Below are 71,155 nucleotides of genomic sequence, written 5' to 3' on the forward strand. Positions count from 1 at the left end.
TCGCTGTGAGATAAGGAATTGGTCTGGCCCTTCGGAGGGGTGTGTGCGTGTCTTAATCAAGATCGCTCTGCAGAAGCACAAACACAGAGAACAAATTAGACTTGGCAAAGAGTTTATTAGGATTGGGATCTCTGAGGGCGTGCAGGGGTCTGTATACACAAAACAAACTGAAGTAATTCCCCTAATCATATTGTTTTGTCTGATATTGATTCTGGTGGGACGGCGGGCGTTCAGGCGCACTATGGCCGTTGTTAACACGATATGGAAAAGAGGGCAAATTGCCGTACTTGTGAGCAAATAGGTTCAATATTGAGCTACAGCACATCCTCCGTGTTCGCTATATTCCATTCCTCGCAGTTATTATCTGGAGAATTAATCCTTTAGTCATCCCAGGCTGTGATCAAAGATCAGATTAGAATCCTTTGATCATCAAATCTGCAAGTGAAAGCTGAACTTGACAGTGTCAGCCTGATCTTTTGCATGGCTAAGCAAGGTGTTTGCATTAGAACTGTCCCAGATCCATGCCCCCCCCCCCCCCCCCCCCCAACTATAAGGCTCCCAACGCACCGTTCTTAATTAACACATGCAGATAAACGCATATGAGAGAAAAGATGAAACACAATCATAGACAGATGTGAGCAATGGGATTCAAATAGTATACACAAACACACCCCCTGAAGCCAACCAGCTTGGTCTCTACTAGAAAGTGCAAATGAACAAACCTAAACCCCCTTCTCTACAAAACGCTTGCGACATTTGCTGTGGTTTTCTTGGCTCCATTTGAATCCCCCGCTACTAATTACACATTTGTTAAGATTTTTTTTCTCCTGAATTTTTCTGGTTGTTAGCTTTCCCACATTTGCATGTGAAGCACGGGGCACGCCCGGCCACTAAAACTATACTCAAGGCGATTGGGGGTAACGAAGAAAGAAAGAAAGACGAGGATTGTGGAAACCACAATGTTTTGAGATTCAGGGAAAGAGCAAAGTGATTAGTGTCTTGTTAGTTAGAATAGAAAGCAGCGTTCAGGAGCAACGTTGACGTCAAGATGCTTCAACGTGACGCAGGGATCAAACAGGAAACGCAAGGTCTCGATATAAACGCCACTTATTGCGATTATCTGCTGGACACCTTTCCAGGTGTTAAAGCAGGACACCATCAGCATCAAACTTTGGACACGCTGCTAACTTTAGTCCTGAAATGTTCCTCCGGCCTTCAAACACAGACCGGTGCCGAAAACACAACCATTGGGACGTATGCACCATATGTCTGAGCATATGTGCACACGGCACACTCCACATCACCTTTACCCGTGTGTGTGTGTGTGTGTGTGTGTGTGTGTGGGGGGGGGTGGGGGGGGGTGGGGGGGGGGGGGGCTCTGGCGTTGCCTTGACAACCTGCTGCCGTATCTCTTTTTGTTTGCCCTTGGAGCCGAGAGCAGACACACGCCAACGCAGGAACAGAAACCGGAACAGAGGGAGGATGGAGAATGACACCGCACTGGGCTCTTCATCTCACTTCTGGACTAAACGACGCCCACGGCGCTCCCACCTGCTTTCACCCGTGGAGCAGCAGACGTGGGCCGATGGCGCCGATAGGAGCACGGGGAGGGAAGGGAGAATCGTGCCTCCTCGTGAGCTCGGGTCAGCTCACCTGATGTCAGGAAGTGGTTGAGCTGCTTCATTTGTGAGCAACGTTACGGCTCGTGATGCATTCACCAAGAGTGAGGCAAGAGATTCCACGGTGTCTGCTAAATATAAGGCTAAAACCAGCTGCTGTTAGCTTAGCTCCAGAAGACACTTTGCATGATGGTTCATATCGGACCCCTTTATAGAATAGAATAGAATAGAATAGCACTTTATTGTCATTTCACACAGTGATGCAATGAAATTAAGTAGGTTCCGCACAAGTATGATTGATTATGATTGTGATTTTTGGTGACTGAATTGAATGCAGATTTCATGAGATATGATTTGTTGAAAAATGTCGCCATTATAAGTAAATGGCAAAATCCAACTTTTTCTTGTATCCAGACTGGTATCCGGATCGCTCTCAAAATTTAATAGAATCCAAATTAGCCCAAGACCCATTTTAAGATTTTTTTCCCTCAAGATCCATCCAGCAGGTTTTCCGTAATCCTGCTAACCAACAGACAAATGGCATCAAAAACACAACCTCCTTGGCGCAGGTAAAAAAAAAAAAAAAAAAAAAGATTCAACTCGACATGTCAGCAATATATATTTTAAAGTTAAAAGGATCAGCAGAGAATAAGAGACAAAGCGGGGATGAATGTGAATGTCCTGAGAAGCCGTTGCTAAGCACAGTGCACGCCATGATCTCCATCTGTGTTTTGCAGTAAACAGCAGTTGGCAAACTAAGAACAAACAGCTTAAGACCAAATCAGTGAAAAGGGTGCGACGCAGTCGCCGTCATCCGTGACGGAATCGCTCTGAGAGTTTGCAGTCGAAACACAGAGCAGGTAAACCTGCCGCTGTGAAAACACGGATCTTTTTCCGATGGCCTGGCATTTTTCTCTCTCCATCGCCCTTGTTAAGGCCGTGTGTCGGATATATACCAGAACACCAGACCCTGCAGCCTTTATCCTGTAACGCCCCCCCCCCCCTTTAGCATCTTGTCAAACTCCAACGTGCGTGTCCGTGTGCAACTCGTGTGCAGTTCAGCATCGTGATTGCCAAGACAATATCAGATGACTGGAGATCAGAACAAGGTTTGTTGCTAAGGTTACAAGGGAAAGGAAGAAAATAAACATTTATTAAACACACAACGGACGAATGACAGATCCGGGCTGTTTGTGCACGACTGCTTCTCTCTGTCTTGTTTCTGTTAGCACTCGGAGCCAGCGGGGAAGTCTTGTGCTGCGTCGGAAGCATTCAGGATATGCTGGGAAGTCTTCCTGGACACTTGATCAGGGCAAGTGGGCCCAACGGTAATCCAATTTCCTGCTCATTTGTGAGGTCTAATATATTTTGGAGGAGACCCACTTCCTGAATGTATTCTGCTATCTTGTTTTTTTTTTTTTTTCTAATGGACAGCATGTTATTTATTTGAAACCACATAAAGCATACAGAAAGAGGTTGGAATTAGATTAAATTATATGAGAGATCTCCAAGTGCTTTGGGTTTTAGCCCATGGGTTATTTGTATATAGATTTATTTAAATAGGTCCATGGTGTTTCCGTCCTTACAGTGATTGATATTTATTGCTTATTTAAATATGTATAAACTGCTCACCAATGGAATAAAAATGATCATTGAAGTCCTCAAAAGCACGAGGTGACGTCTTCAAGTATTTTGTTTAAAATAGACAGTTCAAAGCTCAACGTTTAGTTGAAAGCAATAAACTATAATCATTTAACCCTTCACAAATGTCCCATCAATGACCCTTCGAGTGACATTTTTGTCCAAAGGGTAATAGATAGGTTGAACACGGATTACATATAGAATGACATCACCTCAGCAAAAATCAACTTTTTTTGTCTTTGTTTACGCTGGACGACAAGCGGGAGGAGTCTGACGTAAAGCGTCGGCGTCTGATGTCTGACACGAGTGTCGTCCTGCAGCGCTTCAATCTGGATTCAACTACTCGTTTCGAACGTATCTGTAACAAATAAAAGCTTGCTATCAATTATTCCAATGATGAAAGCCGAGCCACTTAAGGCTCCAGATTGTAAAGTAGGTTGCGAGGCGGCGGCGCGGAGGGGAGGATGACTGCAGCGGGCTGGAATGCAGGCCTGCTGTGGCTAGTTAGCCGCTCTCAGCTAAGGCAGCATGCAGCACAGCAAATCAAATGCAGCCTCTGCTACACGGCCTGTTCTGTTCTGGTTTCCGGGATAATAAGAATGAATGGAGAGCAGCTGGGGTGGTTTTTTTTTGTGGGCGGCAGGAAGAGGAGGAGGGTGCACAAGAGTCAAAAGCAAAATGTGTTTGCTTGGGAAAAGAACGTGGACAATAGCAATGAGAACGGGAAACACGCCTGGGGCTTCTGGTCAGATACAGCGTCCAGCCAGATGCGTGTAGGAGCGGTGGAAACAGTGTAAAGGAAATAATAGGGGATTCTGAGGCGCATGTGGGAGGAAGAGGAGGAGGCGAGTCGATGACATGTGACACAAAGGTCAACGAGGAAAGCCTCGAAGTCGTGAGATCCGAGCTGCTGTGATTCCCGAGATCCCGCCTGGTGACTCATGCTGCAGCAGCGAAGACGTGCTGCTCTAAACTTTAAGTAGGTTTTGAGGGCACGATGCGATAATGGCAGCCTGTGCTTCATCCTCTTCCTCTCCTCATCCATCACTCACTCCTCGAAGGCAATATCTGCCTCCGCTTCTTGCCTCTTTCCTGCTCGCCCTCCCTCCTTTAATTACCCTCGCTATCTCCCCTTTGCTGATTTCCGTCCGGCTGCATATTTCGCAGCTGTCCTGTCTTAAGGAGGGACGGCAGAGAAAAGGAGCGGAAAGGAAGGGGAGCGAGAGAAAGAGAGAAAGCAAAGAAAGGAGGGATGAGGTTAAAAGACGTGCCGGCTGGCTGTACACTTTTCTCTTGCGTTGTTCTTTTGTCCCCTTCCACTAAAAGCACACGGGCCATGCGGCACGTATGCATGCATCACTCTCTCTCCAGCACGTACACACACACACACACACACACACACGCACACACACACAAACACTGGTGTCCAATTTGTCCCTATGGGAAAGGAAAGATTATTTCTTTCTCAACTCTGCTTCCTGCACTTACAGCCGACGTTCGTTTTGCACCAAAGGTGGAACAAAGTGCTTGATCTAAGGAGCCGACTATGCGCTCTTCTTCCCTCCCGCCTATGATGTCATTGGCCTCGGGGGTTTAGCAGCACATATAGAGAGAAGAAAGAAGAAAGAAGACATGCCGGATGGTGACTTTTACCGATCTAAAGATCTTTCTTTACAGGAAAAGTAGATTTACACAGATGAATTTACTCTTCAACATACAGAAGGTCTTTCTTTCATCTGTGAAGCCTGTAATTTATCACGATCCTACATGTTAAAATGTCCTCCTGCATGTTCCACACCATTTCATCTGGATTAATGAGTAAAGAATTCACAAACACACGACTCCCTTGGTCTTTAGCGTGTAATCTTCCCCGTTAAAGGGAGAAACATGGATGATTTAGTCGCACTTTTTTTTTATCTTTGAATTCCTCTTCATTATTAGTTCATGCTGAGTCATATAATCGACACTTTATACACAGACACGGTACGACATGAGCTCATCGGCGCTGAAACCCCGACAAAGAGGAGAGAATTGTCCCCGTTGGATCATCAGTCGTCGTGTCATTGCAGCCAGGGCGCATGACACACTCTGGATTTGTCACCATGCACCGTGATGTGGCTTTACTCAGACCTGACTCATGCTGCATGAACAAATGCCTCATTCATTAATCCTGAATCTGCAGTCGTGTATTTATCATCGTTATTTATAGCGTATCAATAAATATTTTCTACATTGGCAGATCCAGATCTATTTGTCATCTCCTTATATTTGACAAATAAATGACATCATCTCATCTAAATATTAGTAGCACTGTTATGTCTCAAGCTCTCTCTCTCTCTCTCTCTCTCTCTCACCTGGCTGTGACCCAATCGATTCTGGTTCTGATCTGGATCAATAATAATCAATAATAATAGAACATCATGAGGTTTTTTTTGTTGTTTTGTTATCCAGAAACTACATTTGTACCTGGATGTAGGTAATTATTAGACAGTTAAACTTGATGTAAAGCTTGTTTCTGATTGTGTGGGGGTTTTTTTAAGGAGAGTCAAAGCAGCTTTTTATGTTTGTGTGTGTGTGTGCAAGAGCTATAATCCTGGAGGCCTTAGGGACGTGTGCACACATCCAAGTCTTTTCCTGTTGCTTCCCATTAATTCCACCTGTACACACTGGGAATGAGCCCCCACTGGCCCTCACCCTTCCTGCCTCCTCCTTTCTCCCACTCCTCCCTGACTTTAAATTCCCAGATGTCGACTCACCGAACGCCCGGCGAGACGAGGCTGCTCTCCTCCATCCCTGGCCGCACGCTGCGTCATCTGTCCTCGGCTCAGCTATTACAAGAAGAATGGTGACGATAAGCCTTTTAGGAATCAATATTTGAATCGCCTTTCTTGTAAGACAGCTGGGAAAGCCGGGGAAGCAGCAACATGATATTCATTTAAACTACACCCAGGGTTTGCTGTGGTTATGTCATATCATCAGAATCATATTAGCATCATAAACTGGTTCCCAGGATCAGCAGCTTTTAGTTTCTCCTCAACTATGAAACAAACTGCTTTAACTTTCAGCTCATTTAAACCAGCAAACAATGAATACATCATAAAAATCTAAATGCTTCTCATCTATTTTTATATCCCTCTCTAAATTTAACCTCTATTTGCATTTTGCTTTTGATGTCTTTTATTTGCCATTTGATTGTATCCTGATGTCTCGGTTAATGGCGTCTCATGCCCTTAATGCATTTCCCTTTAATGCTCTTTAAAGTCTTATTTTGAATTCATTCTACGTGTCTGTAAACTCTCAGACACTCTTCAGTCACGATCTCTCTGAAGAGTCTGAGAGACTGTCTGACAAACTGATTATCCTGCTGCAATGAACGGCCATTATCTTCTTGATTGAATCCTATAAAGATAAATTCAACAGCAAAGGATTCACCTTCTCCTTGATTGATTCATTGTGGAAGATGAAGGCTTGGAGACTTTAAAAACGAGCACGTGAGGGGGGAAAAATAATCCTATAGGCAGTTCTTAGTCATATCTTTCATTACACGCAGACCAACTTGTAAATGACACCGATTTCCTAATATGGTCATACCTCAGGAGAGGAAGCAGACAGAGGTCTGAAATGCTGTTCCAGGCATTAGTAGTTATTTCATTCCTGTAAAGCTCAGATTCAGTATGAAGCGAGCTACACCGCATATGCGTCCTCTGTAATGGACAAATGTCCCCTACAGAGGACATGTCAATGGGCTGGGTCTCAGGAGGATACAATGTTGAATCGCCCTCCTTAGAGGGACGGCCACCGGTGGCGTTTCTGCAGGCGTCGTGTTCCTCACAATCTAAATGAGGAGCCCATTGATTTAAAATTTTCATACATAAAATTAACTAATTGTTCCAGTGAGGATTAAACTTTGTAATTGAGTGTGAAAATAGGCTGCTTTTAAATTGGATGCGTGAGCTGGTGAATAATTGAGTTTGGGCAAACAAGCTGTTTCTGCCGCTCTGATGCCTGAGCTGTAATTGAGTGCGAAAGACGGGATCGTGGCGTTTTAACGTGCGCTTGTTAAGCCTCAATTATTAAGGCCGGATTCCCAGCGCCGTGGCACGTCTAACCTTTTGAACCCGGCACAGCTAGGCACGTTGGCATACATTCACCATATGGCGGAATAAACCTTCTGAACTTCAGACACAGTCACACAGATGAACGTGCACGGATAAAGTGCACGCTTTAACGTGTAGACATCACCTTGATGGAGGCTTTGAAGCGAATCCTCAATGAAAGCGCTTCCTGTCTGTCTTCCTTGAAAGGCGACGCCACACAGGGCTGAGAGCTGAAGCCACCTGATCCTCGTAGGTTTCAGTCAGCACACAAGGAGGTTCTGTTTTTGATGCTGTTTGTCTGCCTGTTAGCAGGAGTACAGAAAATCTCTATTTTTAGATTCCTTAACCATGAAAAGAAACCTGGATTCACATTTCAGATCCATCAGTCACATTTTAAGTTATCCTGCTAACAGACAGACCGATAAACAGATAACCTCCTTGTCAGAGGTAAAAGAAAGTTGCACAGCATGTTAAGAACTAACTCCTCTTTAGATTGAATCACCGCCTCCGTCCTTTTACTGCATTCAAGGCAAGACTTAAAATGATTGAGCAAGAAAAACAAGCGCATAAAAAATAAGCACTCGAGATAATTGGGAAGTCATGAAGCAGAGACACTAAAATGAGCAGCTAAACACGCAGAAATGTTTTGCAAGTCACAGATCGTAAAGTCGTGTCCAGACTTACCCTTCACACACAGCGCGTGTGTGTGTGTGTGAACGCACACGCCACTTCCCTCTGTGGTCACGCCAAAGGATGCCTAAAGAGCAGCCTCCGGCGGGGTCTTAAGGGTCATCTTCTCGATCCCACTTTTGGAGGTCGTGCAAAGTTCCTGACAAAAGCCTGACCATATTTGGCTTAGAGCTCAAATTTGAAATGATAGTGATGAGGGAGAATAAAAACAGTAACTGGAATGTTCATTGGTTGCAGCTGGGCATCGCTGGAGCAATATGGACCTGGGTTTAATGCAGGAAGCGTGTGTGCGTGTGTGTATGTGTGTGTGTGTGTGTGTATCCGAGCATGCGTGCAAAAACATGTGCATGCACTTTTTTGTGTTTAAGTGGGCATGCGTGTGAGAGAAGTGTAACGAGGTATTGGGTTAATGCAGACCAAAGCTAAGGCATTTCCAGATACATATGTCTGTGTGTGTGTGTGTGTGTGTGTGCTTGCATGCCAGCGTGTGCGAGAGTGGTGGTGATATTCAGGCAATATGAAAAGGCTTACTATAAGCTGGAAGTATGAGGTCGGAGAGTTTTAGCCGGGCAGCAGATCAGAATACATAAAATAGATATTTGAACACTTCAACCAAAGTGACTTCAGTTTGTCTATCAATAAAGAGAGCTGCCGAGATATATTCTGTATAAGATAAATAATTTTTGTCTTATAAAGAATATATAAACTGTATACTAACACAAGTTAGTATATTTTGATAATAGTAATCACAATATGGCGAGAGCTAATCAGCTGATTTGACTAAAAGGTAAAAACAAGAATTGATTGGAAGGTTCGGTGTACAGCATCGTGTGATCCATCAGATTCGACTTTATCAAGAATCAGAATTTATCCACCTGAAAATGTAATGATCTTCATCCTGGTCTTCTTCTGCACGAAATGTAATCAAATTCAGCTTTTTACATAAATCTCTTGGACAAACAGGGAAACAAACAAACGTGGCCGATCACATGACTTCCTTCAACTCTGACTGGGGGAGATAATCTGATTTACAAGCCTGCTGATGTCCTTTGTAAAAAAAATATGTCTGCTGCAAAAAGGCACCATGCATCTTACAAAATAAGCTCGACTGTGCATGCCTTTATCTTCCTCACACAGACATGCAGCCCTTCTCCCTGCAACCTCATCCCATCCGTCCTCCGACTTCATCTCCCCCCAGTTCTGCTCCTCCCATTCCACTTTCTCAAATCCCAGTCAGCAGGACTGCAAAGCAGCGCGTTCTGCGTTCCAGTAGCAAATCCTGGAGGGCAGTCAGGCAAAGGAACCCAGACATCGCCCGCTGCATGACTCACAGAAAGACGGCGGCCCAAAGAGAGCGAGAGGGAAGGAGGTAAATATCATTTAGATGGGAGGGCAAGGGGATTTTTAAGCTGTTCAGAGCTGATGAGAGGGGGCAGGATGGAGGAGAGGAAAAAGAAAACGAGACAAAAGCTTGTAAGAGATTAAGAGGGGGAAGCTCGGCGAGACTGTGAGATAGAGAGACGGGGGCGAATAGAGGGCAACCTGAGAGGAGCAGACAGGCACGGAGGGAGCAGCATAACTCCTCCCTCGCCTTGTGTTCTCTCCATCTCTCTGCCAAAACGCAGAGCTTAGCACGACACCGCGACCCGAGGCCGAGAGGGGAGCTGGGCCAAGGGGGGGGGGGATGGGAGCAAAGTGATGATGGATGACGACTCCCCACCACAACCGACATATGGATCATCCATCCTTCCATTTTCCAAATCTCACCTGCTTTTCCACTTTGCTTGTCTTTGCTGGAGCCGATCCCAGCTCGCTATTGGCGAGAGGTGAGGTACACCTCGGCCGCGTCGCCAGCGCATCACGGGGGGCCACACCGAGACAGACAACCACTCACACACACACCACGGACAATTTTTGAAGTAATCACTTTAGCTAAATTGCATGTTTTTGGAGGAAACCGGAGACAGCGCTAACCACTACACCACCGTGCAGCACTACCGATCATTCAAGACCTTACAGTATATGTAAGCCAGTCATTCTCATGCTGTATTGTGTTGCTAAAATTAATAACCTGGTTTAAACTTTTGAAGTACAACTCCAGGGGAATAATTGTGAATACTCTTTGTGCTAAGCTAAGCTAGTTTGCTCTTCACATCGACAGCGTGAGCAGCGTCGATATTCCTAAACCGATTTGACTTCCCCCCTGAAAGAATGGCGATGTATAAACAGCAGAGATGTGACCTCATTATCAAGAAACAAAGAGGACGCTTAGCTAAACGCACTAGCTGTGGAACAATGGATGGACAGGCGAGGTGAAAGATAAAAGGGAAGAAGACGCCCATTTTTCAAAATGTAAAACCATTTCTTTTTTGGAAACTCAGTCATCCTCTAAATGAGTCTGTTGTGCTTCTTTTTTTTTGCGACCCGACTGACCCCCCCCCCCTCTGCAGATCTGGCTCTTTTGTGAGTATTGATTTGCTAATGTTTACAGGACAGTTGATAAACGAGATAAGCCAAACACAATTAATTCCGTTAGCCTGCACAGCTAACTAGCGGGCCTTCTGAGAACATCCTGCTACGGTGGGCGCCCATGACACGCCTATGTCTGCCTCTGATTGGCTTAGCATCTTCACCGAGCCAGACAGAGGCCAAGCAGGGGCGGGGCCATGGCATCGCCATAGTAGAATTTCTAAAAGAATGCAATTCCTAGATCCCAGAAACAAACACACAGCAGATAAATGTTCTAAATAAAGACAAATTCAATTCCACTACTGAGTCGATTTGTTTTCCTTTTGTATTTTTTATTTAATCAATGTTACATTAAACTAACTTAAATAAAAATTTTATGAACAAAAGGCACACAGTTCAAATATAAACAAGGATAACATCTGTACAGTCTATCTCAATAGAACATGTCTAGAGCGAGTCCATGAGACATGAGTTTAAGGGGGGAGGGCCTTGTCGCTGGGACGGCGTTTAAAGACACACTCTTCGACCCCCCCTGCGAGGATCTGCAGTGGCGGGCGCCAAGACAAAAAAAAACTAAAACGCCACCCAGTGCTAGCTTCATGTGAAACCTCCATCTCGAGGGTTACATTTTTGTGAACGTCCGCTTGCACGAAGCCCCGCCGAAAGTCATGTCGTCGTCTGATTGAAGAGGCCACAAGTTTCATCCCCACTAACTTTAAAGGTTCACACACGCAGCATATAGACTTGGAAAATAAAGAAAGTATGGGTGGGAAGCCGGGTAAACACTCACGAGGATTTTTATTTTATTTTTTGTGTTTTTCGTCAGAGAGCGACGGGAATCAGCGTCGCCGCGGTTTCTCTATGGAAGCATTTAATCGGTGGTTTGCCGCTTCCTCGGAACAACATGGGCGAGTCGGCCTTTCACAGTACTGGCAGGACACTAGCGGTCTACTACAGAGTTTGTTCTGAGGAACCGAGTCCACATACAGCCATACGACTAAGCACAGTTCTGCTCCAGTTCAATAAGGTGGACGGATCCTCGTGCGCCGCACGGTTACCGTCCTTCAAGTCGCAGCCGCCATCAGTCGCGACCCGCTTCTGAACACTGGTGTAAACGAGTTCCGTCTCTTGCTAGTCCAGTTCCTCGCAGCAGTCCAGTCCGTTTGGATCCTGGCGACTGCAGACCCAGCTAGCTGCTAGCTTGTCTCGAGCAGCCGCTGGACAAAGTGATCCCAAATAGGATCGACGTCTAACTTTCCATTCATTTTCATCGACAAGCGGGAAAAGTCCACCCGCATCTGCACCTCGACAGACGATAATGAAACTGTGTGCAAATACAGACGGATCCGGGTGCGATCCGGGTCCGATCCAGGGCTCAGACGGCGACGGTGCTCGGTACCTCCTCGTAGTGAATGATAAAGTAAGGGTAGCTCTGGTCGTCGTTGAAGATGACGTAGATCTGGGGGTCCACCCAGTTATCCACACAGGAGTCAAAGAGGTCGCTGGAGGGGTCGCGGGGGTTGATGGGGGGAGGTCGCCGCATGGAGGGATTTCCTAGGGTAAATCTGCACAAACAGGGAGGAGACACAAGGTTGAGTTACAATTCTCTTTGAAATGTAATGATCACAAGTGTTCCGCTGCGGCGTGCGTTTCAGGGCAACCTTAAATAACGTAAGCATCAAATGTGTTCACGCTCGACCGCCCAACAGCCGTAATCCACCAATCTTTGTTCCGCTTTCCGTAACGGCGCTGATGGTTTTACGATGGGCTAAGAGGAATCAGCCGTTTTACACGTGCGACTAGCATCGCGAGAAAAGGGCACAGCATGACTGCGTGACGGTTTATAGAAAAGGACCTCATGATTTCCAAACCACTTTGATCCACAACGATGCGAATTAGCGGCGTACAAAATTGAATTAAACTTGAAAGGCCGTGACGGCAATCGGGTCGGAGGGGAATGCTCAAGCAGAGGTATGCGCCCCGAGGGAGCGCGGCTTGATCAAAAAGCTCATTTATGAACCGCCAATAATAAACTGTGAGATAAAGCCTCAGTTTAGAAATAAACAAACTGTGTGACGTGCGGTAAAAACGCAACGCAAGACACATGACTGGACCAGACATCAAGCGTTGATGATGTTTTCTAATTTAATATTGGCAAATATCAGCGGGACTGAACGGTGATGAAGACTCCGCCCCAGAGCGATGAAGCCGGTTGACACACACACACACACACACACCTGCCGGTGAGGACTTTGGCCAGGAACATGCAGTGGACTCCTTTGGGCGAGCGCTTGGAGAAGTTGTGCGAGTAGACGGCCTTGCGGGCGAAGTAGGAGCCCTGCCCGAACATGGTGGCGTGTTTGCCACAGACTCTGGGGTCAAAGTTGTGCTTGCAGATTCCCTCGACCACGTCGGCCGAGGTCCCGTGGAAAAGGTGGCGCTCGCTCAGCAGTCGGTCCATCTCCGACCAATGGCGCGACATGTACTCCTTCTTCCTGATTGGAGCAGAGGCGGACAAGAAGGCGAGACGGGTCCATCAATGAAAGCGCTTCAAGAGGTCTAACGACACATTTGCTGTCGCAACCTCAGCCGTGTCATAAAATAAACGTCCAAAAAGTAAAGAGAGTTTAAAAAAAATACTAATAAAATAAAAAGGTTAATAGCGTAGGAACTAGTGTGGTAAAAAAATTAGATTTAATGTATAAAAGTGTGACGTTTAAAAGGCATCATGCGTATATTTGGTGAAGCTAACATGCTCACGATGCCTAAGTTACATCATTTCAGTCTGGAAAAATCTAAAATAAGGAGTGTATTGATAAAAAACAACAACAACAACAACAACAGATCATCTCTAAGCTGAGGAAATCCTAAAGGTTTGGAGCTCTTATGATCCAAAAGTTGAATTCCCCCGACCTTGTTTACTCTCAACTGGGTAAGAACATCAAGCCTAATCTGTTTTCACGAGCCACGCACACGCACGCACGCACACACGCACGCACACACACACACACACACACACCCCCGTCTGATGGACTGAGCCGATCAATCAGTCACGCACAGGCAAAAGCGTTTCAGCGTCGGCGAGGCTGTGACCCGGGGTCGACCTCCCATGAACCCACAGCATGTGACATGACAGAGACCACACACTGCACGTGCACACACACACACACGCATATCTCCTTTCATCTCCTAGCATGCAATTTCAACCCCAATTTTAAGATGAAACTGCACGACATTCTGCGCTGACATGCAAACAAGCAGTTGCGGTGACGCTGTTTAAACCAGAGTGTGGGGAATGGAAACCAACTGACACGCCGAGGACACACACACAGACGCACGCACACACACACACACACACACACACACACACACACACACACTGTGCGTACCAGTCAGCGTAGGAGTTCAACTGTCACAGCTGATACGACTGGCCTTACACTAACCTCAGCGGTCAGCCCACTGTGTTTGCGAAATGAACGAAACAAACATCCCTCCGTCCTCTGCCGTCCCACACAGCACGTCCAGTCCCCCCCCCCCCCCCCCCCGTATCTCCTATTAAATGTTCATCATGTTTCTGTCAAAAGGAGGCCGCCAAAAAATTGAAGATTGATGTATGAGAATAAAACGCACTTCGCCCTGTGGCCGGTAAACTCTCACCGCCTCGGGCAACAAGCATCGGAGACGTTTGTGAATTGGAGGCTCGGGAACTTAAAACGAAGACGCTTCGTCTGATTTCCTCACCTCTTGTACTTCTCCCAGAGGAAGGGGTTCTGCACGCGCTGGATCTTGATGATCCTGAACTTGGTCTCCGATACCGTCTTGTGGAAAAGGCTGTACACAGTCCGGTAGCTGCGGTCTTCGCGCGAGACCGGCACCTGCAGGAAATCTTGGCTAATCGACATGGGCAACCACGTTTCTGGAAAAAGGCTGGGAGGGTTGGTGGTTGTGGGCGAAAGGGGGTGCGGTGTGGAGAGATCCATGGAGGAGGAGGAGGAGGGAAGCGGGGATGAAGAAAGGCCGCCCAAAGTCCTGCAGGGAACGAAGAGATGGTTAGAAAGATCAATTAATTTACTAACTGTTCAATAATTCCTGCTTCAGTGCCGGATTTGTTTGGTTTAACATTTTTACCAGGACATTTTTTAGGGAAATTATTCGGGAATCCCATCAAATTGGAATTTACCCACAATGCATTGACTTTACGCAGTAACATGAACATAATGAAAATACATCTAAGCATGACAAAAGAATAAATATAGAAATAAATGAATTGCAGTTTAAGAAATGAGAAAAAAAATGTCCCTTTCTTCTAAACAAACAGGAAAACTGGACTGATGGGATGTGATCGTGTTTGTTCAGGGGGGGACGACACAACGGCATGGACCCCGAGGTGTAAAGCAGCTCCACTCCGCTCTGCAGCCTTCATTCCCACGAGTTTCCACTCAAAGCTGCAATTCAATGCAAAAACAAAAGACGCGTTCGACTGACGTTCCGGCACTTCCAGAATTCTATCCCTCCAAATGTCAACAATGACATCACTGCGCTGCGGAGCGGAGCGGGTCCACGGCCGTCCCGGCCCGAGACAGACGGGCCTGTGGGAATGTAAAACCCACGCACCAAACGGGACGGCAGGGAGGTGGGGGAGACGGAACGAGAAAAGGAGTGGGGGAGAAAACAATGCCAAATAAATTCTGTCTGGCATTTGAGTCAATAACAGTCATTTGGCTGTCAAGTTATTACACTCTGCAGTGTCAATGCTGTTAGTCTGGTTGTGTGTGGATAACAAGAGCGCGACGGCGAAGAGGACGGAAGAGGGTGAAAGGGGGGAGAATGATCGGGAGGGAGGGAGAAGAGGGATGAAAATAACTTCATCGGGAGAAGGCGAGAAGTGGGGCGGGAGCGAGGAAGAGCGCCGATCGAGCCAACGACCTCGAGCTCCAAGCCCAGCACGGATTGTTACTGGGAGACACACTCGGCTTTTGTTCGCTTGACTTTCATTCATTTCCAAGGAATGCAGAAGCTCGGATCCGAGCCTTTGACAGTTCGCCGGCTTCTCCTCCTCGTGGTGCGACCGTGATCGTACTTCTGTCCCCACAAAGTGATTAATGGACTCGAGCACACAGCAAATGGATGAAGAAGCCCCAGGAGCAAATCCCTTGATCTAAATTCTCCACGGTCACATTTCACACTCTCGCACCAGCGCGCTGCTTTTGCACCCAGTCTGGAAACCATTTAGGCTTTCTCTCCGTCTGCTTCTTCCTCGCCTCCTGCCTCTTTCATAATGCATCCCCCCCCCTTTCCATTTCGTCCTACGGCGCGCCGCGTGGGAACAGCCCGTGCTCGCCTTGTGGGACGCCGGCAGGACACCGCAACAGTAGCGCCCTTGACCGTGGAGAGATGACTCCACTTGCTTCCGATCTGGTGTCGCCGAGGCGAGTGAGGATCATTTCATAAAAAAAATAAAATGGATGCTTCTGTCCGAGACGAGTGGACAGATCTCACCCCATTTTTAATGACTAGCTGTGATAAAAATATATATAATTTAAGATTGCTCTAATTCCCGTCACAGAATATTTCTTTAATTACAGGGATGATTTTGTTGAGATTTATTCTGCATCGTCCTCGTCTGTTCTTTGCCTCATTTCATTTTTCCATTTGTCTGCTTCCGGTTCACTTTGTCCCGCACAGGACGGAGTCTTTGTCCCACTGACGCCTCTTGATTTGAAGCGTTAATGTGGGTCCTCGAGTTCAGCTCAGGCTGCAAAAGTACTGGAACGGATTAAAGGTGACTCCGGCATGCAAAGGCTTTTCAGCATTCAGCCCCATCTGCGACGTTAGCATTGTGTACTGACCTCTGTGTGCCTGTCAGTCTCCAAACAGGGACTCGGGGTGCTCACAGAACACAGAGAGCCAAATCGTGTGTGTGTGTGTGTGTGTGTGCGTGCCGCTGTGCACACAATGCCTGGCACTTTGTGTAAAATTGTCGACTCAGTCAACTGTGGATTCATATCCAAACTTAATACAGCATGTTCCCCTAACGGAGTTACGATCGGAGCTAAATGATCTCTGCTGCAGAACAACGAGGCCGGAGGGAGGAAGTGAGAGACGGACGCCACATATGGAACGACCGCTACTCCTCAGCGTAGGACTGCTCCTGATAGGCTGAATTAATTTATTAGCATCGATTCTGAACCCTTCACAGGAGACAAGACTTACTGGAGGTGGGGCGTCAGCATCACGGACGACATGAACATGGGCCGCTTCTTGATCTGGCGCCTGAAGCCGAACACGGCGTTCTGCTGGAAGCCCTCCCTGATGTTGAGGATGTACTGGTTTTGGAGTGTAATGAATCGCACCTCCTTAAGACCCCTTGAACTCGCCTCCTCTATGAGCTTCACCACCGGCTGGGGGGGGGGGTGGGGGGGGGGGGGGTGGACAAAGACAAGGACAGTTGAGACTTTAGACTGCTGCCATCCATCAATCAATCAATCAATCACAGTTTTGATAGGAGAAAGTCAATCTTTACAAACGCAGTAAATCTGCTGGGGGGGGGGCAACAGTTTCACGAGGTGTGCATGCGTGTCCCAATCGATCCCATGATCAATATGTGTGGACAGCCTCGTGTCTAACGAGTGCACACACACACACACACACACACACTGACTGGCTCACCTCGGAGTATTCCCTCCAGCCGAAGTTGTCTCTGCAGTAGTACTTCCACACCGTGTGACAGCTGGGGCTGGGGCTCGTGGTGGACACGGGGAACGGGCTGGCGGGGGTGGACAGACGTCTGACGCGGTCAAAATCTATGTCGCACACCCGCATCGCCCCGAAGTCCAGGGTGAACACTCGACCCCTGAAACACAAGGAGCGAAGCCGTCGTAACGATATCGACTAACTGCCGTGTTGAAAGACGAATGGCACATTCACGCGGCCGGCTGGCTAGCTAGCTAGCACGTGGCACGCCGTCCGGCCATAGCCCCCGCTTAAATCTGAAACATTAGCCAGGCGGTCCCCGGAGGAGGATGACCAGGATCGTGAGTCACGCAAGGAAGACAGCAGCTACATGCACAGAAGCAATAAGATGAAAGCAACATAATAATGATGAAAGCAACATACAAACATACACACGGTACAAAGAGAAGAACGCAGAATAATGAGACACTCAGGGGCTCATTAGCGAGTCAGGCCGGCCATTTCACTCCTCATCGTATTATGCTAAGCTAACTAGCAGCTGGTCGTTGGTTCATGCAGGACGTGAAACTACATTTTATGTCCTAAAATGTCGTTTAATTCCTTCAACAGTCAACAGTCAGCTACAGCTACAGAACAATGATGCTAGCACCCGCTAACTGTTAGCACCTGCTAGGTAGCTAAATGGGAGAAATGTGTCATCTTTTCATGTGCGTAAAAACCTCCCTTAATCCCGCTCTGTCTCGCAATGTGTGTGTGTGTGTGTGTGTGTGTGTGTCCTCCACAAGGCCTCAGGGAAATCCTTTCTGGGTCAAACGCTTCACTTGCATAAATGCGAGCATCGTACAGAGTCACGCCACGGATGTCGGACAAACACACAAACACTACACACACCACCCCGTCTTATACGATAGACAAACACACCTCGGAACTAACTGGATGTCGTGTCAGAGGTCAGACATCGGTGAGCGTGCGTCTGGAAATGTGTGGGCGACCAAAAACGCAGCAACGACAGCCTTTAATCACAAGCCTCGGGGCTGAGCGAGGTCGGTTATCTTGATGTTTGGCGTTCATCAATAGAAGCAAGCTGCGTCTCGCTTTAGCTCGAACACGTCTGTCCTCCAACATGACAGGCTTGTGTTTTTACCGCAAGTCAAATGCGTCACCGACAACATAACGAATAAAAAGGAGATCGTTTGTGTAGCCCTGAAGAAACCAGAGAGTCTGTGCGGAGCTTATTTCTGTTACTTCAGCAGCACGGGGGGGTTGGGGGGGGGGGGGACTCCCCTCTCTTTCACCCGCTGCTCTCGCATCGACATCGACTTTTACAGTCGGGGCTTCTGCTAAGTCACGGCTGCGGCTGGATCTCTGGACCAGGAAGTGAAATAGGAATCCGTTCACGGGAGCATGTGCGGAAACAAAACAGCAAGTCAGGAGTGAGTCACCGAATATCAGATCAGCAGTGGAACAGAAAGGCCGGGGCAGAAGCCTGGGGCTCGTTTTCTGCTTTCAGCCAGAGAAACGGAAGAGAAACCACGATGGCAACAGAAACGAATCAACTGTGAAAACAGAACATCCTTTATTATTTCACCTCCGCTCGGTCCGTCCTCTTTTGCTCACTCCGTTTTCTTTTTTTTTAATTCCCTGGTTCACCTTCATCTCTCTGCAGACCTCGCTGGACTTTCCGTATGAGAAACAAAGTACTCGGGAATCACCTGCACGGTCTTCCCGTCTCTCCTCACAGAACAGTTTCTGCTGTGTGTTATGTGGACTGGAGCTTCTGTATATGTGCGTGTGTGAACCTGAGGCTGAATCACACACACACACACACACACACACACAGAGGTTATACTAAGAGGAAGCTCAGCTAAATTTGCTTCCAGGCAGCCCTCCAGCCTCGCTGACTTCCCCCTCACTCCGGAGGGGGGGGTCAGTCAGTAATTTTCACGGAGTGCTTTTGCTTCCCTCGCTCCCAGACAAGTTTGTGGCGTTCTAAAAATAAAATTCCGCCAGTTAAATTAAGCGAACTGAGATTCGGCGCTTTCAAAGCGCAGGCCAATCGAGAGCTGGAAAGAGAAACGAGGCACACCCACCCTGGCAAAGGCTTACACGTTCAAGACCTCGCTTGAAATGTCGAGCCGCTCCGACTTTATGCCAAGCTGCACATGGGAGTGTCAACTGAAAATGCTAATCTACAGAGCAGATTTGAGGTGGGGTATTTACTTTCCCAGGGAAAAATACCTCCAACCTGCTGACTGGAGGGGGTTGTCAACTCAAAGGTGGAAGAGGAAGGCCCTAGAGCAAAGCACATGAAGTTGTAAATGCACCAGTCTCTGTTCGGGTCCCGGGTCGCTGCCAGGATGTCGGCGTGCAGCAGCGCTGAACGCTGGAGCAGCGTGTTTCCGGATAGAAAGATAGAGTGTGCCGAGCAGAAGTTTTCCCTGGATAAATAAAGGTTAAGAAAACTGGCTGCACTGTCAAAATGTCTGTTAATCCTCCACACTGCCTTCAGCACACACGCACACCCAGCTTGGAACGTTCTCACGGCTGCACACACAAGAACCTGCATACCACCATCAGTCATGCTATTATGAACATTGCAGCCTAAAACAAAGAAAGAAAGAAACAAAACAAAATAACTTGCTCTCTCTCTCACACACACACACACACACACACACACACATACAGGGCAGATTCATGGTAATTCAGCCGGCCAGATCCGCTGACGAAGCTTCGACCCTCACGTCAGAGGCCGCTGTCATTTCCTCATGCAAGGTTAGTCTCATTCCATGCGCTTCAGTTCATTAGCATTATTAGCTCTAAATGCTAATAGAAAACAAGATCCATCCAGTTTCTTGTAGACTAAAGGATCGATTGTATAGCGATGTGTTCGTTAGCACAATGCTAAATAAACAAGATATATATTTTTTTGAAAAAACCTCCATTATAAGTAAACGGGGAAATCGAGATTTTTTTGTGCTCAGATGGGCATCCGGATCGCTCTCAAAATTGAATGGGATCTAAATTTAACCAAGACTCATCTTCAGATTAAAAAAAATCCGTAATCCCGCGAACAAACAGATAAACAAACAAACAGGCCATACAAAACATGGCATTGAAAAAGACATTATGTTTTCCCTTCTAATCTTAGTCAATATTGTATTTGGAAAAATCTGACTAAAAAGCCTGTTAGCCTAGCCATTTAGCTCCATTCACTCCCATCCTGTGAGGACTGCATCATGAGCGCCCCCCCTAGGTGAACTGCACAATGGGGTCAAAGGGGAGCGGGCCTTTATGCAGCCGGGTTGTGATACCGACAGAACTGGATCAGCAGGCGTCCTTTCTTCCAGGTAAACAAGTATTACAAATTGACTGGATTTCAAAATCCCGATGGAAATTCAATAAGCGCCCCCCCAGGTGTCCTCAAAACGCCCCGGATTTTCAAAAAGCTCTGACCTCAATTTTTCAAGAAAAGCCCCAACACACACACCACACCACACACACACACACACACACACACACACACACACACACAGAATGGGTGAGAGAACAGGAAGGACTGTTCTCTGTCATGTCCTGTCAGAGAGCGTCTCTGTCCTCTTCAACGGCAGATCATTGAGCCCACAGTTCAGGGTGTCCTCACTCTCCCCGTCCTTTCAAATTCTCTTTGAGCAATTTTGAAACCCTTCCCAGGATTACGAGGCGCGAGATCAGGTGAGTATGACATTAAAAATAACCAGAAAAGGACGAGAACTGATAGGGGGGGGGGGGCACGACTTGACTCCAGAGACAAAGTGAACAGAACACCTTCCATGGATTATTGGATGACGCCCCCTCAAACAACATCATCTTCTTCATCCCGCCGCAATCTTAACATTCAAACACATCCTCCTCTCCAAAAGCGAGAGCGACGAGGATGCGAGCGGAACGCGGCGAGACGCAGGCAGAGCGAGTAATGGGAGGCATGGCGACCCAGACCTCGCCCCCGCTGACTCACGGCGTGGGCCGTGTGACACGTTAAAGCCAACACACACGCCAACACGGACGCCCACTCCCTGGGTTTGCTTTTATGCGTGACACAAATGAGCAAACACGGAATCCCGGGCGGTACAAACACGCACCTCGGTGTCAGGTCGCCTCGGCCTCGGTGCCCGGTGACTCTTTGTGTCAGCGAATGACACGCGTGTCTCTCTCACGCTCAGACAGTTTAAAAATGCAAGCTCCGCCATGCTTATGCAAAACTGAGCAAGCTGTTCCAGAATTCTTTTTTTTTTTTTTTATCCTTCCTGCCTTGGGATATTCAAGGAAATCTAATTACACGAGGTTTGGTGGAGAATTGGGATTTTCCTGTAACAAAAGTCACGTGACATTTTACACACACACACACACACGCACACATGTGAAGTTTATTATACAAAGATAAGCCCCTCGAGCTGGAATCGTTTTCAAGGGGGGAGGGGGGTCCGCCACCAACGACAGCGTAATACTGAGAGAAAGCAACGCCGCAGCCAAAGATGATCACAGCCTCACTTTTCCAAGCAATGACTGCGACATTCCTCCTCGCCGCCGAGGTCACGGCTGACACGGATTAAGCAGACTTCCATTCCTGCTTATCATACGTCTGGGATTAAACGGTGCGACGGATCATACGCATGGGAACAGCTCGGCACACAACTCGTACGTACTAGAAGGAGCTGCGCGGGACTGGGAATGAGGGGAACGACTCCGATGGAGCGCCCCTGGAAGCACGTGGCGAACGCGCCATCATTTCGCTCGCTAACGGAGCGACACCGCCGGCGAGATGCACGACGACAACAGGGCCGCGGCGTGGAAGAGGAAAGTTGTGCTACTGGCTCTACTCGACTCGGGTCGGGTCCCATCAGAAGGAAGCACAGCTTTGGTGTAGGGTAGCTAGTCGCCATAGCGACAGGACAATGCTGCCATAATGTTGACTTTGTGCTTCTTCTCAATACAGAGGGCCACAAATCTACAGTAGCTTCACTGTTTAAAAGTGGCGGCGTGAGCTAACGCCGGTAACCGGATGGTGAGAAGTACCTGCGCAGGTTTTTTTTTGGAACTTTGACAAAAGGTGATGCAAAAAAAAAAAGACAAACAAACAAACAAAGGACATTCCAAGCTAAATGTTGAAATTACTCAGTGTGGGGAAATCTACCTCCTCTGATTGGCTCATCCTCATGCTGAAAGAACTTCAAGCGTGTCCGAACAGTCATAATCAGAATGAGCCAATCAGACGCAGGCCGAGGCGGGTCAAAGAAAAAGTACTTTATTAAAAGAAAGGTGTGTTAATTAAAGCAAAATGAAGTGGCTTAATCCAACCTTTCTTCTCTTGTTCATTAAAAGCAGGTCATTAAATGATCAGTATTTATTGATAGGTCCCTACGAAGGACACAATAAGACAAAACGTGCGTTTTCTGTCAGGGTTCACGTGTATCTGGCGTGAAAACAGTTTACATCACGCTAAATTCTTAACACCGTTGTCACTCTACCGTTCTCGAACAATCTAAACCTGTTTTCAGGGTCAGGGATGGGAAAAGTTTGGGTCGTCGTGATGACTGATTCACAAGAATGTCGCTCCAGAAGAAGGGACGGGGAACGGCCGCGATGACAACAGATCTGACGGCTGCAGATTGTGATTGGTCGACTCCAGGATGGGAGGAGGGTTAACTAAAAAAAAACTTTATTAATAAGAAAATTCAAGACTTGAAAGTGTTTCAAGGTCCTACAATCAATAATCGAAGATGACAATACAGGCAATTTACAACAGGGTCAACTGAAAGTATGTTTCCATGGAAACCACACAAAAAAAATTATTTGTACAGAATTTCGATTCTCTGACTATTTATTGAGGTGATAAACGCGCTTAATAAATCTGTGTAAAAACTACTTCAACTGGTTAATTTTGGATTTAAGAAGCTATTAAAAATTATATGGGACAAAATAAGAATAAATACCTCTAAGAGCTTGTGCAATAACCAAACAACGGGCAACAAACGCTCAACACAGAAGGGAGGCAACCATCGGCGCTGCCGTCGGCGGTGCAGTTTCTGGGCAGCCAGATGGTCCTGTCTGACTGTACGAGAGCGCCACACAATCAAAAGGCCTCTGAAGAATCTGGGCTGACAACACCAGGTGCATATCCTGTTTGTAGAGTAATGTGCACTTTGCATAGAGTTTCAGTTGAAAACATGAGTCAACAAGTCAAACACACAGACACATAGAAATCTACACACACACACACACACACACACAAACCCGTGTGTGTGTGGTATAAACAAAGACAAACACACATGCATGCCTGCTCAAAGGGTTCACTCGATCATGAAGGCCGGGGTCTGATGCTCAGAAATAATGCGCACGCATCGTTTTTTATATCGGATTGAAGAACCGCACCGTGCGAAGCCAGATTTAAAAAATAAACCTCGATCGGAGTGGGAACGGCAGCGCAAATGCAGAAACGAAACGCCCGTTTTTTGAAAGCTGATACTCGTGTACCTGAGAGCAGGAGAGGGACGCGGTTCAAACTAGCGGGTCTCGTCAGAACGCCTCTCATTCTGCTGGCCCTGTCGGCGCCGCCCGTACCGCCGATTCAGCACGGTCGCCATCGGGGGGGGGCTACCGTGTTGCATCTGCCCCAACAACTCTCTCGAGGCACCCTGCAGACGAACGCACAAACCCGGGCGATTTGAATGGGGGGGGGGGGGGCAACAAAAGACGAGCTGGTTGCGTGAATGCGCCTGCATGCAGTACAGTTCCACAGGAAGTGGTGCGTGCTCCTTTATGTCACACCAGTCAGGCTTGCCAAGTGTTTGCGTGTGTGCGTGTGCGTGTGCGTGTGCGTGTGTGTGTGTGCGTGCGCACGAGAGAGGGAAAGAGGTTTATCTCTGTCTGTTAAAGCCGTGCGTGTGAATGCTGAGCCACTGAGCTCCTCTATGCAGGCCATTCGTGTGAGTGTCTGCATGCCAAGCTGCGTGTGTGTGTGTGTGTGTGCGCACACACAGTGGTGTGCATGTCTATGACCAAGGGAAGGAGAGAAGCTGCCAAGTGACCGCACAACGCAACCCGAGGGTCACGGAAGTTCACGGCTCTCTGCAGCAAACGGCGCTCCGGCCAATCAGACGGCGAGTTTGGAGCCGTGGAAGTACAGGAAATAGATAACCAATATCAGGGCGGGGAAATGGAGCACCACGCCCCCCCAAGGGAACGGTAATACACATTAACCAGAACACGCACGTATGCGTTAGAGGCACATTAGGCGTATTAAAAAGGTGTGAAAGCACATTCACACGGACGCGCACGGCGGTGCACGGCGTTCACGGGCAGCCTATCGGATTATGCCGCGTCACAAGTGCCAAATATTTGTTAATTCATAGGCGTGTGCGACGCGGTAACGATGCGCCCAAGCCGATGGGGGGGGGGGGGCACGTCACAACTCTGAGGAAACAGCGAAGGGAAAAGAGAATAATAACGAGGACGAACGGCGCCAGGGCGGAAGCCGCTCCCCCCCGTGTCGCCTCCCGGAGGACGGTGCATTAAACAGCGTGGGGGGGGGGGGGGGGGGGCTACTCACTGGAACTTGAGCCGGACCTGCTCGTTGTCCGGGTTGCAGTACAGCCGCTCCAGCTGCTCCTGGGACTCGTCGGCGATGCTCTGCCACGTCTGGCTGTCGCTGCGGCGGATCTGCCAGTGATGGGGCAACACGGTGTGGTGCAGGGCGCAGTCGCTGCCGTAGACGCAGCGGCCCTGCAGGAAGTCCACGCAGACGTCCACCGGGTCCGCCTGGTGCGTGTGGTACTGCAGCTGGGTGAGCAGCTCGAACACCAGGTCCAGCGAGGCCTCCTCGCTTTTGTCCCGAAATAGCACGCCTTTGTCAGGCTGCGGGATGAAGGGAGGCGGGTCCTCGGCGCCGGCGCGCTCTTTGACCGCAGGGCTCGGAGCCCCAGAGGTCGAGAGGTCGCTGCTTTCGACGCTCCCCTCCTGGCGAGGGGGCTGGGGGGCCGCTGCGGTGGGTATATCCTTCCCGGGGGGAGTTATTGTCATTGTGCTGCGGCTGTCGGGAACCGGACCGGCGATCTCGGCTCGCTCGGCTCGCCGCTCCGTCTCCTCCAGCTCTGCAGTAGTATCGGCTATTTCCACGTCCCCGTCCCGGGTCATCATCCCCGGCACGCCGGCGTTCCCGGCCGCAGCATGGTCCGGCGCTCCCGGGTCTTTAAGACACACCTGCCCGATGCAGTTCTGCTTGGCCGCGGCCGCCGCACACAGGTTCCCCGGACCTCTGCCCTGCTGGTTCCGAGGAACAAACACGCCGTCCCCGGAGACCAGCGTGTCCGTCCTCAGGAGGCTGGTCAGTATCGGGTCCTCCAGGGCCCGGTGGAGGCATTTGGCGTCCAGTTTCCTCTGCTTCTTCTTGAAATACGGTTTCACCAGAGCGAGTTTGTTCCCGAGCCCGACGATCTGCTGCTCTGGGAAGTCCCCCCCCCCCTCGTCCATGTTGAGGCTCATGTCCAGGGAGATCCCAGCGGGGACGCCGTCCTCGGGTTTCTGGAGGATGTGCAGAGTTTTGTCCATGATGTTCCTCCCCGCTAAACCCGGTCCGTCCTACAGGGAAAGGGAGAGAGAGAGGAAGAGGTAGTCATCATCATCATCATCATCATCATCAGGGCCGACCGGCCAGCCGGTGTGTGACGTCATAGAGACGCTACTGGTTTGGAACAGAAAGAAGAAACAGCGAGCCCCGTTTCCTGGAAAGGGAACCCTCAACCCTCACGACATGTGCTGAAACGAAACGAGCCCCCCCCCCGGAGGAGGAATAAAACAGGAGCAGCCCGTTTGAAGTCGGATCGAGAGGAGACATTGTTTCACGCCTTCATTTAAATGCCCCCCCCCCGCCTCGGATTAAAACACGGGAATAAACGTCGAGCGCGTTTTTATTTCTGCCCCCCCGGGACGGTGTATTCTGATGGAGGAGTCCGATACGCGACCCCCGCCAGCTACGTGCCTCTCGCACGTCGCTGCCCCCCCAGTAACTCCGCACGCAGGCTCCGCGCACGTCGCGGCGGAGACGGGACAAAAGAGCAGCGCGCCGGTGCTTCGGTTCGCCCGTGCGCAACAGCAGCTTCACCGGCTTCAGACGCACTTCTCCGCCGGCCCGCCGGGGATCAACGGGGGGGTTTAAACCCGGACAAGCTGCCTTTATTTGTGAGAAGCCTACCTGCGCGTTGAAGTCCGCCTCTCCCGGCGCGGTCTCGGCTCTCTCTGCTGCGTTAAATCCGGTGCGTACATCGGCGGAGCTGCGCGTCCTGTCCCGGTCCGGAGATAAGAGGATCCGCGTCGCGTTCGTCTCCTCGGTCCCCGGTCCTCCTCTAGGTCATGCCGTCTGTCCCTCTTTGTGTCCTCCTACCGGAGAGGAACGCGGGGCAGCGGAGAGACCGACAAAGAGCTGAGCACAGCTGTGGAGAGAGACGCTCAGTCAGCACGGCGAGGCCCCGCCCCGTAACCTGGTCAGGGGCGGGGCTTGACTTCAGAGAGGGAGAGGGAGAGGGAGAGGGAGAGGGAGAGGGAGAGGGAGAGGGAGAGGGAGAGGGAGAGGGAGAGGGAGAGAGGGAGAGGGAGAGGGAGAGGGAGAGGGAGAGGGAGAGGGAGAGAGAGGGAGGGAGAGGGAGAGGGAGAGAGGGAGGGAGGGAGAGGGAGAGAGAGGGAGAGAGAGGGAGAGGGAGAGGGAGAGAGGGATAGAGAGAGGGAGAGGGAGAGAGAGGGAGAGGGAGAGAGAGAGGGAGAGGGAGAGAGAGAGGGAGAGCGTTTGTTAATCTTAAACTGGAGTAAAAGTCGTCTGAGAAGTTGCTGATTACAAACGGATAAACCTTTAAACATACCATAATATCCTGGAATAGTTTTATGATGCCCACATTTTACTCCCCTCTGTGTCTGGAAATATACTGTATATAATATATATATATATATATATATTTACTATAACAACACGTATCAAACAAAACGTGATTATTGATTAAATTAGCCTCGGTTGAAGGTGATTATTGCTCTCATTGTGACACCTGTTCAGACCTATTTATAATCAGGAACAAATGTGAACGGAATAAGTCATTTTCCTCCGCTTTGATTCACTGATCTGCGGCGTTCCCGTAATGTTTACGGATCCTTCGTCGACTCAGCTTCCCTCTCCTCCCCGTTTTACCAGAAGTCGTTTCGTAAGAAGCCGCCGTGCCCGCGCTGCGTTTCAGCACACGGACGACTCTCTGGGTTTTAAAGCGCTCATTCCTCTTTCGGGGCCTCTCTGAGCACAAAATACAAACGAGGCTATAACAGCTGTCATCCGGGGGGGGGGGCTCCCGGATCTTCAGCTGAATCTACCCATGTGGCATCAGAAGAGCGCTCTGGTGTTCCTTTCAAACAGCAACGAGAGGCAGACTTCAAATCTCCTGTTACTGCACCACGAGCAGACCCTCTCACCCCATGACCCCCCCCCCCGGACAGGGGTCACCAGCAGGTCCCCGCTCTGTTCCTACGTTACCCGCGGTTCAGGCGTGTCCAGTTGTCTTCGAGAGAAGCACAAAGCAGCTCAAATAGGCGTTAATAATTGGAACAATTGGAATCGGAGGGTGATCGCCCGCTGCATTCCGACGGATCTCCAGCATTCCTCCTTGGCCGACACGCGTAACGACGCCTCATTGTTCGAGTTGTGACTCGCCCCAGAGGACGCCCTCGTAAAAAGAGAGAGACCTGCCTGCCAAGTCCTGAGCGCTTGTTGTCTCACAGGAGTCAGCAGTGATCCGTACTTCAGTGATCCTCTAATTCACCTGGGAACGATGTTAGCTTCTGTCGTTTCTGGAAAGATTAGTCACATGATTGTAACACACACACACACACACACACACACACTTACACCATATATTTTCAGGGTATCTTATTATAAACTGGAACTTCGGGCCAGCCGGATTTCTGCCTCCATGAAAAAAGGAGGTCAAAGGTCAAGCTAGCAGGATGGCTGTTCACAGGAACATAAGCCCAGGTGTGTTCTTGAACCCTCGGCAGGCACGCTCAGCGCCCCCCTCCCCCCCCACGCACACACACGCAATAAAAATAAAATGGACAGTAAAGAAATTCTGCAAGCCAAAACCACATGAAAGAGCGTCATGTGTCTCTTTGTGAGTGGCGGGGTGAAGGTGCCGCATTTCAGCCCGCCGCCGCCGCCCTCTGAACCTTATCTGCTCACACGCCTGCGCATGGCACAATAACTGCAGGCAGATCAGCTAGCGCTGGCGACAGGCCTTCAGCCTTGACACGCCTGCTTCATGCACAAAGCAGCTCCCCGGCATGGAAACGTAATAATGCATTTCATTGGGTGGAAACATGTAGGCGCCATGAACGAGGATGAAAGTGTTGCCGGCAATTCTGTCTCTGTCTCTTTGTATGTCAGTGGGTACCATTTTTACACATTGCGTAGATTTTATGGAAAATATATATTTTTTTTAAACACACAAAAATAAGTTCTTCTGGGCCGCTTAATAGCCCCCCCCCCCCCCCCCACAATAAAGTGACGCACAACTTCCTATGGAGTATTTATACATTGCAGGGAAGTGAAGGCGGAATGCTTCCTCGGTGGCGTATCAGGCGTCGCTGATATGAAAGCAGTGACCTGACACGCCGCGGCTTTTATGACTAAAGTTCCAGATATGTGTAACGTTCAACGCCCAAAGCAGGTGCTTCATTGAGTCATTAGACACAGCTCGTACCATCCTTTCAAACTGAAACTGGTTCTGCCTTTGCCTGAACTTTGAACGACTGATTGCTTTGTGCGAGAGATGAAAGGCAAGCGACGGGAACACAGAGAGAGAACGTGTCGTGACATTAAATGAGAGGCTGTCGTATTAATCTAATTATGATCTGATGATGACTTTCATTCTCTTCTCATCGTATTTATTTATTTTAATTTTTTTTAAAGGAACATTCAGAAAGATGTTTGGTGAGTGGTTGAATGAAATTGCAGCGCTCGTCATGCGTCGCGCGCAGCAACCAACCGTAGCCGCATTCCCAGTCAACCGACTGTCAAACGGGTTGAATTCAGGCCTTTGAAATGAGAAGGGCAGCGTCGGCGCTCAGCTACCTGCAGCATGCATCTACCCACCTGGACCCAATGGGCCGAGCAAATAAAGTCTGTCCCTCAATTGACTTTTGCACAAATGAAAGAAGGCACCCTCCCAAAAAAGAAAAGAAAAGAAGAATAAGTTTGTTTGTGTGCTGCAGCTTTGGCATGTGGACACACCCCTCAGGTGGTTTGAGTGATCTGTGGCTAAACTCTTTGAAATGGTTGGAGTGTCCTCTCTCCTTAGGCTGAATTGTGTTACTCAATGAGACAAAACAGCGAGCGGGGAGAAAAATATGCTTGTTTTGCATTTTAGTGACCGGACAACACGTCTAAAGGGAAGGTTATTAAAAAAGAACGCAGTGAGGTGACGTAAATAAGGAAATAAAACAGATGAAGGGATGCTAATAGATCAAAGTGTGGTGGAGAGCACTCCGCGGCGTTGCTAACGCGCTCATTTCCATGCCGCGGGACTAAGTGGCACCAGGAATGTCTCTATTGAGTCTTTCTTCAACACGGCGTGGCGTCACTAAGCTATGCTACTGTTCCAAATGTATCCTCACACAAGCTATTATCATTCACCTTCCGCAGAATTTAAAAGACAATGACTGCTCCTCCGCCAGCCAACCGGTCAGGCCCGCCTGTAAATGCGTCTCTCACTGACACCAGACAATCCGAAATAAATGCTCGGAATCCAGAGTTGTCAGCCAGTGTCTGTGCATGTGTGTCTGCGCACGTGTGCGTTGTCTGCACAGCGTATGGCATTGCAGGCTCCGCTAGCCGGCAGCCCTCGTGCACCTTTGCAGCAGCTTCACATGTCGTAGCTTGTGGCGTCAGGCTTCATGCTGCTGAGATGTGGGCTGAAAACCGGGGACGCAGCGGAGGGTGAAATCACACCAGATCTCGTCTCTGCGCTCGCAGCATTGATTTCACCGTATTTCCTTTTAGTTGAGTGTAATAAGTCACAATATTATTTCACAGGATTCGTGTCAGTTAAGCGTAAAGTCGGCTGCATGAACACAAACTGGGTGTAGCGAAGCTTTAACGTGGAGTTAAACAGCTGTGCTTGCAACGCTTGGTAAAGCGGCACATGATAGTCAGCAGAAGATGCTAACAGTTTATTGCTAACACGCACATTTTATTCATTCACCATCTTGATTTAGCATGTTAGCTTGAGGCCACATGTTGGAGGAATCGATACCAGATTGGCCCGATGCAAGATGAAAAGAAGAACAGTTTCATGATAATCTCTCCGTTAGACGTTTCATTTAAACCCAACCACGAGATTCTCCTCCTTGTCCTCTCAGGAGGAGAAATCAAGGGAGGGGGGGGCGCAAATGAGCACATCACGAGTTTCTCGTTAATAAATGTGTGCGCTGGAGACTTGATTTTTTTCTTCTTCTTTTTTTGAATAGTAAGTCTAAACCAAAAGATGATTACAGAATGAAGATTGCTTTTTAGCACTTTCAATTAGGCTGATTTCATCTGTGACTAATTAGTGAGGTACGGAGCCCCTTTCGTTCTAGGAGGAAAACAGAATGATCCGTTCCTCTAAATTGTCTAGATTTGTGGCTTGTAGCGCATAAATGATCACTTTATTTTATTGTTAGACAGTTTTATGTTTATAACAGCGGCTTCTGCCGCCTCAAGAAGGACAGCTGGTTTCATCCTGGTGACTAAAATGAACCAAGGAGAACAGTAAGGCCCAATCCCAACCCCATCTTGGGTTCTACCCCTCCATGTAGGGCAGTGTGTCCCGTTTCTTTAGGGGATGGCGGGCCAGTGGTCTTCTAGCCACACCACAGAATGCTTTGCAATCAGATGCAACATAAATTAAATACGGCTACCGTTCCGGTCAAAGACGTGCATAAATGTTGTATATCTATAAATAACCATGAACAAATGTTCAAATGTGAAGGAATATCTGATTATTGTATATGCAAATGATTACGTAATTGGATTGTTGGACCTACTGGGCCTATTTAAATGTTTTTACCCACTACTCTCACACAGATTCAGACAATAAACATCTTTTTTGCATGCAGTTTGTGTTATTTTCATCTACTATCCCCTGTGACTCTGCATTCAGGGGCAAGTCAAAAAGCAAGGGTTAGAGTTAGGGCAACTTACTTTCTGGATTTACATGGTCTCAGTGGGACCAAGCCAACAAACAACATCAAAAATGATTCTCCCTGATACCAATAGTGTGGCTGTGTGGCAGTTTTCAGTCAGCGCCGACCATCGGCCAGTTTATTATGTCTATAATTTCAAGCTTCAGCCTGTAACCTTTGCAAGAACGTCTCGGTATCACGTCTTATCAGGCTGAGCGAACCACAAAGGTGAGAACAACCTGCGCGTCTGCACGCTCAAAGTGTGGCATCGGGGATATCTGCCGCCATGGCAACATAATAGCAACGCATGTGGATGCGTGTTAGAGAGCGAGGGCTAGGTGTGTGCTGAGGTGGCCTCTTTGATGATCAATTCCAAGAGCTTGGCATTTGGGCATGTTTGAGGTTCAAGGAGAAAGAGAGAAAAGGTCAAGAAGAAAGAAAGAGGGGGGGGCAGGGAGACAGGGAGGGGCAGAGGAGAGGTTGAGGGTCGGCTGAACAAAAGGTCCTTTGGCTACGGTTTCCCCGGGTCAGGGCTTAGAGGGCAGGAAGTAGCGCAACAATATCCGGCACTTCAGGTTAGGACCTCCCATTCCCAGTAGAATTCAATCTGAGCCCCTCACACACACACACACACACACACACACAGGTCACCCAGTGTGCATTGACAATGAGTGCGGATCAAAGGGAAGCTTGGGCTCTTGGGTAGGGGGCCCGCTATAGAGGATTAGCCCTGGAGGGAGGGTGAGTTTGCGTGTGGTTGTTCACGTGCGCTCGGGGTCAGCAGGTCCTCTGTTATTTCCCTAAAGCCAATCAGCGGCGCGTCTCTGAGGAAATGTTCTGCTCACATGGTCAGACATCACAGAAAGTGTTAGAGCAGCTCATCCAGTAGAGACAAACGTGCTCAACATCCTTTTCTGAAGCAGCTGATTAACATTGTGCTCGTATGTTTGACTTTTGCCGTCGAGTTCTGATGACGTCACCATGACATCATCCAAAGTAGAAAAGCACTGGGCGAGCGCAGACCTCCGCCAAGCACCTCCGTCCCCTTAAATTGTGATTTACACCAAACATTAATGGTCCTACATTTATTTTAATCTATATTTTTAGATTCCTTAAACATGAAATCAAACCTCTAATTAGGTCGTGCCTGTTTTCTTGTTGGCAGGGGAAACTCAAATATAAAAAGAGACTGGGCAAGTTTGACGTTCTTTTTTTTGTTGGCCTCATCATCTCAGATTTAAGGAGAAGTGGCTCTCCAGAGAAAACCGCCCTGCACGCTGAGGTGGAGAGAGAGGAGAGCCGTCACAAAGGAGGGGAAGGTGAGTGAAGGAAGCAAATAGAACTGGAGAGACAAAGATGAGGGACGACTCTCGAGTTCTGCGCCGTCACAGACTGTTTATTTGAATCGCATCTGGATGGAGAAAAGAAAAAAGGGAGGAAGGGTCGACGGAGAGGGGAAACACGAGGGGGGGGGGGGGGGGGGCAGAAAGACACGCAGAGAAAAGCTATGGATGGAGAAATAAACGTGTCTTCCTGGTTCACCGGGGGAACGACACAGAGGGTGTGTGTGTGTGTGTGTGTGTGTGTGTGTGAGACGAGGTCAGGCCGAGCAGGTGGACACGAGCCAACGTGTCGCTTGGGGCACAAACTGTGGCTTCTGTGGACAGAAGTGAGGAGAAAAGGGAGTTTTAATGACCCAGAAACCAGCCTGGCGAGTTTGGAGGCGTGGGACGCCGCAGACACCGCCAGTCCTCCTCGTTGCTATAATCTCCTACTCCCCTTATGAGTGAAGGATGACCCCTCCCTCTATGATGAAGGTTATTGTTTACAAAGGTCATCGTTTACTGCGTCTGCTGTTGCTTTTGTTTGTGTATTGTGGTGTTTAATCCGGACCCGTTTCTATTCACAGATTAAAGTTGATTTAAGTTTCTGTTTACGGGCATCCGGCGTTTCCCTTTCCCTCCTGGGCTGAAGCTCCAAACACAACGTCAGTGACTTTCCTTTTCTGTGTCCGACCCTGAGACGTGAGGTCATCTCTCTCGCTCTCTACTCCTCTAATCTCCTCTGGAGCAGATGACTCAACTGGCTTGCCGTAGTTTCGGCCGGCAGCGCTTAACAGGGGTCTGTTGTGTTTACGTGACATATGGGTGTGGGTTCGTTGGAAGAGGGGCAGCAGTTGGTGGGTAGTTTCCATTTTCATTATCTGTTCCAGTCCTTTGTGCAGCAGGGTGAATGAGATTATTAATATTAAATGTAAACTTGCTGGAGAAAGTAGAGACGCATAAAACCCTCTCGCCCTCAGGTTACAGGAATCTAATCATTATAAAATAGGCCCAATTATCATTACTATTTTGTTGCTGCAATTAGACCCTCTGCTGCCTGGTTCCAGGTCACTAAAGACTAAATGCAGCTCAGAATACATTCAGGAAATACACATGAGCACCAAAGGTAACGTTAGAGCCTGAAATCATTGCTGTGTGTAAATCACCAGAGACTGAACCTGACCCAAGTGGTGCCATCATCGCCATGGTGACCGGGATTCGCTCCAGGCTGGCAGGTTGAGCTGCAGAAAGGTAAGGTTCCCAAGAAGCAGACAGAAAGGTGGACATAAAAGATCTGAGCGATGAAGGCCGCTTCGCTGGCGTCTTTGTAGACGGGTTGGTTCCGACAGGATGTTGAACAATCCTTTGAACTGCAAGCGCACATATTTCCTCAGTATGCGTTTCAAATGACGAAATATATGGACATATTGTAATCTGAGTTGTTATGGGACACATGTGAAGGGAATGTGAATGTCATTTGAATCCTCGCTGACTTTCGGGTTTATGATTGTCTTCAGAATCCCGGTATTGATCAGTGTGACTGTGAACAGCAGGTCCGAGGGTTTCGGTATCAGTCGTCGATCGATCTATCCATCCTTCCATTTGCCCAAAAATTCCTTCGAGCAAAACTGCCGTGAAATAAATGAAGAATGATAAATTTTGTCTTTAAATAACTACCCAAGAAAAACCAGGTTTATTCTCGACTGATATTAATTTTCAACCAATTTGAGAATTCTATTTTCCTATTGAAAAACAGGAAGATTTTTTTTGGACACTTTTGGACACACTTGACCTGGCTGGGGCAACATGACCGGGACGGTGCATTTGAAATTTACAGCGCTTGTGTTTTTGGTCCGAGTTTTGGTTTCAGATTAAATATTAAAATAGGATAATCCTTGCAAAGATAATTAGGTTCAAAATACAGGTTGTTATTTTCATTTCACATAAACGACTCTGGTGCATTTAAAAATGATCACGGTGAAGTGTTTTCATATCGCTTGAGTGTATTCTTAACCTGCATTTAATGCGATAATGAAAATCCAAGAGGCAAATGATCTATTTTGCTTCAAAATAATTTTTTTCCCACAAATATTAACACATTTTAGCAACATAATGGCTTTTGTTTTTGCCCATACAGAAATGTTAGTAGTATTTTGCTTGCAGCTTGGGTGCTACGGCCTGCAGCATCCGCTACTGGAGATTAAAAAGACATGTTCTTCTCAAAAAAAAACAGGAAATGTAAGAGTCGGCCATAATCCTATTGAATTGCACCAAAATGTAATTTCTCGGTTGTTAAATTTCCTTCTGTTATTTCCCCACGTCTCTCTCTGCTCCCTCTGATCTGTGATATGGGGTTCTAACTCTTATCGCATCGTCTTGTGTTTCCTTGTCCTCCTCGTTCGCTGACCATCCATCACTCCAGCTGACAAGTGCACAAAGACATCAGACGAATGGAGAGGGGGGGCTAAAATGAGAAAAGAGCCTGGAGGCCTTTGGCGAGTGTTAAGATTTCAACTATATTGACTGAAGGAGGGGTGGCGGATGATAAAAAGAATGGCACGCCACAATGTCCCGACTGGTTTGTCTGAACGGTCGCACACAGACACACATGTAGGCACTCCCACACTCGTGCACAGAAACAGCAATGTTGATGGGAAAACAGCTTGTTGCCAGGACGGAGCATCCATTTATTGCTTCCCCTCGGTCTCCATGCATGCACCATAGGGTACAGGCAAACACACACACACATCCAAGCATTGTTCTGCACACTATTCTGTATCTGTTGCTGCTCGCATGGCAACAGCAGCATGCGCATTGTGTAGCAACAAATGCCATATGAACTATGAGTAATGAAGTGTGCATCACACGTGTGTGAGTGTGGATGTGCTAGCGTGAGTTGCGGGACAACTGACTCACACAGAGGATGAACTTTATCCCCTCCCTCCACGTCCTCCACAGGAAGCATGTGTACAGCAGTCTGCCTTTGTGCTGCGCCGCAGTTTGAAACGGAGGCGATCACCTCATTTCCTGATGAAAGGGCAAAGTGGCAGGAGAAGCAGAGGCAACGGGGGGTAATGAGCAACGGGTTGGCCCGCAGGCACAGGTCACAACCTCTGAAGGATAAACACAATCCCTGCTTAAGTGTCCTTGAACGAGACGGAGGTGCTGGAGGTGCCGTTCTGGATCTGACCCGCTAATCTCCTCCTGGAAGGAAGCAGAACAATTTGCAGCTCCTCTGCAGGGAGCCACCAGACATCCCAATCCCTTTTATTCATGATTTTAAAGAACTAATTTGTGCTGCTAATGGAAACAATGTGTATGCTTTAGCGCCCCCTCCTGGTCAGTTGCTTCCACAATCTGAAAGGACTTTACTGTAGTTCCTGCAAAGGGAGGAGCAGCAGCACATTGATCAAATAAGAAATATGATCCAAAACATCAACCTATTGATTCTAAAGGAAGAAAAAGAAGAAGAAAAAATAGTGTTGGAAAAAAAACATGTATAATAGACAGCAAGACGGAGTAAACAGCAGACGGCAGTAATAGAAACCTTTAAAAAAAGGAGTATGAAAGAGTGAATCGGGAATACAGACGGAGGTGGGGGTCGACTCGGTAGCGGGGAGGTGATGGTCGTAATATGGAAAATGTGCCGCTTGCTACCGGCTCTGTGCAACGGTTTAGTCATAGGGATTGTATGATTCACGAGAGGACTGCTGACCCATCTGGAACACAGCTGCACGTGTGTGTGTGTGTGTGTGTGTGCCTGCTACTACATGTGGGAGATCAAGCCGCCATGTCTAAAACTCGAGAGACTTCCTGGAAACGAGGCAGAATGTTGAGGGGACAACCAGGAAACCCTCTCATCCTCATCGATGTGCGAGGACTTTCACAAAGAAGCAGGAAGGAGAGATTAAGCACAATCAATAACTAGCATTGATCATCTGTGAGAATGCGTATGCCACTCAGTGGCAGAAGCCACATTTACAGCCTGGTGGGGCTGGCCAGCCTTAACGGAACCCGTGGTTCTGTAACATCTTTATAATGGTTCTGAACCAGGCGTGGAGGGGAGGGGAGAACAACGCAAAATCAATGCTTGTATAAATGGAGCGGGGTTGCCGGATAGTAGGACAGGACAGGGATGAATTATTTTGTTAGACAATTAAGCCCGATTGAGAAACAGCATCTCTTCTTCTGGGGAGTCCTGCAGGGAGACGGTGGGTTTTATCAATCCCCCTATAGCAGTTCAGTGTTGGGCTTTATTTGGGCTGCATCTATTTTCTTATTGGGTCATGAGTCATGACACTCAAACTGTCAAAATGTGCAAAATTGGACGCCACGCCCGCCAAGGTTTCCATTATCACACAACGTGCACCGCTTTACAATGATAATGGCCGCCATACTTAATTGTGTTTTATAAACAGAGAGTCCTTGTTTTCATTTAGGAGTATATTACCGTAGTTTCACACACATTGGAAAGATGCAGCAAATGTGTGTTTGGTGGCAACATACAGAGACTGAAGGTTAAATGTCACCATGAAGAGGAGTCATTCCTATTTAACCAAAATACTTACCTCATGGAATGAGTTTGGGAGGTGCTGTGTTCGCTTCCCGGTACAAATGTAGACTTCATTCTGCTGGAGTAGCATCCACGCAGAGGTAAAATGCTGCAAAGATGAAACATAAAGCATTATAGCGTTTAGATTAAGCCATTAGCAGTAAATATTTAGCCATGAAATGTTGTGCTGCAGAAGCACGAGATAATAAAACTAGAAAAGCGGTTCGTCCGCTACTAATTCCACAGTGTCCTGTAAAGGCAGCAGAAACCGAGCGTCCTCAGAGGACGTAGTTAGACGATGTTGCCCAAGCACAGCGTCACAAGCCTGTCTTATACTTGATTGATTATACGTCCTGCCCCTCCACCTCCAGCGCTGCAAACCTATAACATATGAATTGCCCCCCCCCCCCCCGGCGGTGGAAGGACTGCTCAGTTGTCATGGGTACCAATTAAGTTTCCCCAACATGCTTTTTACTTTGCATTAAGTCGTAAACACAATTTAAACCCTCACCAACATGTGGAATCAACCAAACCTGACGTGTGTGCAGAGTTTTAGAGCTTTGGAGGAGGGGCTTAAACAAAATGGTCAAAAAAGCTGCTAAACTCTCGTTTCCTTACACAAACATCGTTACAGCAGCGTCGCGGTGCGTTTTAAAGGCCGGCACAAGCCTGACCACGCTGGTTGACGCCTCTTCAGTCCTGACTGGTCGGGAGTCGCCATATGAAGGTTAGCGACTCCTAACGAGACTCATTATCTTGGTGGTTCGGTCCTTTCTGTTGTCGTTGTTAGGGTTAGTGTCTGGACTCGGTTAGAACTCTACAACAAACCTTAAGCAACTCTAGTTGACCTTTTTTTTTTTTTTTAACTCTTCTTGATTTGCCTCGACCTGCATGTCTACCCACACGTTGCTGCCCCCCCCCCCCCCCCTAAGTGAATGTCTGCTGTTCCGGTGTCAGACCCGTGGGCCCCCAGCTCCGTGACCTACTACCCTAGCGTGTCTCTGTCTGCATGCATGCGTGTGTTTGTCTGGAGGCTCCCTGGCTGCCAGCTGTACTCTCCACACGCTGAGAAAGAAATTCCTGCCTCACAGGGATAGAGGGGGAAAGAACTCTTTCCACGCTAACGCTTCCATGTTAGCACACGCACTGTTTATGTGTGTGTGTGTGTGTGTGTGAGCGAGATGGAGGCTGCTGGGGGAGGGCAGGGGTGACTTAGAGGGCTTTCACATTTCATTAGGACAACGGTTCACACATGCAAGCTGACACTTCCCGGCCACCTCGTCCATTCCTCATTTAGCATCCGATTCACAAACATGTTTAATCTCATGTCCTCGCACGCGAACACGCACAGAGGTCCCCTGGTGAAAACCTCGGCCTCATCCGGTAGCACACAAACGCACCGCACGCTCACACTCTCGTGCAAATACGCGGCAGCCTCTCACGGAAATAGGGCATAATTTCTGATTCACACACAGAATAGAAAGCCTTTATTGTCCTTGCATAGTGGCTACACAATGAGATTGCACCTTGAACAATGATAAAAGTGGAACAGCAAACAAAGTAATTACTTATTCACAGGCGAGCACGCACACATGTAAATATGTTGTTTTTTTATTACCATGCTAGTGGTGACCTAGCACGCAATTCTTCCGTAACACACACACACACACACACACGCACGCACACAGTGGTCATGCAAAGAATGCATGGCATTTGAGTGTAATATGACCGGGATGCAATTTCTCCTTGTCGCCGCTTGAAAAGCCAAACACAGTCCTGAGCTATCTTCCCATACTTTGTTTAAAATGTGATGTGAATCAGGTGAAATCATTTCCCATAATAAACAGACAAGCCACCACTTGTGGTCTCTATAAGGAGTTCGGAGTCACCGATTCACCTTGAGCCGATGTTTATGGAGCACCCGTTCCCAGATACACCTGAACCCAGAAGGCAACTGTGCACGGCACTACAACACCATGCCTGTTTAAGATCCAATAGCTAGTTCTGTCCTAGATCTAGTTGAAAAATGACATGTGGTTTTTATGTAGCCATTCACGCGCACGATTACGCACCACTGGTGGCGGTGGTGGCTGATGGTTCTGCTGGGATGTTGGCGACAGGCGTGAATGGCAGGACAGCATGAGAAAAAACTTTTGTTTCTCAAATCCATGTTATACAAATTTAGGAAGCCGTCAATGCTAATACCGGTAACCTAAAATGTGACCAAATGAATGATATATTAATCATACAGAAGTTCAACCTGCGAGTGTGTTTCAGCACCTGGATTCATGCTGTCCATTCGCATCTATTTTCTTTAGTTTTCGACAGCCATTAAAAAAGACATCGTTGACTGTTTCTCCTGTGAGGTGTTGATTTCCGTCTGTGCCGATACGGACTTTCAACGGAAACAAGACCGCAAGGGCTTTTTTGAAATGCTCCTCTTAGACAGGATGTTTGACTCTATTTGTACTGTAATACATGCTACTGTGTGACTGTACTTGTACTCTAACATTCTATCTAATAAATATATTCATCATCATCATCATCATTAGCTTAGCTCGACTTTTTCACCTGTTATCTGTGACTGTAAACAGCTGGTCTGTGGTTTCTCTGCCGGGACAGAATCTGCCTTGTCCTTTGTGAATCTGAGGCTCAGCATTTGGTCTGGATCCCGAGTCCCCTTTAACCGCCGGGCCATGAAGTACTCATTTCAGTCTGTGCCAGGGCAAAGCCAGCCGTCACGGCGACAGGCACTGCACATACTTTGGCAGCGGGTCCTCGCAGCTGCTTCCATAACAGGGGGGACAATTGCCAAAAACCTTCACATCAACATCTTCAGGGACACATTTAATAACTGGCAGAGAAGAAACACATTATTTTTAGAGAAATCAGACGCTTCCTGGCAGCGATAACGATTCCTGGTGGGGATACAGCTCACCCGCCCAACTGAATTAGATTTTAAATCAAACGTATTTGAATTCTCATTCCGACCATGTTGCTATATAGCCTCTGTAAACATTTGGGAAGCAGGAATCTGTGTCTGAATGAATGCGTCTCCGGATTCCTGCCGCCCTGCGCTACAGCCAGCACTTCCAGCATCTTTGTTTATACCTCTCCCCTGCTTCTTTTCACACGGGATTGATGAGAAAGACACACGCTTTGAACACATTGCTTTTGGCAGCCGCTGGGGCCTCGAACACATCGGTACAATCACACACAGACTGTGTTCCAGGACTCACAACGGTGACCTTTCAGATGCAGATGGAACAGCAGCTTCCCTCCGCTGCCAAAATGTCAACTTCTTCTGCTCTCTCTCCGCTTCTAAGACGAGCCAAGTTGGCAGCAGGTTATCCTTCCTGTCGCTGCTCATTGGCCGGACACCCACTGAAGGCGTACACAGCGTCCTATGCACATTTATAAGGATTTAAATTCCAACGCAGTTAACGCCAGTTCTTTGCCATCACAACCGGATCTCTGTGTTCTTCCCCTGTGCCCATACGTTCAAAGATTGCGGAACACTCTTGTGTCTTTGCGTTTCCGTGTGCACGCTGTGAAATCCAGGCTCTACTGGAGTGAAGGAATGAACCACGTGAGCGTTTGTTTTGGGACCGCGCTCTAACCGGAGGGTCACCATAACTCTGCCAGAGGAAGCTGAGTCCGTGTCATCACAGTCTGGGCAGTCATGAATCTCCCTGCCCGGGTCTGGCTGACCTGATAAATAATGTCTATCTGACCACAGACGCACCTCCACACTCCATCGTCCCCATCATCAGCTGGGAAACACTTGAAAAAACACTTAAAAGGTGTTTGGTTCACTCGGATGAATATTTCTTTAGTTTCCAGTGTCGAGGAATAGAATTGTAATATCTCGAAGCATTCCACCTTAAGGATCTTTATATAATGAATAGGGATGCATTCGCACAATTTATTGCCCTACTTAAGAGACACAGACACATACTGTGCATGTTTGCGTGCACGTTCACATACAAGCCCGCAGCATCAAGGGTGAGGAAACTATATGTGATGAAAGTGGGCACAAAGTGTAAACACATGCTTGCATCCTTTGAAGAGGCAATTATCCCCCCCCCGCTTCCATCGCTCACCTCTGCCTCTGCTGTATCACATTCTGGCCTGTGCCTTTGAGCCGAAGGTTGTAGGGCAGGGGGGGGGGGGGGGGGGGGGCATAAATCACAGGACATGAAGGAGATAGGAGCGGAGAGCCACACGCAACCATCTGAGCCGAGTCGGAGAGACGTTCCGGGCGGAGGCTGGGTGTGTTACGTGTGAGAGGCGAACACAATCCTCTCCTCAAGGAAGGTAGAAGACAGAAGATGATGCCGCCGCAACCCGGCTATGGATAAGCGGTGGAAGATGGATGGACGGATGGACAGACAGATGGACGGTCTGTCTCTTTTGCACTGAACGCTCTTTGTTCCATCTGGCAGCATTAATCAGACAATCGTGAAATGCAACACTTCTAATCCACAAACTGTGGAGACTAAAAACACATGCAAATAGAAAAGAGTGCCAGAAACTCGAAGTCATGTCATCCCGTCTTTATTATCAGTAGTTTATGAGTTATAAGTAAAAATGAGCTTTTCCATGATGGCAGATCCGTTGAACAAACAGTCCGCCGTTGCCCCAGACATCCTGGAAAACGGCAGCAGTACATCAAAATGTGTTTTTGCCAAAAAAATAAAAGGAGCACAAACTCCCCCTTGTTGCATCATCATGATAAAAAATAGAAAAAAGCCTAAAATAAATACAAGCAGCTAGGAGTTGTATTTTTCTGAGTGTGATCTTTGAGTCAGATGTTTGTGGATGGAGTTTGACCCCGTTAGCTTCGGTTGACCCTGAGCTGAAGCCCCTTTGGACAGGGACAGACAGTCAATTCGTTTAATCAACAACTAAAAGCTCTCCATCAAGGCTGCGTCACCATAAAGAGGAAACGAGGCACTGGCACTGCTTGAGTCTCGGTGACGACTTGCAGTTGGCTCGCTGTGGCTGGCGGGCTCCATCTTGGATCATTTCCACCTCCTCTGTTCATTTTGTTCAAAGCGTTGTTCATCACGAGCTAGCTGGGAGTTAGCCTCAAAGCTAACGCTGGTGGGAGCATAAAGTTTCATATAAATCACGGCTGCCTCTTTTCTACGGGAGTAAGAGACAGAGGAGGTCAGATAAAAATGATTTAACGGCGCTGTACATCTCCTGCTCTCCGATCCAAGGTCAGCTCTGTCAAGGTGGTCCGCTATTGGCCCATGACGTCCAGTTCAACTGGTGTGAAGCCTCCCTTTATGGCTGTATGAATTGCTGAACCGTTTGAAGCCCTGGCATGACTGTGGACTTCCAGTTGATCTTTAACTGCAGATTTTTTGTCTTTCGATTGCAAGCGGCTTTTTGTTTCCAGCTGTGTGTGCGTTTTATTTCAGCTCATCGCTAAATCAAAAAGCGCAGATTAAATCACATTTGCGTTTGAAGTGCTTTAAAAAGAGGACTTAACATAAAGGGACAGCACGCACACATTTGATATGATTTAGTTGTCTTAAAAGTCTATCTATTTTTGTATTTTTTTTTTACAAGAGATGAGAACTTTATAGATTAGGACATTTCAGTCATGTCATGAACTCAAACATCACTTCATTTTCAGATTTAGTTAAGAGGAAAAAAAGATACGATCCGGATCCACTCGCAATCAGCTCAGAGAGGAAATGTAGACACCAAAAAGTGCTGAGGAAAAGGAAAAACCCTGCTCAGATCAAACTTAAGAGCCATAAAAGCTGCTCCTGTAGGACGCTGGAGGATGTTGTGTGACTACATGTGTTATTTGTCATGCTTCATACCACTCTGGAAAATGACTAACTTTTGTTTAAAAAAAAAAAGAAAATCCAACTAGAAGAGCACTCGAAGGGCGCAGACCTCTGCCCAGAACCTCAGTCCCCCGATATTGTGATCGACACCAAAAGTGTTATCAGGAAACAAGCACCGTTTATAGCCAGATAGATCAACCGAGATGTTGAGGAACAAATTTTAAAGCTCCATTGGCTTCAATGTTAAAGAGAATTTTAAAGTGATTCATAATCCAGGATCTCTTCTGGATCAGCACCAACCATTTTATAATCTGTTCCTGGTAACATTCCCAACATCTCCTGAGAATTTCATCAAGATCTGTCTGTAACCTTTTGAGTTATGTTGCTAACAGACGGACAGATAAACGCCGGCAAAAACACAACCTCCTTGGCGGAGATAAGCCTGGCTTCGTGAATGTCAAACTCACCTCATGAGATTCTTCACCTTCGGCGTCTGCCTTCGTCTTCCTCGGTGTGAGCTTGGAAAGCAGCATTACTTATTTGAAGATCTAGAACTAAGAAACGCAGATGAAAAGTTTGTGCCATGAAATGCGCTGATCTCAGACTTCTGAGGACTATTTTTACTCTGGTATTGCCATGCGCACACACACACACACACACACACACACACACAGAGGCTGCTGGAGCTTAGCTTTGGGCTAGTGCTAGAAGATAACTCAAAAGAAATGTGTCTCTGTGAGAGGTGATCTGTCAAAAGCACTCCTTGGGGTATGATCACAGAGAGATAAAACGTACCAGCATTGCCTAGGAGGCGTCACAGCGTGTGTCGTTATGACTGTAGCATCACTGAAGCCAAAGTAAAGGAGTCAGGACGAAAGAAAGAACCAAGCTTTCTTGGCATTGTGTTGGCAGGCCCTTTAGCATCACCTCCTCCCTCCCTCTGTGACTCCTTCCTGGCCCCCTGAAGTGCACAGTTAATCCCTGAACTCCATCCCCATTTACAGACAGGGACATCACGCGAACCCGCCCCGTCCGCTATGCATTCTAGCACGAACCCATGCGCTCGCTCACACGCACATGCTGTTTGCTCCTGCATCCACAGAGAGCAGCTCAGGGAGGGGTGAAGCAGAGCAGCGGCAGCAGCAGAACAAATATCTGTCTGGTCTGAAGACGTCTGCAGCGGCAGGCATGTGACTCAGGGGGATGAGATGAGGAAGGCTCATGCTCTACTGATGTCTTATGCATCTGCAGCCGTCGAGTCACACTCTCATGCACACCGTGGGCTACGGGATGTTTGTCAGATGAGGACGTGTATGGGGAGTTTTAAATATGATTTTGGATTCAACAGGGAAAGATATGATCCCATAGGATGGGATTTACTAAACTGACTTCATTTATTAATTTATAAGATTAAGATTTCATTCAACATTGTGGTTTAGAGGGGATGTATTGTTTGCCACACATCACATTAGTCTACAAAGGTCATATCAGTTTAAACCCTTGTTTCACGATTCATTCTGCTCATATCAATCACTATAGGTCAAATTTCTTTCTGATGAAAAATACCTGTCTGACATCTGACAAAGTCTGTCATCATAAGTACTGTAAACATTATGAGGTCATGACGTGACTCTCCTTAATCATTTGGAATCCTCGTGATTTGAAACATGCGGATCACGCTACCAGTCCCTCCTCAGATATGCATGGCACGAATACGCGCACAGACACGTACATATTGACCTCTAGTGGACTAGAGATGAATCCTGCATTTATTTGAACTCTCAATCCAGCTGAGGGAGAAACAAACTTCTTCTTTTTTTTGTTCGTTTGCGTTTTGGTATTTCATTAAATAGTTGGTGCTGCAATGAAGAGGGTTTTACGGAGTGTCCGCAACAGAAGTTGGAGACCAGAGGTGAAAAAGCATTCATGAGGAATTGGATTTAAGGAGACAAAGGGGCATTAGGAAGCATTTTAATCTCGCTTTTTTTTCCACGAATCCTTAATCCTTTATATTTTATTTATTTTTTACTGTAATTCAATGTAATTTATTTTTATATTTTATATTTAAAATACCTTTTAAATTCTCAGTTGCCAACAGTTTAAATCTTCTCCTGTAGAGGGCAGAAATGCTGTAGTGCGTCTGCTTTGGGAGAGACGAAGAAGAAACATTCTGACGTATTTCCGGTTTCGTGCTGACACGTCCCTCTTCTCCCCCAAACACCGACGTGTCAGTCTTCTTGTGTTCAGAGCCAGAGCAGCAAAGCCGGCCAAACACCAGACATGGCTCCCAAAACCAGCGGCAAGCAGCAGTCCGAAGAAGACCTCCTCCTCCAGGACTTCAGCAGGAACCTCTCCGCGAAGTCCACCGCTCTCTTCTACGGAAACGCGCTCATCGTTTCTGCGATCCCCATCTGTGAGTACCAGAGGCTGGAGCAGCTAGCTAGCTGGCTATGCTAACACCGATTCATATGAGGCGCAATGAAGGAATAGTTCACTGAATGCGGTGCTAGTAACGAGAAAGTTTAATTTAGGGAAGAAGTATCACTAAAACTGTCACATAATAACAGCGTTATAGCACAATATAGATAAGAATGGTAAAGCTATATCGATTATTGCTGCAGAGCATTATAGTGTAGCAACAATAAACCATACAGCTTTCCAGTACTCTTAAAGGAACTCTTATCGTTATTGTAGAATACCAGGTGGATTTAAAAACGCACTACTTACTTTTTTGGCCAAAAATGAAATAACAACTATAATTTATCTAATTTCCTAGCTACATTAAGTAGCTAGGAAAAGTTCTCAGTATACAAGAACGTGAAATGCTTGATGGATTTTTCTGAGACATCTTGTATCTTTAAACATGATTCTGAAAGTAGTTGCAGTACTTGTGCATTTAACCACCCTGTGGAACGTATTCTGACAGTTTCTCTACTCTTGATTGTTACCTTTGTAGGGCTGTTCTGGAGGATATGGCACATGGATCTTGTCCAATCAGCGGTTCTGTATGCTGTGATGACGCTCGTCAGCACCTACCTGGTGGCCTTTGCTTATAAGAATGTCAAGTTTGTTCTCAAACACAAGTAAGAAACTTGAACATCGTACACTGGACCTGTTCCATCAGAGGCTTTTACACTTTCTGGATTAATTTAATGAACACATTAAACTTCATTTATTGCTCATTTGGATTGTTCGTTTTCTTTTACTTACCCCGTTTGTGGCCGTTCTTCTTCCATCTTCCAGAGTTGCCCAGAAACGTGAGGATGCCGTTTCCAAGGAGGTAACCAGGAAGTTGTCTGAGGCAGACAACCGCAAGATGTCCCGCAAGGAGAAAGATGAGAGGTGAAGCACGAATCACGCATCGCGTATCTCTATACCGCAGCACAGTGGATGATGGAACTTTGGGTTGCAAGATCTTAAAATTAAGCGGGTTGTCCTACCTATTTATTCAGGGGGTACAGCGTCGGGACTCGCTGGGCTGTGCTGTTGACATTTTCTCACCTTGGAAGTAAATCACTGACGAGGAATGTTTAATATGAAACACACGGGAATGGAATATAGTGGGGACCCTTAGCCTTTTAGCTTCGAGTTGAGAGACCACAGAACAGTAATAATCACCCTGTGAAGACCGATTCTTTGGACGTCCTCTGTTTCAGAATAACTACCTAGCAGGGCTGCCTGCATTCCTCCATATATTTACGTGATTGTTAAAATGCTTTTCCTTGTTCGTCTAGGATCCTGTGGAAGAAGAATGAGGTCGCAGACTACGAGGCCACCACCTTCTCCATCTTCTACAACAACACCCTCTTCTTGATTCTCGTCATCGTCGCCTCTTTCTTCTTGCTGAAGAACTTCAACCCCACCGTGTATCTTTTGAATCATACTGCACACATCATTTTTAAACTGTCCTATCCTGACTCGATGCTTTTAATGAGTTCTATTGATACTTGCTTCTTCCTTAACCAGCTCTTCCCCCAGCAACTACATCCTGTCCATCAGCGCCTCCTCAGGCCTCATCGCTCTGCTGTCCACAGGCTCCAAGTAAAAGAGGATGAAAGGCTGGGGAGCTGATAAAAGATGTGTCTACTCTGTGATGTGTTTCTTTTTTTAAAGGGGCCACCAGAATATCACATTTCAGCTTCATTACATTCATGATCAAATGTCTGGAGAGGCTTTCTCCAGGTGTGTCTTCTGTTTTTTTGTAGTAAATAAAGCGATTGGTTATAGCTTGTCGTCTGTGTTGGAGCCCTTTCAGAATAAAACATGGAGTGGGACGCTGACGAATCCATTGGCAATGCTTTTATTTTTAATCACACTTTCATATAGGCTATTTACAGACAAACCACTGTCCAGGAGAGAAATAATAAAGCCGGATACACAAATAATACGGAAGCCGCTACGCAAACTAGTTGAGTTCGGCTGCTTTTATTTTTCACGGTTGTCCAATTTAAGTCACGGGAAGTGCATTCTGTAGATCAGCTGAACTAGAGTTCCATCAAAACCATTCAAACGCTGTTTAGAAACTCACCGAAAGACATCCCTGAATGTTTTTTTTCTTCATGTTGTCGTACGAGTCACAAGTCAAGGCACTCTGTCGGGTGGAGACGTCTCCATGCACACCAGCAGGTCGCCATGGTCACAGGCTTCAACTAATCTTTTTGACTTGCACACACACTAACAGTTTAATAAAAGTGTGAAGTATTAAGACCATATATGGCCCACATTTAGATAAGAGTCAAAACAGTGATTTACCTGCTAGCGTTCATGGTGTCGTTCTGTAAGGATGGCGCCTAACGGGAGGTCAGATCAGCCACCATTATATATTTAAGGCCCAATCAATGCAGAAAGACCTCAGGAAGTCTCTTCCTGATCCAAGGCCAGAGCCAAACTGCTTATTGATGCTCTGTTACAATTTGTGTAAAAGCATTTTTGGCAAAAGTCCTGCAAAAGATAGAAATGTACCTTTGATTAAAATCTATAGGATGCCTGTGCTGCAAGTCAAGAAATATACACCAGAGACAAGACAGCGACACAACCGGGACCTGGCCGACACTTCTGCATTTACCTGTGATGGCTTATATTCCATATGATAAACCAGAAGAGCACATGTGAAAACCGCGAGCGCTGAGCCCACCTGATCCGTGGTCAGTGCTGAAGTCTGAGCAGAAGCTCATCGCTTACTTTTCTTGAAATGCCGTTATTAATCCAGAAAAATCAATATTTACTATTTACATCATGTGTACTGTACAGGACAGTAAGAGAGGCCTATTCCTGGTTTTACTCAGGTTGCAAGGTCAGCATTTAACATGTTATGTACATACAAAAGAAAAAGATCCTGAAAATGTCAAAATAAAGATAATATTTTAACTACTCTAAAATACTTACTTTAATCTGTGTGTGCTGTTAATTTTTGCAGCACATTTTAGTACTGTTCTGCAGGGTTCGGTCAAATGTCACGTGATGAATAGGAAAAGGAAGAGAGGAAGAAAGATTTTTAGTTTTTCCCTCTTACATCCGGAGAGGAGCTGCAGTTCCTCAGAAATACCACAGGGGGGCGACACACTAAAGCAGAACAAACATGCATCCATTGGTTAATATACTCAGGATGTGAATCTAATTATTTCTCTGCTATCCTAAATACTGGCCCGAGTGTGTTTGGTAGTTGGAAGCTAATTTACGCTCATAGAAAACCAGCTTGTCGAGGCCGCATCCACAGCTTTCAAGACATTCTATCCATTTAGCGTGGAGCTAGGAGACGTTTTGAGCTCTTGCTCTTGGTAGTATATTTGCTGCATAGCATTTTAAACGCACAAAGGCTGACAGGAGATGTTCATGCAAATACGACTTTATCGTGTCGCTGTTCCTAACCTTTCAGCCTAAGCAAGTCACATGAATAAAATATGACCTCGTTCTCTATGTCGTGTTCAAATTTAATCGCATGTGGATGGAAGTCTGTGTATTATTAGAGCGGAAGGCTTGATATTTGAAGGTCTGAGCTGGGAAGATTCGAGCGGATGAAGCGTCACATAGCAAAACCATCTCACTCGACTACCACTATCAAGGTGCCCTCGAGTAAGGCACTTATAAAGCTGCAGCGGTTTTCATAATGTGCAGCCCGATTCCCAACCGTAGCCGTAAAACCGTTTCCATGCACATCACAAACCGTTAGCTGTTAGTCCATAACGTGTCGTCTGAATTTCTTACGGAGGCCCCTGGACGGATTTGATCTGACACACATCTGAAATGCAACACTAAGCTCTGCATAGTTATATTTTTGATGGACTAGTGCTGGAAGGGTTAACGCCTTAATAGGAGCAAAGGTTTTGATCGAATCAGAGGGACTAAGTCGCATTTGAGGCTGCAGAAAAGCTGACTCTTGGCCGAGTTGGACCAGACCAGACCTGGTAGAGCTGGTCCGGCTGGGACAGGTTCCTGTATGCAGTCATGGGCTGAGGACGGTTGTTGAAGAGGATCCGGACAGAACCGCAGCCTTGAGGGTCCATGGTTGAGCAGCCAGGTAAGCTCCTAGGCCCAGTCTAAGAGCGGTAGTCCTTTTTGCCATACGGCCTGTTGCCCAGGATGTGGTCAATTTCGGAAACGACGTGAGAGGTCATCTTAGGAAGGACCTGGGCAGCGAAACAGCAAACATTGAGCGTGCCAGACAGGAAGTGAGAAGCAAGCACAAATAGTCTCTGGGTGTCCCTCAACTTAAGAAGCACCGCAAGAACTTCACGAAGACTAAAAATGAAGAATCAACTGGACTTGTTCAAGTGTGGTTGAAGACATTTCACCTCTCATCCAACAGAACTGAAGAAGCCTCTTGAACAAGACCAAACAAATCCAACCAATTGTTCCTGCTTGCTCTCACCTGTATGGCCCCGAGGTTCTCGGTGAGCTGCTCGGGGTTGGACGTTCCCAGAAGAACGGAGCTCACGCCTTCGTTCCGTAGACACCACGCTGGACGAAAAAAAGAAAGGTTGATGTTCATACAGCGGCCACTTGATGGCGCACTGCTGCTCTCACAAGAACACGAAACAGATTCCTCTTCTACCTGGCCTTCCCAGATACATAGGAAAAGAAGTGGTGACATATTCCAGAGAGCCTGGCGCAATCTTTTTAACGCCCAGCTCATGGACCCCCCCCCCCCCCCCACGGTATTCCTGAGAGGGTGGAGTCACCAGGGGGTTCTCACCCACAGCCAGCTGAGGCAGCGTGCAGGCCAGCTTCTCCGCCATGTGGTTCAGCTCCTTCAGCTTGACCTGTTGCTTCCTCCCGTCCTCGCTTACGATCTTCTCCCTCAACCACTGATAGGACTGGCGGGAGGAAGAGGAGGAAGAGGAGGAAAAATAAGTTGACCGAAGGAATTGGAATTTCAAAAGCAAAGTCGTGATTTTGTTTTTCTTTCTGTCCACCTTCATGGAAGCCCTGGAAGATTCAGGAATGCCATTTTCGTATTTTCCCGTGATGATGCCGCACGCCAGCGGAGACCATGTCATCGCCCCGACTCCTGTAACCACGGAGACCGCGGCGGAAAATACAGGAATGTGAATGAAGAGATGATAATCAATGCGAAATTATGCCCTGAATTTTACTCAAATAGCCGAGTGCAACTCGACAATTCTTCTCTCTCTCTCTCACACACAGACACACACACACACACACACACACACACACACACACACTTGCCTATCTTGTGGTAAAGTTCGGGCAGCTGAACTTCTACTTTCTCTCTCTGGAACAAATGATACTCTGCCTGCTCACACACTGGAGGGATGAGATTAAACTGTCTCGCCACTGAATACGCCTCCTGGAGATAAAAGAAAAACGAAAAGGGCAGACAATCAAAGGACGGTTGAATCGAGACCGTGGAATTTGAGCTCGTGATTTTTGCCGTACAACCGATTAACAATGACTTGAATCTGTGTCTTTTTTCCTTCTGGTGAGGGTAAATGAACGAGAGAGAAATAAAGACAATGCGGCGATGCAGAGGAGAGTCAAGGTTAGGAGCTCGACTCCTAGAGGGGGGGGGCGACCTGTGGGAGCGTGGCGGAACTCGCCCAATCAGTATTCCTCACCACGGCCCTCTGAGGAATCATAACAGTATTCACATGTTTCACTTGCACACGTATGAACGTGTTGCTTCTTTATATACGTCCCACCCCCCTCCCATAGTGCCCCTGCAGTGGACAACATGTCTGCCCAACAGAGAGCTGCTCGGAGGTCATTCATTCAGTGTGACGAGGATTACATTGGTGTCATTGTTCAATTTATACAATTTATAAATGCTGCAAGTGCAACCCATGACATGTTCATGGTCTGTGTGTGTGTGTGTGTGCGCACACGCATGTGCCTGTCATGTAAGCGGAGGAGCAGCGTTTGCATCCGCCCCCCCCCCTTTCATTACTGATGCTATCTAAATTACACAGCTTTCATCTGGGCGTGTGTTCCACAGAGATATCGGCTCCTCGCCACTTCTCGTCCGGGGAAGAGGGAGGGGCTGAGAGAACGCACGTTGGGTTCTTCAACGCCACTTTCATTTGTTCCTCTCTGTCTCACACACACACATACACACGCGCACACACACGCACACACAATAAAGTGAATGTCGGGAGGGCGGGAAGATTTTGACAGGAGGAGGAGCTGCAGGAAAGTGCTGGAAAACACTCCTTACTTTAGTTGGCCTGACGGTTGCCATGGTTATGAGTGATGTCTCACACTTTGGACCCTTACCATGATCTCCATGGCCGTCCACCGAGACGTTCCCCAGTACATCGCCATGCCTTGGTTGATCACGTAGGTCATGGCCCGAACAATCTCTGTGGAGAAACACGCACGGCGTCGTCAGGAGGCGGACCGACCGACTCCGTCACAGCGAGCTAGTGAGGACGCACGCAGAGAAAACGTTTGCTGGAAGACATCAGTATTTGTCCATCCCTTTCCCCCCCCCAGCAGAGGAAGCATTCTGAACGCAACGGGGCTTAATGAATCCACTTCCCTTGTCTTTTGCACAACCTCCGGAGAACAAAGTCTACACGAGGAAGAGGAGATGAAGAGCTTCAGGCGTGGGCTGGAAGCCACTTTGCCCAGAGGCTGGCAGCGGATTCTGAATGAACCGGCAATGGCCGGGCTTCATGAAAAGAAAAGGAAGACAAGGTAGAGAAAGAGAGACGGACGAGACCCAGAAGCAAAAACTGAATTATGAGAAAGCGGGTGCCTTTGGGAGATTCATCTCCAAAACAGCAAGGATAAGAAAGAGAAGAGAATAAAGAAGAGAAAAAAGCCAAACGCAGGATCTAAGCTGGCCAATGGGAGCAGAGACAGACGCCGTCATCACCCGTCCCTAACGAGCTAACGAGCTCACATGCTAACGCTGCTCGAATCACATTCAAGCGGCTCCATTTTCAAAGGCGCAATTAGCTCAACTCTGCTGACGATGCGATTCGACGTCTGTCAGCGGCTACACAAATCCAGATTAGGGCTGTCATTAAGGGTTCTTCATCACCGCCCTGCGCGCACGCCAATTACACTGCAATCCTTCACTTGCGGCGGGACCCTATAAAACCGCTTCTTGACAAGGCATCAGAAAGTTAAGGAGGAGAATCTGGATGAGAGAAAACAAGGAGTTAAAGAACAGAATGTATAATCAACAGGAGCGTAAAGATGTCTTTCCCCCGTTCATTTGGCAAGCGATAATTAACCTGAAATACAGATGCGTGCTGAAAGCGATCTGTCGAGGGAAATAGCATAGCATCAACCCGAGTAAATCATTATCTCTCTCTCCCGTCTCTCGCTGCCACCGTCTTCCTCGCCTTCCTCCTCGTCCCGTCCCGTCCTGCTGCAGCAACATGTTGTGATGGTGCATTTAATTGCAGCTTGCCACAAATGTCTGGCCCAAATAGGAGGCGGACCGGAGGAAGGAAGAGCGATGGAGTGGCGGACGTGAAGAGGAGCGGGAGCAGATGGTGGGAAAAAGAGATGGAATCTATGAGGAGGCAACAAACCGGGAAGAGTGAAATAAAGGTCTTTGTGTAATTCAACTTTAACCTCAGGAACTTAAAACAAATCAGATTTTCAACCTAAGCCTGTGATGATGTTAAAATTAAACTTTAGCTCTGCGTGAGAGAAGATTATTTTATATTATGTATAGTTTTTTTTTTACCCCACTCTGCCATGGCATTGCAAGATGATCAAGAATCAAGGTTTACATGAATCTAAGGTGGCAGCATTTCTAAAGGGCAGTTCATGAAGGTCATTGAACACCAATCCGAAATTCCGAATCCTTTATTAGTTTGGCCGCAGGTCATGAGAGAGAAGCCGATCAGGCTGACTCACCCTCCATCGGGGTATTGCTGTCGGGGCGGTTGGCGAAAACCACATCCACGTACTCCATCTGCATCCTTTGCAGGGAGCCTTTCAGACCTGAGAGGCGCAGAGACGCCGTTTAGGGTTTTGTCGTGAGAGACGAGAGACGGATCTCAGGCCGTTTTGAACGTCTCACCTTCAATAATGTGTTTCCTGGAAAGGCCCCTCTCTGTCTCTGCTCTGATAGGACGAGCACAAACCAATGATCAGAATTGGTACAGACCTTATTATGCATGCATGTGTGTTTATACAGCACAGGTGGGTCCATGAAGTGTTTTATTCTCATGCATTATTCCATAGACGACATCCAGCCCCCCCCCTACGGGAGAGAGAGGACTGGATATTGGATATTCCTCCAGGAATGTTCAGGAACAGAAAATAACTTCCTCCTTATCACCGGACCCAGCTGGATGCGCTCTGCCAAGGATGTGTGTGTGTGTGTGTGTGTGTGCGTGTGCGTGTGCGTGTGCACGCAGTAAGCCGTTTTCTTTATCCTCTCTTCCACTCCGAGCAGAGAAACCGGTCGTTCCAATAGCGGACGTTTTGTGTGGCTCGATGTTGTTCAGGTTATTACAGAGAAATAGAAAGAAGTAAAACCCCTAAATTAGAAGAAAGCGCCCCCCCCCCCCCCCCCAAGTGTGGCCTCCTCCTGGGGGGGGGGGGGGGTGTCTCCTGGGGAGGCAGGATGGAGATGGATGCTGGGTTACAGCTGGAGGAAAACCAGAACCTCAGCGAGAACAGAGGCTAACTTGCTAACAGTCAGCGAGCTGCCGTTATTAGCCTGGCGAGCATCGTTAGCCGCTCCAGGATGGCTTTTGTGGTATAATCATCCAGATTATAAATAATGAGGTTTGGGATTGGATCTGTAAACACGTCACTTTGTCAGGTAGTCTGCACCAAAATGGCTTTTCCTTGCATAGCAAGTGAAGGTTTCCTGACGTTCCAAACTTACTTTCCTCCCCAGTAGAGTTTCGTCGTTATGACCAAGCTGGATCGTCTGAGACAGGTGAGAGAGAGAGAGAGAGAGAGAGAGAGCGTTTAATGGTTATTAAATGTGTATAACTTCAGGTTTAGAGGTCACATTCCTCTTTTTAGTTTAATTACTCCCGAGTCTGCGGGAAACTTGCCCGACATGAAACCGCTCCGTGGCAGGAAAGAGGTCACGACCCCGTTCTAGAGTTCGTTAATAGTACTGAAAATGGCGCCGTTTAAAAAAGCATACAGAACTGAATATTTTCAAAGTGGCAGGAAAGCAAAAATGCCTGCAAGCAGACTTCCGTAATGAATTCAACTTTCAACGGTTCGCTTGCGTGTGCAGAAATGCATCTGAACAAAATGCTGACGAGGCGTGCGTCATATCTAACGGTCCCAGCATCCGACGTGACGACACGAATGCACGGGAGAAAGATCAATCCTCATCTTGTAGGTTTGAAGACTTCCCCTGCTGCCTCTCACGGCGCGCGCACGGACACACACCCAATCACGGCGCGCACACAGACACACACTAGTCATCCTCCATTTCCATTCTCGCACACGGAAAGTGACGAAGCCATCAGACACGTTTATGCTGCCATTACCTCCAGCACTTCTTCTTGATGATGTTCCCCAGAATGATTTCAGCCCTGTGAGGCAACACAAATGAGTTGGATTCATTAAGCTGCAGCAAACGACCCCCCCCCCCCCCCCCCTGCAGGACAAAGATGGCAGACTTATCTGTGAATGGTTAAAAGTCTGAAATATAACACTTGACAGAATCTGCGCCTCACTTTTCTTTTTATGTTTTGTGGTCTGTTGATACAGAAGAAGTGGCTTTATCTTAAACACTGACTAAAACCATAGAATCAATATTGAAAATGCGTGATACTCCAGAACCACCTTAAATAAATGGAACTAATCCGACTTCGCAGGACCGAGTCCACCGAGTCCATAATCAGACAATTCTTGGAGCCTCCGTGGACGTTTGCACCTGACCAGGAGAAGGTCGCGCGACACCCACCTGCCGCCTGCATAGACCTCGGCTGTGTCAAACAGGTTGACTCCGCCCTCGTAGGCGATGGTCATTAGCTCCTCTGCGACCTGGCGAGACGTCAGGACGGACAGAGGTGATGCAGAAAGGTCAGTGTGCAGGAAATGCATTCATTTCTACTGTTCATGAGCCGTGTGTGCGCGTGTGTGTGCGTGTGTGTGTGCATGTGTGTGTGTGTGTGCGTGTGGAATCTGCTGGTCTGCCTTTGTCCTCATATGGACATTCAGCATTCAGCAAGTTAAATTATAAAGGGCTGAGGCGGCATAACAACGTGTGTTAAGGTCCCTCTTAAAGGTAAAATAATTCTATTTGAAGTCATTTCTAGACTTGAACCTCTCCTAATTTATTCATATTTAAGGACTCCATCTTCATCATATTCCACCCTGATGCTTTCGGAGAGGATGGATGGGGCGGGGGGGGGGGGGGGGGAGAACTACGGCGAGCAGGACATCGACCACGTCTCGTTCAGGCTCTGGGCTTCGGACTCTCATTAAAGCAACAGGAGCAGAATGAAAAGGTAGAGCTGCCAGTAAAGGAGAGGAGGATTTAGAAAGGAGCACTGAAAGCGGAGATGAATGGCATGTTCCGTCTCTTAACCGGTCTCTGCTGGAGCGCAGGGATGAAACAATCCGTCTCAACTACCGGGGGGGGGGGGGTCTGCTAGACCTTTTTGAAGGGGCGGGTGAAATAGATTGATGCTGGAGATGCACGTCGGAAACTGATGAATGGACGTGTGAAATGGAAAGTGCAAGCTGAGCAGATGGAGTTTTGTGGTTTTGTGGACGGCAGATGAAGGGACGGAACGGACAGAATGGGAACGTGGGCGGGGGGGGGGGGGGGGGGTCCACTCTACAAGGAGGACCTTTTGGCCTTTGGTTATCGGGCAGTGAGTCTCAAGGTCCCAGAAGAGATCCTGGATTTTTTGATCACATTAAAATAAATTTGTATAAAAAAATTTATTGCAGTAAATGGAGCTTCAAAAAGTGTTTCTCAATATCTCGGTTGACTATTGGCTGATGTGTGTGTTACAGCCACACTGACCGGGACACCTACATTTAATTTAGAATTATTCATGTGCAATAATGTACACATATTTATACACTCGGCGCTACAGAACACCAAACCGACCAACCAATCAATCAGTCAATCAATTAGAAGTCAGTTTAAAATAACTCGGCATGCAGGATGCGTCATACCTCGTCGGTTATCTGCCCCCCAAACGTCACCCACGTACCTGGAAGGGATAGAGATTCCAGCGTTAGGAAACAAACCCCGGGTGTCCCGTCCCATGTCCGTCTGTGTTTGCGTGTTCTATGTAACACGGACGGACATGGGACGGGACGACTGGAGGGTGTCCCGTCCCATGTCCGTCCGTGTTTGCGTGTTCTATGTAACACGGACGGACATGGGACAGGACAACTGGAGAGCGTCCCGTTCCATGTCCGTCTGAGTAACACAGACGGACATGGGACGGGACAACCGGTCTACTCGGTCCAGATAGACGCCACACAAACGAAACATCCCCCTCTTTGCAGAATTTTCAGCTCCTCTGCCAAACATAAAAGGTTGAGTCTTGAGAAAAACGTTGGATTTATTTACCCAGAGGGGTCACACACAAAAAAAGTCACCATTCCCTGTTGCACTAGGTTGATTTTTCCAAATCCCAGACGGCTGATGGGGGTTTCACGCAGTCGGCGAGTATTTGAGCTCGACGGCTGCCTTCATGTTCAAGATGCATCTTGTGCAACACGTGAATGTTAATTCGGTCTAATAAATATCGCCTCTGAACAGGAAGCGATTACTTTCCCCTCGTAAATGCATTAGCTGTTGCAAATGACCGACAGTCATTTTCTAGGTCACACGGTTAAAGGAATGCAATGAAAAGCAGACAAAAAATAATTAGAATGTGCTGCCACTTTAAGCACTCAGTGAGAGAAGTGCATACAAAACAAATAGTCAATTATCCTCTCTGTCAGCAACTAATATGTAAATCTATTTTCAAGGGTCGCGCACACACCGGCGTAAAAACCAGCTTTTTAAATGAGCCACAGATTCAGCAGGTGAATTATGAAGCCCAAACATCAGAGTCAAGTCACAGAAAGCGGGATTCAAATCTGGTCCGCCGACATCGGAATGAACGGAGCAGCGGCGACGGCGATGTTTAATGTCAAGGTCCCGCGTGCATTATGGGTAAAAACAGCAGGGGTGGCGTTTGGATTGAGAAACAGCCGTTTCTTAATCCCAGAGCAAGCTGGTGTGTTTGTTTGCGTGAATGTGCATTTATATGTAAAACATGAGTGTTTATGTGTCCCCGGCGGATGTATGGGAATTATATAACCGCAGAAGATTTGTTGTTTTAATAAGAAACAGGCATAATTGTTCGATTCCCAGCACGACTCCGACTGTAGTCTTTATCCGTTTCAAGTTGCCAACTTTTACCGAGCGACTTAATTAGATGTCTCGCTGATTTAAAGCAATCCCGTATATCAGAACACTTTCTATACAGTGCGGTGCAGAAGTGCATTGTGGGCCGTAACAAAGGGTCTACTCACCAAGTCCTAAGCAGGACACTCTGAGGCCTGATTTTCCAAGATTCCTGGAATGAAAGAAGAATAGAATCAGATCTCTCGTAGACATCCGCGCTGTAAAAATCACACCGATATGAACCTCTGCCTTAATTATATCAAAACAGTGTAGTTTTAAATGCATTTAAATAAAGTCTGGAGCAGGTGCAAAGCTAAAACTGCAGCTCCGATTCATCAGCTTGCTGACAGCTCATGTTTTCCTGCAGGAGTTTAGAGTTTATTTCTGCACTTTTGGACTGCGAGAGGATTTTTAAGAAGTTATCTCAATCTAAACACCCATTGGCTGACCCCAAAAAGAAATGCTGAGGTGTAAAAGAAAAAACGTGGATTGGAACGCTATGAAAGGTGTGAAAAATGACAACGCTTTTAGACGAAGGCTTCACGGAGAACAGAGGCGCTGAGTCAGACAACGCTCTGCCAGCGATTAATGACGTTGCCGCCGTTCGCCCAGTCACGACCATGAATGATGACCACCCAGGTGACCTCTAACTCAAGTCTAGAAAGGAACAGCCTGCATAGCAATGAAACGGAGAGCAAAGAGCGGCCGGGAAGCGTGATTTCATAGCAAAACTACCTCCCGATTAATCTATTAATGAACAAAAGCAAGGCAGGAATCGTGCTCTAAAGTCAGGAAAGGAGAGAAACGCCGACTCGAGTCATAACAGGAACAAATAAATCCTCAAATAAAAGCGCTGAGCGTGCACGACACAATTCAGCTCTCACCGGGATGATTGGGCATGAATGGAAAGAAAAGTGTGTGAAGAGGATAACGAGATAAGATGGAGAGAGTGAAGAGAGGAAGAGAAATAAAAATAGAAAGGGATCGCCCTTAAAGAGATGCTTCACAGCAACATGCTTAGAGACATGCATGAATATAAATGACCACTAGCGTGCACACACACACACACACACACAAACACACACACTCGCCAATGCAGCCCATCAAATATTTAATGAAAAGTGAACCACATCTACCATAACAAGCCTTCATTCATTCATCTCCACTTAAACGGGTCTTTATTTACCCGGTGATGGACGGTAGTCTATTTTTCCTGTTTTCTCGGCAAGCATCATGAAAAGCAATAACAAACAACAATGGAGTTATCCCAAACTGCACGGGGGGGGGGGCTTTGAGTCAATCCGACATTGAGACACTCCTCCTCCCACGTTATCACATGCATCAGGCTGCAGCCCAAGAGTGCAATAAGAGTGACCCTTTGCCTGCAAAAGATTTATACAAACAAACATTGAAATCACAACCATCATTCTTACAAAAAAAAAGTCTCTTTTGAAAGGAAAACAATCCCCATAGGTGCACGGCCGTGCGCATTAACCCATGCAGTCGTGCATGAATGCGCCTGTACTGCGGGTGCACGGGCTCAGGGTTGCTGCGCCTGCAGTTGAGCGCGTCTGCACGAAGGAGCGATCACAGTGGGGGCATTTCATGCCTATCAAAGCCTGAGCAGCGAGTGGGTTGGTGGTGAGGGGGTGAGAAGCAGCGAGTGGGTCGCTTTCAGAGCCTAAACACAAGCCTGTGTGGAAGTGGTCTAAAAGCTGCCACCTGACAGGCAAGGTCACGCGAGACTCGGAAGGTCATACAGCCGACTTTCAGTATCTTCTGCCTCACATCCTGCGAAAAAAGGCAGAGACGGGGAGGCTGGAGACTCGATTCAATGTTTGTTCACTTAGCTGGTGAAATGTCTGAATGCAGCATGTGGAAATACACAAACACACATCATGATGTTTTTTTAAGGTTACGGTTCTGCTAGAACCGGACTGCTGCCCCGGCGGCCACACGTTATGTAAAACACACGCATCTCTAGATGCACCTCCTGCAGCACATCGGCTTAGTACTTAATATGCAAAGTGTTCACAGTCAAGCGAGGCATGAATGCCTTCAAGTTCTGTCTTCCCCTGGCGGTGCCTTCAGAGGCTGCGTGGAGGTTTAAACGTTCACATACTGCGTAATCATCTACCGTCTGTGGATAGATCAGCCGAGCGCAACACCACATGTGCCTCCAGTGAATCAGAGCGGCAGCGTGGGCAAGAGATCCTCACAACGTCTGAATCATTCCGTCAAAGTCCCCCTCGCCGTTCGGCGGCGAAGCCCGGACCGTTTCCAGAGGTCCAGCGAGAAGCCCGAAGAACACACGGGTTTCACAGACGGGGATCCACAGCACTGGAGAATCGTTTTGATGTAAAATCCATTTCACCTTCTATCTGAAAGGAGCCATAGGGGACCCTAGCTTGTTGATGGGTATTCTGCAGAGCACGGTGATATCCTAGCGTGGATGTGAGCCAACTGTTAACGCATATTCTGGACAGACTGGAGAAAATAGTGACAAAGAATTATTATTTTTTCCTTCCAGTGTTGTGTCAGACTCAGAAATTCTTTTCTGCTCTTGGACAGACCGGCTTTGCGTCTTAAAACACATTTCTGGCGAGATCAGGGACGTGGAAGATTATAGCAGGTAGCAGAAGAGACGTGTAATATTTGTTCTTTTGACCCTTTTAAGATTGGAAGAAAAGTGCAGCGCGTGAACATCATGGTGCCGTTTGGTGCATTTTTACCTGAAGAGAAAAGAAAAATCAACGTATCCTTCATCGAATAGAAAAACGGCTTTTGTTTAAGTTCCCCAAATAGTGAGCGTCAAGTAAGAGCCGGGAGGCAAAACAAAGCAAATACATAATTAAATTTTGAGGAGCTCTGAAAAGACTTTAAAGAAGCGCACACACACGGCGTCAGGATTTCAAATACGCTAAGAGCTTCAGGATTCAAGCTTCCAAAGTGCCTTTGAGCACAACATCACAGCATCACTGTCAGTTCCTCGAGCTGTCGTCAGGGAATTCTACTCATTTAACGACGACGACGTTACAGCGAGCGGAATGCACTGGGTGTGGAGCCTGAGTGAGCAAGTACACACAGTGTGTACAGTATAAACGCTCTATACATATGCAAATATAAAAACACTTTGACCTTACAACATGTCGGCCAAGTTGTAGGTTTGGGCTGATTTTAATAAACCATCAGTGTAAATAGGAGTTAAGCTTATTTAATGTTTTGCTTGTAATGTATGTACCTATAAAATGTTCTTCAGCGGGATGCCTCTCCAGTATTCTTGATTTCATCATTTTATTTGAGGATTGATTTTTGCAGAAAAAATGCCTCCAGTGAAAATTTGTTCCCGGATGCTAAAAACATCACACTTATATAATTTATAACTGGGTGGTTGAACATTTCGTAAAAAAGCCAGATCCATATTAAGGATGCCGCTGCAGCATACGTCGTGAGACTCAGAACAAATACCTAATCCAGGTTTTATGGGGATTAGCGGGTTTTATTTTGTGTGTTTGCAGTTCCCTGCTGCAAAACGAGAAACAAATAAAACATCCGTCCCTCTTTACAGCAGCAGAATCTAACGCCTCGGCAGCACCTCTGAGCCAAACGGGAAAAACGGCACTGATCTTCTTCACCGATCTGAAGCGGGTTCAGGTAATCCTTCTGGGCCATTAAACACACTAGTTAGGACTTCAATCGATACGACTGAAGACACATGTCTGTGCGTGCGTGTGTGTGTGTCACTAATTTCTTCTCGTTGCCACCAGTTGTCGAGTCGTTATCACAAACTAATTTCATTGCCCGTGGCTTCTCAAATGAAAACCATTCAAAAGCGTTTTCAACCAATGCGATTTCACCTGAGTCAGCAACTATCCAACAACTGTACGAGATGCAGAAAAAGTTGCTTTCCAGACTAAAATCTAAAATCCTTACGGAGCCGTTTTTAATTTGCTGTCACTCGGTTTCCAATCAAAAAATAAATAAATAAAAAGTCATCTCAGCAAAAAGGGAAAATGCAACTTTTTCAGTTTATTTTAACATAATTAAATACACCCTCCCAATGTCTGCTATAGGTTGACGTTTTAATGCATATTAACCACAAACAGAGCAGGACGCCGTGCACGCCACGCTCACTATTTTGCTCCATGGGAGTGCCCGATCTGATCAAACCAGCTGACATCACTTCCTGTTCCTGATGCAGCCTGCAGCAGGATCGGCGCCGATAGTGCTGCGACTTCCTTACGACGCCGCCGCACCTCTAATAAACTGTTATAAACACTTAAGCATCCGTTTTATGATCGCCGGGGTCATAAAGCCCCACCAGGATTGAGTTATTGCACCCTTGAGTCATTAACATTCACGTAATGAAAAGAGGTCATTGGTTAAAGGGAAACATGGCGAATGGAATAAAACCAGCAATGAATTAAATCTAATGTTTTGTTTTATTGAACGAATAAATAGATCACATCACGTGGGAATATTATTGTAATACGCAGAATTGAGAAACAAAGAAAGCTAAAGAATATTGGACAATAGTTTATCTCAATGCATCCGTTTAAAGTGCATCTCTGCTGTTTATCCACCGACCACAAACATGGATACACTTTCACGCACACACAAATACAACAAGCCGGTGGAAACAAATGAGTGCTGCTCCAGTTAGAATCACGTTAGCAGACCATTAACTGTAAAGCTTAGGCTCTCCCAGCATGTAATTACGACTTATTGGACTTTTATGGAGGTCGTTACCATATTGTTTTATTGCATTAACAAAATGTAAAAAATAGTAAATAGTCAGTTCAGGCGATCTGCATGTCTATTTTTTAATATTTTAATCTGCGTTTCATTATATTCATGAACGATAAATTGATATTAAATGATTAACAGACTGGTAGCCTTAAAATACAGCATTAATCCAACACCTTTGGACATGTAGAGGTGAAATGTTCAAATGGTTGTTTAGCAGAGTTTAAGGGTTAATAATGGGCAGCGAATGAGCAGCAGTCGGGTCGATTCGGGTCTCTAGTCGTCTCTCTTTTTGCTAAATCTTTGTGTAATGTGTTAATTAAATTCTAACGCAGTGAATGTGATAAATTAGGCTTTACTTCAGATGTGCTAGCTCAGTGAAATACAATGCTGACTGGCAAAGTATTAACGACCCCATATATATATATATATATATATATATATATACACACACATGCAACATGACTAATTACACTCATCTCATCGAGCTCGTTGCATTTTTTGTTCCTCTTTTTATCTCATCCAAAAGATAAAAGCAAAAATAACGCATCAACGGCACACCTCGCAGCATGAAAGCTCGCATGTCGAATCATGCGGACAGAAATGATGAGAAACTGCACGAGTGAGAGTTTAACTCCACGGAGTGCAGGGCTGCATCGGATCGGCACGCTCCCGCAGAGTAAAGACCTGCTGCCGCCTGTTAACAATTCATACATTCAAAATGTGAAAATGAGCAGCCATTACATAAACCTCCCTCCGTTTGTCACGCTGTTCCACTCATCACAGCTTCTTTGTTCCCTCACTGCCTTTAACAATGCAGACACACACACACACACACACACACACACACGCCTTTAGACTGACTCTTATAGATCTGGATCTCTGAAGGCGTTCACCCTAAGACACTGTGCTTGCAGTTTGATTGTAAACTTGTAAAAGTGTGTTTGTGCCCAAGGGGGGGGGGGGGGGGTTCTGAACCCTGCAGGGCGGGCGCTGCGCCCTCTTTTTCAGAGCGTGTGCCCTTTTTACCAAAATGCCAGTCAGTCTTTAAATGCCACATATTATGTTGTTACACAACATGTGGGTTTACCTAAAAGTAAAAAACCAACAACAGTTCTGTTCATTAAAAGTTGTGAAATGACTCCACTTTGATGTCCTGCGGCTCATCGATCTGTTCTGCCATGAAGCTTCCACACAGGATCGGCTGATTTAGAACACCGGATTCTTGTGACCTTTCAAAAGAATGGAGCAGAAGAAGATGTTTGTCTGGTCTCAAAAAGATAAAGAAGAAGAAGGTTAAACCGAGGCCGTTTCATTTCAATACCAGTGGAATCACAAATTCCATCAAACACACACATTAGACAAACCCACACAGAGCGCGCAGAACATCGCCATGGAGACAGAAGTCAATTATGGCCTTCATATGGATAGAAACACACACACACACCGCTTCCTCTGCTACACACAGCTGAATGGGGGAACCATTGTTGCTGCGTCACCGTTTTTTTTGGACATAATTCATTAGCATGCATGATTTTGGCTTTTCTTTCATTTTCATCCATTTGGATTCTTCACTCTCTAATTCAAGGTTCCCAAGTTTGGGCCGAAGCTCCATCCTGCTCTTTGTCAGCGTTCAACCTCTGAAATCTGCTTCGATTGTTCCGCCGCTGCCGGTAAAGGAACCGCAGATGAAGATCAGAGGTTCCGGCAGGCGAGATGAACAGAAGCCACGTGGATAATAAACCGGAATTAAAGTCAGCGAAATGAAACCGTGGATTCAGACTGTGGAAACCAAACGACGCCCTGCGAGGGTTGACGAGACGACATGAGCTTAACAATAACGAACAACATTTCAGAAGCAACAACAACAAATTTGGGGGGGTTTTGCTCTAAAGTATTTGTTGCGAGTCGTAAGTGTAGCTTCTGTTCATGCATTCATGATATATAGGCAGCCTTTATAAAAAAAAAAAAAAAAAAAAGAAAAAAGAAGCGTTTCTCACATTCGAATTTGTGTTTTTCCAAAAGCATTTCCAAATTGAACAAAGGCACAAACCGAGGCTGAGATTACCATAGCAACATGCTGAGAAAACGTTAATTCAGACCATTGAGTCGTCGTTGGTTGGTTTGAAGCTCGGCTGGAGGCACTAAGAATCCCGTCTTTTATTCCTTCTCATTTTTATTAGTGTTGTTGTTGTTTTTTCCCGTTAAATTGTTTGTGCTGCAGCGTAGAAAAGAACAGCTGCATGGAATTCACACAGCCCTCACGCTTGTTTTTATTGCCACACATTTATGGATCACCAGGATAATTTGGCATCTCCCAGATTTTTTTCTTTTTTTTTTTTGGCTTATTTTACCCACAACTGAGCTTTTTGTTGTTGGTGTTTTTGCCACAGTTAAAATCACAGTGGCTGAAAATGAAAGGCTCTTCCTTAGCTGTGTTAGCATCATGTGATGTCCGTGCATCGAATTGTCTTTGCTCCTCCCATATAGATAGAGATAAATGTCAGAACAGGGTTGTTGTTGTTTCTTTGCCGACTGCCTGTATGTGTGCGTGTCCGTAATGTTCGGATGAGGCAGACGCTTTAAAGGAACTTACTAAAGTTCTGCTCCAACAGGCATGAGGTCCCACCCTGAGACAGATCGGCTCCCCCACCGCCCGATCAGGTGGCAACTCTTGCTCGATTGATCCGCCGATGGGCCTCGTCCAACTCAATCTTTCGTCTTATGCTTCTTTTGGAAGGTGAAAGGTCACAAGGACATGAGAATCAGCTGTGCCTGATGCTTAATGCCTGTGATGCCGTTCCCTGGTGGGCCGATGCAAACCCTGTACAGTAATCAGACTATCACGTGATGAAAATTCATTGATCTGATATGGAAATCTATCCCCTGCAGATCTGTCCGATCAATCGAGCAAGGCAAACGTTGTTCACAGATTCAAGATAAAGGAACTCATTATGGATCGGATGAGTCGTCGCCACGGCGACAGGAGGAGACTTGCTGTGTTTTAGCAACAGCCTCTCGAATCTTCCGCTTCTGCTGCACTGCTGGAATGAAATGCAAAGTGTGGCCATGTAAATTCACCACAATCAAGCCTCTTGTGTTTCTGCGTACATCGATGCATCCAGCAGCCATTATACAGGAGTCAAGCCTGCTCCGACTCTGCTGTGGTCCCAGCGTATTAATATTTAAAGGCCTCGCTCCAGCTCGCCATAGGACACCTGAACAACCCATTAGCCCATTACGTCACTGGAACGGTCGCGAAAAGGATAATTATAAATACGTTGATGCATTTATTAGTGCTCAGCATCCCTCAAAGCGTAAACGCATCAGAACGAGCAATAGAAGCTAGAGAAGCAGAGAAGAGGAACGACCTGCAGAATCACCTTTAAATTTACTTTCCACGGAAAAGCAACACGTTTCCATGGAAACAACACAAACTAAAGTAGCGTAAAATCCTATATATTTAAAGGTGACTGTATCCTGCCATTATTTGTAATGTTGAGTGGATCTACTCTAATCACACACCCTGAAAGTCATTCTTCATCCGGTCAGCCAGGAGACACTTTAACACATCTGTTGTCCAACATGTGAATCCAAGTAAAGATTTGTGTCTGTAGGTGTAAATAACAAAAACCACTCGTGTGTTCAGTGTGATATACAGCATTTGAAATACACCCATCCTCAGCTAACATGCAGAGCAGATGGAGCGTACGACCCCGGCTTCACCTCTTGAAACAGAAAGAGAGAGAGAGTTTTCATTCAAAGGTTGAGAGAGAGAGAATCTGATCTCGTACTGTAAAAAAACCCCAAACATTACTGTCAGGAGGAAACAATGTTGCCTGTTCTTGTTTCCTTCCCCCTCTTATCTCAGAGTTGCTTCCATTGTTCCCGTACGGAACGTCATCCTTCCACTCCTATTGTCAGGAACACTTTCACCATCCTCTGCCCACTAAACATTTAATGACAACCTGACAGGAAGACCACACTGGCATGCGGTTTGACATCCTATAGAGAAAGCTGTACATAAACGAGTGTGTGTGTGTGTGTGTGTGTGTGTGTGTGTGCAGCTCCATCGCCAACTAAATCTGCAATTTATTAAGGCAATATAACAAATTGCAACCAACTGTTATCAACCAGTCTCACCTATCCCAGCAGAATCATTAGCCGCCACCACCACCATCGGGACTCAAGCAACATGGATTCTTTTTTCTCATCAATGCCAATCAATCACAAGATCTTCCTGGAGAGTCTAGCGTGTCAGATCCTTTCAGACAGATTGATCATATTATCTGCTGCTGATGCTGACTTTCTTTCCACACGGTTCTTGGCTTTTGACACCCAGCCCGTCTCACCTGTGCCTTTCGGACCTGCCCGTCATCTTTCAGCACCAGTCGAAGCCGATGAATCAACCAATTTAAAATGTAATGCACCCGGACAAAGTCCACAGTTTAGTCCACAAGTCCACAGCTCAAAGCATTAATAAGATTCTAACATATAAAATGATCCCACATGAATCCGTGTTTCATGTCACCTTCTGTTGATATTCACTTCCTTCGTTTCTCCGTCAGATATGAGCCCTTACAATTTCATTTGCAGCTCTAAAGTGCGGCAGTAGAATGTTAAGCAAGAAGCAATACTGTACAAAAAAAAAATCAATCAGATGAAAATTGTACTTCTGAGATTTTAACGGATATTATTATAACTGCTGTTTAAGAGGCCTTGTATAAAAGTAAACTCAATGTGGACTTTTCATCGTAGATGAATCAATTAGGAGACACGATAATTGTTTATGGCAGCAGACGATGTGTGATAATTAGTCTGTCAGAGAGACTCCAGGGAATACGTGGCAGAAGGGAATCTTCCCTGAGCAGCAAGGAAGAAAAGCCCTATTCAGACACACGGCGGTGGCGGCGGCGGCTGATGAGTCTGCTGGGAATTATGCTGCTGTTGAAAGGATGACGCTAAATGACGACCGCAGACAAGGAAATTAAAATTTAACATGCGTGATCTAAGGATGCAGAGGAAAACCATTTCCACCAACTCAAAGCATTTATTTGCAGCTAAAAAAGTTTTCACAACAAGAGAAAAGGCTGCATCAATTTAGACATTTGCTGACATCTGTTGCTCATAATGAGTCCTAAAATTGCCCAAAGCTATATTCAACATAGCCAGATGAGATCTGACACAGCAGCATGCGAAGCGACTTAACTCAAGAGAAAATCAACACAATCAAATGTGTTAAACCGGAGACACAAAACAAGCCCTCGTAAAAGCACCGTCTGGTTCCGTGCTGATCCGGAGAACTCGGAAAGAAACTAACGGCACCATGTTTGTACGCAAGATTCGGAGCCGGATGCTGCCAGAGTCAAACACACAAGTCAACCGGGGAAGTGGCGGTTTCTCAACAAGCCATTTTCTGATTTAGGCGATATTAAAAGCCTCTTTGGAGCTCTACATAAATTCAGCTTCTAGATGGATGTAAAAAGAGTCCCTCAGTGGAGGAATCGGGCTGCGGTGAAAATAACAAATGTGTGGACTTGACTAATTAAAAATAGAGCAGCATAATAAAAGAGTGATGAAGAATGATAAGAAATATAGAAATATTAAATATAGAAAATTTAAAGGACAATAATGCAGATTATGGCATAAAAAAAAAAGTCACTAAGCCACACAAACACACACCTGTACTTCATGCCAGTGTGTTTCCCCGTGGACTCCTTGAGCGAAATGTGTCGTGGCGTGAAGGAGCCGAAGCTGCGCGCGATGATGGCCACGGTGCGGAACTTCGCCCGGGCTTGGTTGACCACGTTGGGGCTGGTGGCGCTCTGCTTGCTGTGCTCCCCGTTCCCCCTTTTCAGGTTGTGGTCCGTGCAGGCGATGGACACCTGCATGGCTGCACTTCAGGTGAGGGGGGGCAAAGCCAGAGATGAAGAGGCAAAAAAAAGTGCAGGTGGGACAGAAGCAGAGGCGCGCAGGGGAATTCAAATCCCTTGATTCAGCGTCCTTTTCCTTGCAAGTGTTCAAAGTCTCCTGTTTCCTGCTGCAGCGCTTTTTTCCCAGGGAAATGGATCGAGTCTCTTAGTCGCTGTCTTCTAAAATCTGTGTCTCCATTTGCAGCTTTTTTTTTTTTGCTCTGTGAGGCAAAAATCGAGCTGCAAAAGCTTAAAGCGAGAGTTCCGTTGAAGTGTTTCCTGGGAGAGGGACAGTGCACCAAGAAGGTCCCCCCAGTTTCTCCCCTTGCTGCCTTGCCCCCTTCTCTGAGCAGGTCTCATCTACGGAATGACTTTCAGGAGGAGCTGGATGGAGTTCAGAGGGATGCAGGAGAGATGGAGCTGCGACCCGAGCGTGTCGCTCTCCCTGGTCTGACTGCGCGTCGGGAGAGAGAGAGGGAGGAGGGATGAGAGAAGGAGGGATGAAACAGAAAAGGGGGGGCCACTCTCAGAACCTGGCGGGGTTTCCTCACTTCTTCTCCGCGTTCCTCTTCCTCTCCCTCGCTCCTGCCTGCTGATGTTGCCTATCCAATATGTTCACGACGTCCAGTAGTTCTTTTTGATGCTTCTCAGCAGGTCGTCCATTCCCAGCATTCTTTGGGATCTTTATCGGTGCTGGCGAGGCGGGGGCCGAGCGTGGATGCATTGTACCCGAGTTTTAGATCAATACTCCCCATATAAGACCGGATAAAAGCAATACCAGACCGCACACAGAAACACGCCGTGTCAGGCTTTATTAATTTACCTTAAACTCCATGCTATTCATGCTCCGATGATCAATAAGGGAGGCTGCGTTTCAGCTGTGATCAATATGAGCATTGGTGTTTAAACGACTCCGGGGCTGATAAACTGCGTCCGTTGGGAGGAACATTGCTGCTGGATCTTCTTTGGGTATCGGTCCCTATAGTGCAAGTCATATTAAATCATTAATCATGACTCAGCATGAGTCATGATTAATTAATTAAGGCTTCGAATTCAGGCCGCAGATTAGGATTAACGGTGCCTTTGATCCAACTGGTCCCAGTCTGGGAGCAGCTCTCTCCCAGTAGCATCACGACCGACTGCCGACCATCACAGACGATCTGTGGAACGATCAGATTCTCAGGTTTCGGGTATTTTAAGATTTATTTTTTCCATCTTTTTATTTCTAATTATCTTCAGTTTCGTGATGACACACTCCTGACTCTGAGGTAACTCATGACAGTGTCCTACTTATGCACCTGTGCGTGTGTGTGTGCGTGTGTGTGTGCATGTTCTACTTAAGGCAGGATCGTGAGCTTTGTCAGTAAACGCCCACACACTCCATAATGAAATCCTCATGACTTGCCACATGCTACGGTCGTAGCTCAGCAGGAGTTTTAAAGCAGGTAACTCGTACCTCGTACTTTAGGTGTCGTTTTATTGTCCTTTAAAGTTAAACAATTCATTTTCTGCAGCGATATGAAAGAGATGCTCCGTTTTCTGAGATGCTGGTGCACAGAGATGCAGCGGACTGCGCGGATCACGCTAATGGATCTTTGCCTTAATGAATGGTGTGTGATTTAGATTTAACCATTTCTCCAGTTGTTGCATTTGTACCTTCTTACCTTCAGTGTGCAGCAGGCACTCGGAGACGCCAACAGAAACACACACAAATGTAAAAACCAGCACCACGTAATGTTGATTTAAAGCGATTGTGATACTGGTTTTCATGGGAACTCAGTTCGTCCCTACCCCCAAATCCCCATCGGGCATCCCCCCCCCCCACACACACACACACACACTGACACACTGCTGTGGCTCAAGCTGCACACAAAATGTTATTGTTTGCACCATATTCTGTTGGCATTTTATCCGCGAGCTTTTCATGCTCCCTCCGGATCAGGAGAATGCGTTGCAGAGACAGAAACAGATCTCTGGTTCTCACGAGAGACGTTTTACTACCAGAATGTCTGGAATGTGAGTAATACTATGGTGTGAACGAAATGCTGGAAGTTTAGCTTGTATCCTTTAAATCAGACAAGGGGAACAAATTTGGTTCCCGTGCTTCGAATGTTGAAATGCCGCGATGCCGGTCCTAAAACTCTAAGCGCCGTCTCCGGGCCGTGGGATTGAACAGTCTGTGATTTGCTGCAATGGAGGAAACCCGATTTGTTTGCATCATCAAATTCCTATCGAAACCGTAAGTTATGCAAAACAAGGGGAGAACGTCCCACTGAGGCAACGTCAAAATGTCCTTTAATGGCGTTAGAGCTCGTGTACTGTTCAGGAACTTATTTTAATCTCCAGGTTTACTCCCCTTGGAGAGTTGGATACTTGAATCAGCATCTGCAGGTGTTGGAACTAGGCTGAAATGTGCAGAAAGCAAGGAGCAGGTGCAGCCGAACACCAAAATCAAGAGAAAATCTAAATCTGATACCTTTCCTTAGAAACACGGAGTCACAAAACGATAAAAAGGAAAAAGTAGTTCTGCAGAAATAAGGTCGTTGTTAAAATGACCTTGGCTGCAGCT

At 47.0% G+C, this 71,155-nt stretch overlaps 3 protein-coding genes across 3 annotated transcripts; 1 reads left to right on the plus strand and 2 right to left on the minus strand.

Moving 5' to 3' along the window:
- Positions 1-10,840: 10,840 nt before the first annotated feature.
- Positions 10,841-26,612, minus strand: tiparp (TCDD-inducible poly(ADP-ribose) polymerase). The gene is made up of 7 exons (XM_068745490.1): positions 26,436-26,612; positions 24,795-25,822; positions 17,186-17,369; positions 16,730-16,917; positions 14,258-14,545; positions 12,754-13,011; positions 10,841-12,081 (listed from the first exon to the last, which is right to left on the minus strand). Exons 2-7 carry the CDS (start codon positions 25,790-25,792, stop codon positions 11,892-11,894), a joined length of 2,106 nt encoding a protein of 701 aa, XP_068601591.1. The 5' UTR covers positions 25,793-25,822; positions 26,436-26,612; the 3' UTR covers positions 10,841-11,891.
- An 18,700-nt stretch (positions 26,613-45,312) lies between these two features.
- On the plus strand, positions 45,313-47,400 carry ssr3 (signal sequence receptor, gamma). Its single transcript, XM_068745285.1, has 5 exons — positions 45,313-45,529; positions 46,073-46,199; positions 46,360-46,458; positions 46,851-46,982; positions 47,095-47,400. Exons 1-5 carry the CDS (start codon positions 45,397-45,399, stop codon positions 47,159-47,161), a joined length of 558 nt encoding a protein of 185 aa, XP_068601386.1. The 5' UTR covers positions 45,313-45,396; the 3' UTR covers positions 47,162-47,400.
- Positions 47,401-49,652: 2,252 nt separating this feature from the next.
- kcnab1a (potassium voltage-gated channel subfamily A regulatory beta subunit 1a) lies at positions 49,653-68,565 on the minus strand. Its single transcript, XM_068745146.1, has 14 exons — positions 68,357-68,565; positions 58,057-58,100; positions 56,701-56,738; positions 55,475-55,554; positions 55,056-55,100; positions 54,431-54,475; positions 53,615-53,658; positions 53,449-53,535; positions 51,847-51,932; positions 50,803-50,923; positions 50,529-50,623; positions 50,309-50,429; positions 49,985-50,073; positions 49,653-49,742 (listed from the first exon to the last, which is right to left on the minus strand). Exons 1-14 carry the CDS (start codon positions 68,563-68,565, stop codon positions 49,653-49,655), a joined length of 1,194 nt encoding a protein of 397 aa, XP_068601247.1.
- Between the last annotated feature and the right edge of the window lie 2,590 nt (positions 68,566-71,155).

This window comes from Brachionichthys hirsutus, chromosome 11 (assembly GCF_040956055.1).
Source record: "Brachionichthys hirsutus isolate HB-005 chromosome 11, CSIRO-AGI_Bhir_v1, whole genome shotgun sequence".
NCBI classification, from domain to species: Eukaryota; Metazoa; Chordata; class Actinopteri; order Lophiiformes; family Brachionichthyidae; genus Brachionichthys; species Brachionichthys hirsutus.

What these genes read in the sequence shown, in the direction of transcription:
- tiparp (XM_068745490.1), bottom strand. Translation starts at nt 25,792, where the DNA reads ATGGACAAAACTCTGCACATCCTCCAGAAACCCGAGGACGGCGTCCCC. An exon ending in CTCTGGGAGAAGTACAAGAG is followed by an intron (nt 13,012 to 14,257) that starts GTGAGGAAATCA and finishes TGCTCCAATCAG; the next exon opens with GAAGAAGGAGTACATGTCGC. An exon ending in GCCAAAGTCCTCACCGGCAG is followed by an intron (nt 12,082 to 12,753) that starts GTGTGTGTGTGT and finishes CTGTTTGTGCAG; the next exon opens with ATTTACCCTAGGAAATCCCT.
- ssr3 (XM_068745285.1), top strand. Translation starts at nt 45,397, where the DNA reads ATGGCTCCCAAAACCAGCGGCAAGCAGCAGTCCGAAGAAGACCTCCTC. An exon ending in AAGTTTGTTCTCAAACACAA is followed by an intron (nt 46,200 to 46,359) that starts GTAAGAAACTTG and finishes TCCATCTTCCAG; the next exon opens with AGTTGCCCAGAAACGTGAGG. An exon ending in CGCAAGGAGAAAGATGAGAG is followed by an intron (nt 46,459 to 46,850) that starts GTGAAGCACGAA and finishes TTGTTCGTCTAG; the next exon opens with GATCCTGTGGAAGAAGAATG.
- kcnab1a (XM_068745146.1), bottom strand. Translation starts at nt 68,565, where the DNA reads ATGCAGGTGTCCATCGCCTGCACGGACCACAACCTGAAAAGGGGGAAC. An exon ending in GAGGTCTATGCAGGCGGCAG is followed by an intron (nt 55,101 to 55,474) that starts GTGGGTGTCGCG and finishes GTTGCCTCACAG; the next exon opens with GGCTGAAATCATTCTGGGGA. An exon ending in GGACGGCCATGGAGATCATG is followed by an intron (nt 50,924 to 51,846) that starts GTAAGGGTCCAA and finishes TTTTATCTCCAG; the next exon opens with GAGGCGTATTCAGTGGCGAG.